The sequence below is a fragment of the Salvelinus namaycush genome, unplaced genomic scaffold (genome assembly GCF_016432855.1).
Source record: "Salvelinus namaycush isolate Seneca unplaced genomic scaffold, SaNama_1.0 Scaffold115, whole genome shotgun sequence".
Classification (NCBI taxonomy): domain Eukaryota; kingdom Metazoa; phylum Chordata; class Actinopteri; order Salmoniformes; family Salmonidae; genus Salvelinus; species Salvelinus namaycush.
This window is the reverse complement of record NW_024057842.1, coordinates 312,800-381,344: the sequence shown is the minus strand read 5'-3', so window position 1 is coordinate 381,344 and position 68,545 is coordinate 312,800. Positions and strand designations below refer to the sequence as shown.

The following is a 68,545-nucleotide window of genomic DNA, read 5'->3' as shown; positions in this document are numbered from 1 at the left end:
ATACAACCTACCTTTTAGGAGGACGATATGCTCAGACCTATAGGATATAACCTACCTTTTAGGAGGACGATATGCTCAGACCTATAGGATATAACCTACCTTTTAGGAGGACGATATGCCGGCAGAGTCAAATAACACTTATTGTAAATGAAAAGGCGCAACGCTCGCTCACCATAGTAACCTAACCTATGGTCACCATAGTAACCTAACCTATGGTCACCATAGTAACCTAACCTATGGTCACCATAGTAACCTAACCTATGGTCACCATGGTAACCTAACCTATGGTCACCATAGCAGCGTAACCTATGGTCACCATAGTAGCCTAACCTATCACCACCATGGCAACCTAATCCATGGTCACCATAGCAGCCTAACCTATGGTCACCATAGTAGCCTAACCTATGACCACCATGGTAACCTAAACTATGATCACCATAGTAACCTAAACTATGATCACCATAGTAACCTAACCTATGGTCACCATAGCAGCCTAACCTATGACCACCATGGTAGCCTAACCTATCACCACCATGGCAACCTAATCTATGGTCACCGTAGTAACCTAACCTGAGGTCACCGTGGTAACCTAACCTATGGTCACCGTGGTAACCTAACCTATGGTCACCGTGGTAACCTAACCTATGTTCACAGTGGTAACCTAACCTATGGTCACCGTGGTAGCCTAACCTATGGTCACCGTGGTAACCTAACCTATGGTCACCGTGGTAGCCTAACCTATGGTCACCGTGGTAACCTAACATTTGGTCGTCATGGTTGCGTAACCTATGGTCACCATGGTAGCCTATTCTATGTGCGCGTTGGTTGAGTGCCCTCCACATCTTTCCATTATCAATATTTATTTACAGACAGTGTAGTAAACTACAGTCTAATCATATTGAAGTTAAATTCATATTCAAGTTAACTGCCACGTGATTCTCTGCCCATGTAGGCAGGAGCTCTGTTAAGGGTGTGTACTGGAGGTGAAGTCAGGTGCAGGAGAGCAGAGTGTAGTGAACAGGTGCACTTTTTATTCCGGTCCAACGAAAGCACAAAAGTACATAAACTTGCCCAAACACGGAACATAGACAAAAAGTATGGCGCGTAACATTACCCACATAACATAAATACAATTTCACACAAAGACATGGAGGGGAACAGAGGAATAAATACATGCAGTGTGATTAGGGAATGAAACCCAGGTGTGTATGGAACAAGACAAAACAAATGGAAATATGAAAAATGGAGCGGCGATGGCTAGAAAGCCGGTGATGTCGATCGCCGAACGCCGCCCGAACAAGGAGAGGAGCCGACTTCGGAGGAAGTTGTGACAGTACCCCCCCCCCTTGACAGGCGGCTCCAGCGGCGCGCCGACACCGGCCTCGGGGACGACCCAGAGGGCGAGGCGCAGGGCGATCCGGCCGGCGACGGTGAAACTCCCGCAGCAGTTCAGGGTCCAAAACATCCGCAACCGGGACCCAGCACCTCTCCTCCGGACCGTACCCCTCCCACTCCACGAGGTACTGAAGGCCCCCCGCCCGACGCCTTGAATCCAGGATGGAACGAACGGAGTAGGCCGGGACCCCCTCGATGGATGAAAAAAAAATCCTCGTCAATCTATACACAATACCCCACAATGACAAAGCTAAAACAGGTTTTTCGATTTTTTTTGTAAATTTATTGACAATAAAAACAGAAATACCTCATTACAAAAGTATTCAGACCATTTGCTATGAGACTTGAAATTGAGCTCAGGAGCATCCTGTTTCCATTGATCATCCTTGAGACATTTCTAGAACTTGATTGGAGTCCACCTGTGGTAAATTCAATTGATTGGATATATAGACACCTGTACCCCTGACGGCATTGCACGTACCCCAGTTTATGAATACCTGCTCTTGAAAAGACGCTAGTAGCGCTCTCGAAAAGACACTAGTAATGCTTGAATTGGTCTGCCAGTATTATTGTTCTCAGACCATGTTACAATTCTATTTGAAAACGGCAGCTTCCATGGCACCACAGCAAAGTCGATACAGCAGTGAAATTTCAAAACTTTAAAACCATGACCAGAGAGAGATCGATGTCAATGGTATTGATTGTAGTGAAAGGCCAGTTTTAGTCACAGGCCATGCTGAAGACCGTTGTTGAGGATGTGCAACCTGGTCTCAGAGCATTTCGTATTATTCTTTATGTAAATCCGAGGTACTCAATTTAGTATGATATGTTAAGTTTCGTATGGTATATATTAATTTTCATATGATATGTTACTACGAATTACAATCCGTATTAAATGTTACAAATCTGCAACATTTACAATACGTTACAAATTTGCAAAAACGTATGAAATGCTATGAATTCTAGCTAGGTGGCTAACATTAGCTAGCTCGCTAACGTTGGCAAGGCTAGGAGTTAGAGTTAAAGGTTAAGGTTACGGTTAGGAGTTCGATTCAAGGGTTAGCTAAAAGTAGTAAATTGTTGAAAAGTTGCTAATTAGCTAAAGTTGTCTGTGATGAGATTCAAACTTGTAACCTTTGGGTTGATAGATGTTCTCGTTATACATCCACCCCGACCAACCACTCTACTTTCGTTTTTTGCCTTAAGTAACCATCTGTCTTATGTAACCATACCAAACGTAACATATCATACCAATTCGAATGGCCCGGATTTACTTTATTATGTTACGTCTAGTCTATGAGACCAGGCTGTGAATGCTGACCTGTCCCTTTGATCTTTAAGGTCAGGGGTCATTGAAGAACAGGAGATGGATGTGGTCAGCTGTTTTTGTCATGGGAGGTCAGGGTTAGGGTACTGATACCCTGTTATTACCCCATCTATCGCTGCCTATGTTAAACGGACAAAGTCATAGCAACGTCATCCACAATATACTATTTAATGAACACTGTTATAGACTTGTGGGACATCCTGTGTGGTGATGAGTGAGAATTACTGTTGTGTTCAGTTTTGACCGTGTCAGAACCTTATAGTCCCATCACATCTGAGATTTTGGTCAAAAAATGAGTTGTTCAAATGGAGTTGCTTTTTTACGTGGTTCTTTACATGTGAGATTTAGTTATTTTTTTAAGTGTATTTATGATCAAATTAATAAATGCGCAAACATCTTTTAACTTGGTGCTATAAGGCTCTATCTGCAATCTAATCAGACAATGCCGGGTTGTCAATCTGTCACGTTGCTATGAAGAGATCGGGAGACAGGCGCAGGAATGCGTAATAAGGGTTTTATATTCAGCCCAAATTACGGCGTGCCGCGTAAAGGCACGGGGGACGAAGACCGAACAAACACGTAACAAAAACACAAGGTTGAAACCCAAACAAAAGAGCGAGGAGTACCTCAAATAAATAACACACGATGATTAACACTCACGGGACGAAACCTGTAATCATCTGTGGAATCCAGAAATGGCACGAAATCCCAAAACACACAGCACAGGTACTCGCACGCACCAACGGACAGGGTAACAATTATCAAACGCACCAAAGGTGAACCAAGTTGTACACTTATACAATTACCAATCACTGGGAATAGGGGCCAGGTGTGCGGAATGAAAGTTCCGGAGGAATCCGTGACACAATCAAAAATAACTGTAAGGTCATGAAAAGAGGAAGACATCACAAAACAATTCTGACATCTGGGACTTGAAAAATATTCATTATCTCAAAATTATATATTGTTCAGACAGAACCTTATAAGTCCCAAGTCCTTCATATCATTAGGTCCTGGTCCTCTTTTTCTAGGACTTTAATATTTTTTCACCATTTTTTTTCTTCAGAAAAATGTCCATAATGTAAGTTCTTTATGGTTTAAAAACAAATAAATACAGGTGTATTAGAGAATGTTTAAGGCCCTTAGGAGAGGCACGGCTGTTTGTCTTGCTCTATATCAATACGAAAAACCTCCATGAAAGAGTATTTTACTAAAATAAAATAAAAATCGCTTTAACAACTGTGTGATGAACGTAAATTAATATATTTGATGATGTGATTAGAAAGGAAGCGTATTTCTCTTTATTTAAAACCTGTTATGGACAGGGGGCAGTGTTTCCACTTTGAACGAATTGCGTACCCAAACGGAATTTTCTCCAACTCTGCCCCAGAAGGTAATACATGCATATTATTATTACTATTGTATAGAAAACACTCTGAAGCTTCTAAAACTGTTTGAATTATGTCTGTAAGTAGAACAGAACTCATTTGGCAGACAAAAACCTGAGAAGACTTCCAAACAGGAAGTGAGAACTCGATTTTCAAAACAGTGCCAAATGATACCCCATATAGTTATGGATAAGCAAACACTTCCTAGGGCTTCCACTAGATGTCACCGTCTTTAGATTTTGGTTATATGATTCTACTATAAAGGAGGGGCTCATAGGAGCTATTTTACTGAGTGGTCTGCAGAAAGCCTCGGTCTCATTTTGCGCGCGAGCGAGAGAGAGTGCTCTCGTTCCAATGCTCTTTCTTCAGACAATGAAATTCTCCGGTTGGATCCTTATTGATGATTAATGTTAAACACATCCTAAATATGGATTGCATACATCATTTGACCTGTTTCTACGACCTGTAACGGAACTTTTTGAGTTTTTGTCTGTGGGCTGAACATGCTGACAACAAGTGGCTAAATGATGGGCTTTATGGAACTTTTCAGTCATTTATTGTCGAACTGGGAATCCTGGGAGTGCCTTCTGATGAAGTTATTCGAAGGTAAGTGCATATTTATAGTGTTTTTGTAGCTTCTGTTGACGCCAAAATGGCGACTATTTCTTTGACTGGATTGTGCTCCGAGCGCCGTTCTCAGATTATTCTTTTTCCGTAAAGTTTATTTTGAAATCTGACACAGCGGTTACATAGAGGATAAGTTTATCTTTAATTTTGTGAATAACACTTGCATCTTTTATCAATGTTTATTATGAGTATTTCTGCAAAATCACCGATGTTTTGGAATCAAAACATTACTGCACGTAACGCGCCAATGTAAACTGAGATTTTTTTTATATATATATATGCACATTATCGAACAAAACATAAATGTATTGTGTAACATGATGTCATATGACTCATCTGATAAAGATGTTCAAAGGTCAGTGATTAATGTTATCTCTATTTGTGGGTTTTGTGAAAGCTATATTTGCTGTGAAAAAAATTCTGTGCTTTTTTGGATTTGGTGGTGAGCTAACATAAATATATGTTGTGTTTTCGCTGTAAAACATTTTAAAAATCGGACACGTTGGCTGGATTCACAAGATGTTTATCTTTCATTTGCTGTATTGGACTTGTTAATGTGTGAAAGTTAAATATTTCCCCCCCAAAAAATTGAATTTCACGCGCTGCCTTTTCAGCGGAATGTTGTGGGTGTTCCGCTAGCGGAACCCCTGGGCGAGAAAGGTTAAATCATTAAATGTCTGTACTTTTCTATCGAAATCATTGTTTGCATTCAGTTCCAGGTTGAACCTTATGGCTGAACACAGATTGACATTTCAGAGCCGTATGTCACGCTCGTCATAATGATTGGACCAAGATGCAGCGTGGTATGTTTCCATCCCTTTTATTAGGAAGAGAAAAACTCAAAGAACAAAAACTATAAAGCGCACAAGCGAAACGTGAAGCTGATCTAATGCTCACTGGCAACTATACCTAGACAAGATCCCACAAAGCACAATGGGGAAAATGGCTACCTAAATATGATCCCCAATCAGAAACAACGATAAACAGCTGCCTCTGAATGGGGAAATGGCTACCTAAATATGATCCCCAATCAGAGACAACGATAAACAGCTGCCTCTGATTGGGAACCATACCAGGCCAACATAGATATAAAATTCACCTAGATAACCCACCCTTTATCACACCCCGACCATACCAACATAGAGAATAAACAGCTCTCTATGGTCAGGGCGTGACACCATAAGGTTCTATCTATCTGTGATTGCACCTGTTAGGATTTGTGTTTATTGCACTATAACCCAATGCTATATCACATGTGATATAATATTAGCAACTGTTAGCCTGGGCGCCTGGGTGTCTGTGTGTGTGTGTGCTGGAAGTAACAGTTAGCCCCAGATAAGTGTGCTGGGAAGCTGTGGTTAGCCTTGAGCGAGAACAGTGTGCTTTGTATGCAGGTGCAAATAACTCAGACAATGTTGCAGAGCTGTCTGACCTCAGCCTCTGGGGTGAGGGAGCGTAATCTACACAGCAACAGCGCCGGGACACCAAAGAGCGCAAAGAGGCTGGGACTAGCCTGAGCGCCGGCGATAGGCTGAGCAAAGTTTAAACCACGCTCAGCCTCTACTGTGATAGGCCAACAGACGGGTTGGAACTACGTCTGTCACAGTATAAGAACAGCTGTTTACTTGCATCCTGCCAGTTCCCTGTTCTACCCTGCGGGGTGGTACAGTGAACCCGTATATACGAAAATTGCATTTACCGTTTATCGCTTGAGTTTAATAAAAAAATACTTAAAGTATATTCGGTGACTCTGAATCACATTTTGTCCTGATACCAGATTTGAATTGACGCAAATCCCTTCACCCTACTAATAAAACTAATTTACAAAATGTCTCAGGATTTTGATAGTCTGTTACATTAGGTACCTTTTTAAGGTGACGTTCTTTAATGTGTTATGAAAGAAGAATTCACTACAATTTTTCTTTCCTGAAATCTGGGATGTGAAAACCATTTTTGATGCTCAATATCTCAGAACTCTGCTTTGCACATGTAGAACCTAAGGTGTATATCATTAGATGTGTCCCCTTTGATTAAAACGTACCTGACTGATTAAAGAGGTGTTGGAGTTCCCCTCACAGCACCTGCTAGTTTACCTCAGAGAGAGAGAGAGAGCTCGGCCTGCTAGTTTACCTCAGAGAGAGAGAGAGCTCGGCCTGCTAGTTTACCTCAGAGAGAGAGAGAGCTCGGCCTGCTAGTTTACCTCAGAGAGAGAGAGAGCTCGGCCTGCTAGTTTACCTCAGAGAGAGAGAGAGCTCGGCCTGCTAGTTTACCTCAGAGAGAGAGAGCTCGGCCTGCTAGTTTACCTCAGAAAGAGAGAGAGGTCGGCAAGCTAGTTTACCTCAGAGAGAGAGAGAGCTCGGCCTGCTAGTTTACCTCAGAGAGAGAGAGAGCTCGGCCTGCTAGTTTACCTCAGAGAGAGAGAGAGCTCGGCCTGCTAGTTTACCTCAGAGAGAGAGAGAGCTCGGCCTGCTAGTTTACCTCAGAGAGAGAGAGCTCGGCCTGCTAGTTTACCTCAGAGAGAGAGAGCTCGGCCTGCTAGTTTACCTCAGAGAGAGAGAGCTCGGCCTGCTAGTTTACCTCAGAGAGAGAGAGAGCTCGGCCTGCTAGTTTACCTCAGAGAGAGAGAGAGCTCGGCCTGCTAGTTTACCTCAGAGAGAGAGAGAGCTCGGCCTGCTAGTTTACCTCAGAGAGAGAGAGCTCGGCCTGCTAGTTTACCTCAGAGAGAGAGAGCTCGGCCTGCTAGTTTACCTCAGAGAGAGAGAGCTCGGCCTGCTAGTTTACCTCAGAGAGAGAGAGAGCTCGGCCTGCTAGTTTACCTCAGAGAGAGAGAGAGCTCGGCCTGCTAGTTTACCTCAGAGAGAGAGAGAGCTCGGCCTGCTAGTTTACCTCAGAGAGAGAGAGAGCTCGGCCTGCTAGTTTACCTCAGAGAGAGAGAGCTCGGCCTGCTAGTTTACCTCAGAGAGAGAGAGAGCTCGGCCTGCTAGTTTACCTCAGAGAGAGAGAGAGCTCGGCCTGCTAGTTTACCTCAGAGAGAGAGAGCTCGGCCTGCTAGTTTACCTCAGAGAGAGAGAGCTCGGCCTGCTAGTTTACCTCAGAGAGAGAGAGCTCGGCCTGCTAGTTTACCTCAGAGAGAGAGAGCTCGGCCTGCTAGTTTACCTCAGAGAGAGAGAGCTCGGCCTGCTAGTTTACCTCAGAGAGAGAGAGAGCTCGGCCTGCTAGTTTACCTCAGAGAGAGAGAGAGCTCGGCCTGCTAGTTTACCTCAGAGAGAGAGAGAGCTCGGCCTGCTAGTTTACCTCAGAGAGAGAGAGAGCTCGGCCTGCTAGTTTACCTCAGAGAGAGAGAGAGAGCTCGGCCTGCTAGTTTACCTCAGAGAGAGAGAGAGCTCGGCCTGCTAGTTTACCTCAGAGAGAGAGAGCTCGACTGGAACTGACCCCGGCCCTGCTCGACTGGAACTGACCCCGGCCCTGCTAGCCTGGAATTGACCCCGGCCCTGCTAGAGATCCCTATTGTCATATATTATATCAATACAGCAGGAAATCCTAACGTTAAACTGGTTAAAGTCTTTCACCAAAGGCTTCATTCAGCATGGGCTCCTTGGCTTCATCCTCATCATCGTCTTCATCGATCAGAGGGGAATGGGAGAACCTGCGAGAACACAATACAGCCTCAGACAGGTGCTATATACTATTGTATATATATATATGTTACTACACAGTTACTATTGTGTGTGTATATATATATATATATATATATATATATATATATATATATATGTTACTACACTGTTACTATTGTGTATATATATATATATGTTACTACACTGTTACTATTGTATATGTATATATATATATGTTACTACACTGTTACTATTGTGTATATATATATATATGTTACTACACTGTTACTATTGTATATGTATATATATATGTTACTACACTGTTACTATTGTATATATATATATATATATGTTACTACACTGTTACTATTGTGTGTGTGTGTATGTATATATATATATACACACATATGTTACTACACTGTTACTATTGTATATATATATGTTACTACACTGTTACTATTGTGTGTGTGTGTGTATGTATATATATATATGTTACTATTGTATATGTATATATTATTAGTGTTATTACAAATGACCTCTGACCTCTATGAAAATATTAGGCAGGTACATAGTCTGTTAAAAACTGTTGACCTCTGTTGGCGGAGGGTCGTAGCAACACCATGATGACCAGGAGGATGGTGGAGAAGAGGAGGCGCCAGAACGCATCGTCCACCCACAGGTCCCTCCAACCCTGAGACACAGGGGACAGAGACACAATGTATTAAAACACAAGTGGACATTCTGGTAAAACGACATTGGAGGTGGCTTATGGTAGAGAAATTAACATAAAACATTTTAGCAACAGCTCTGGTGGACAGTACTGCAGTCAGCATGCCAATTGCACGCTCCCTCAAAACTTGAGACATCTGTGGCTTTGTGTTGTGTGACAAAACTGCACATTTTAGAGTGACCTTTTATTGTCCCCAGCACAAGGTGCACCTGTGTAATGATCATGATGTTTAATCAGCTTCTTGATATACCACACCCGTCAGGTGGACGTATTATCTTGGTAAAAGGGGAAATGCTCATTAACAGGGATGTAAACCTGTTTCTAGACAACATTTATAGAGAAATAAGAGTTTTTGTGCCTATGGAACATTTTCTGGGATCTTTTATTTCAGCTCATGGGAAACATGGGACCGACACTTTATTTTTGTTCAGTGTAAAATCTACCAACTCACGGTCTGGCAGTCGACCAGCTTAAACACTTTGGTCGTCCAGATGATGAAGATAATAGAAGCTACGGGAACAAAACAAAGTGAAAAGTTAAGTTATTTTATTAATTTATCCTTTGTTTATTCAATAAGTCAATATTGAGATTACAGAAACAATTTTTTTCAAGTAAGTACCTGAGTAAAACAAAATTAAAATCAAATTTTAAAAAGATGTGCCTTTCATAGTATAGTGACATTAAAAGCATCCATAAATATTCCTTCAACTCACCCAGAACAGAGAAGATGAGTGTGTTGGTGAAATGCTGATACAGAGACAGCTTCACCACGTTCCTACGCAGCTTCAGGAGACGAGTGGTCTGGGACAAGCTTATGAAGATCCACCACATCACACAGAAGTCAATGAGGGAGAGACTCAGGTTAGCCACCAGGGCTACGGTCCCATAGAAACCCTGAGGAGACAGAGAGAGAGAGAAAGAAAAAAAGAGAGAGAGAGAGAGAGAGCGAGAGAAAGAGAGAGAGAGAGACCGAGAGAGAAAAAGAGAGACAGAGAGCGAGAGAAAGAGAGAGAGAGAAAGAGACAGAAAAAGAGAGAGAGAAAAAAAGAGAGAAAAAGAGAGAGAGAGAAAAAAAAGAGAGAAAAAGAGAGAGAGAGAGAGAGACAGTTCAAAGTGTGAGAGACAGAGATGCATCCACAAACTTCACAAGGTGTCTCAAAGTGATATAGATGAGAAGTGTAGTGATTATCCAAACTGTAGCTACTCACTCCTGTGACGCGCAGCACTCCCTCCACAGAGGAGAAGAGCAGGTAGAGCAGGCCTACTGCTGCTAGCCGGTGGACTGTGGTGCCCAGCCTGGGTCTGTCAGAGACAGAGCAGGAAAACAAGGGGAAATCAGGGCCTGTACTCACAAAACAGTCTCAGAGTACAGATCTAGGATCAGCTTCCCCCCCCTTTAATTTTTTTTTTTAGATCATACTGAAAAAGATGGGGGTCTGATCCTAGATCGGCGCTCTTACTCTGAGACGCGTTGTGAATACGGGCCCAGATGTTGTGGTCAAAGCCAGGCCATAAAACCAGGGCGTTGGTGTGTGTGTGTGTGTGTGTGTGTGTGTTTGGGCTTTTATTAGTATCCTCATGGGTACCGGAAATCCCCAAAAGTCCCCACAAGGATAGTAAAACCTATGCTGTGTGTGTATGTGTGTGTGTGTGTGTGTGTGTGTGTGTGTGTGTGTGTGTGTGTGTGTCACAACTCCTTGTACATGAAAACACTGTACAAGATTGTAGTGTGAGAGTAGGTGATTCCTCCATTGATACCATACAGTCAGTAGGTGATGGACAACGACAGCAGTTCAGCTCTGAACCCATAGAATAGTGTATTCATAGTCGGTACAGTATTCACAGTCGGTACAGTATTCATAGTCGGTACAGTATTCACAGTCGGTACAGTATTCACAGTCGGTACAGTATTCACAGTCGGTACAGTATTCATAGTCGGTACAGTATTCATTACAGTATTCAGTCGGTACAGTATTCACAGTCGGTACAGTATTCACAGTCGGTACAGTATTCATAGTCGGTACAGTATTCACAGTCGGTACAGTATTCACAGTCGGTACAGTATTCAGTCGGTACAGTATTCACAGTCGGTACACTATTCATAGTCAGTACACTATTCATAGTCGGTACAGTATTCAGTACAGTATTCAGTACAGTATTCATAGTCGGTACAGTATTCAGTACAGTATTCATAGTCGGTACAGTATTCAGTACAGTATTCAGTACAGTATTCATAGTCGGTACAGTATTCATAGTCGGTACAGTATTCATAGTCGGTACAGTATTCACAGTCGGTACAGTATTCACAGTCGGTACAGTATTCACAGTCGGTACAGTATTCACAGTCGGTACAGTATTCATAGTCGGTACAGTATTCATAGTCAGTACACTATTCATAGTCGGTACAGTATTCATAGTCGGTACAGTATTCATAGTCGGTACAGTATTCATAGTTGGTACAGTATTCATAGTCGGTACAGTATTCATAGTCAGTACAGTATTCATAGTCAGTACAGTATTCAGTACAGTATTCATAGTTGGTACAGTATTCACAGTCGGTACACTATTCATAGTCAGTACACTATTCATAGTCAGTACAGTATTCAGTACAGTATTCATAGTCAGTACAGTATTCAGTACAGTATTCATAGTCAGTACAGTATTCATAGTCGGTACAGTATTCACAGTCGGTACAGTATTCACAGTCGGTACACTATTCATAGTCAGTACACTATTCAGTCAGTACAGTATTCATAGTCGGTACAGTATTCAGTACAGTATTCATAGTCGGTACAGTATTCAGTCAGTACAGTATTCAGTACAGTATTCATAGTCAGTACAGTATTCATAGTCGGTACAGTATTCATAGTCAGTACAGTATTCAGTACAGTATTCATAGTCAGTACAGTATTCATAGTCAGTACAGTATTCATAGTCGGTACAGTATTCATAGTCGGTACAGTATTCATAGTCAGTACAGTATTCAGTACAGTATTCATAGTCAGTACAGTATTCAGTACAGTATTCATAGTCAGTACAGTATTCAGTACAGTATTCATAGTCAGTACAGTATTCAGTACAGTATTCAGTACAGTATTCATAGTCAGTACAGTATTCACAGTCAGTACAGTATTCAGTCAGTACAGTATTCAGTCAGTACAGTATTCATAGTCAGTACAGTATTCAGTCAGTACAGTATTCATAGTCAGTACAGTATTCAGTCAGTACAGTATTCAGTCAGTACAGTATTCATAGTCGGTACAGTATTCATAGTCGGTACAGTATTCATAGTCAGTACAGTATTCATAGTCAGTACAGTATTCATAGTCGGTACAGTATTCAGTACAGTATTCATAGTCAGTACAGTATTCAGTACAGTATTCATAGTCAGTACAGTATTCAGTACAGTATTCATAGTCAGTACAGTATTCAGTACAGTATTCATAGTCAGTACAGTATTCACAGTCAGTACAGTATTCAGTCAGTACAGTATTCATAGTCAGTACAGTATTCAGTCAGTACAGTATTCATAGTCAGTACAGTATTCACAGTCAGTACAGTATTCAGTCAGTACAGTATTCAGTCAGTACAGTATTCATAGTCAGTACAGTATTCATAGTCAGTACAGTATTCATAGTCAGTACAGTATTCATATTGTACGCGTTCCAAATGGCACTCTATTCCTTTAAACATAGTGCACTACTTTTGACTGGAGCCCTGTGGCACCCTTAGTCCCCTTTTTTAATAGTGCACTAGGGCCCACAGGGCTCCAGTCAAAAGTAGTGCACTATTAAAAAAGGGGACTAAGGGTGCCATTTGGGACAGGTACGGGACGAACTCACTTGACGATGCCGTAGCCCAGACTGACTATGAGCACTAGGATCCGAGCCAGAGATCTCTTCAGAGCAGACAGCAACTCGGCAAAGATTACAGCACCTTGGACTGTGGAGGGAAAACATTTTAAAAACATTTTTAAAACAATTTAAACCCTCCCCCCAAAAAGTAGATGTGAGTTGGAAGTAAATTTACACATTTTACAAAAAGAGAAAGACCATGATGCAGTTCTCCTTTAAATCAAAATCAACCAATCAATCGACATACCAAACTAAAACGAAAAGAAAAAAAAACTGACAGTGCATTTCAAAATAAGAGCGTGGATTTAACCGACCGTAGTCTCCTCTGTAGCGGATGCTCTGGTACTTGGAGTAGAAGACTGCTTTCTCCAGCATGCCCAGGATGATCACTCCTCCGATCCAGAACTGGATCCTCAACAGATCCTTCCAGTAACAGGCCGACCAGAAGAGCCAGAGCGCCCCGAAGAATACATACACTATACACATCACCATGTAGAACTGTAGAAGAACAAACACATCACCATGTAGAACTATAGAACAAACACATCACCATGTAGAACTGTAGAAGAACAAACACATCACCATGTAGAACTATAGAACAAACACATCACCATGTAGAACTATAGAACAAACACATCACCATGTAGAACTATAGAACAAACACATCACTATGTAGAACTATAGAACAAACACATCACTATGTAGAACTATAGAACAAACACATCACTATGTAGAACTATAGAACAAACACATCACTATGTAGAACTATAGAACAAACACATCACCATGTAGAACTATAGAACAAACACATCACTATGTAGAACTATAGAACAAACACATCACTATGTAGAACTATAGAACAAACACATCACCATGTAGAACTATAGAACAAACACATCACTATGAAGAACTATAGAACAAACACATCACTATGTAGAACTATAGAACAAACACATCACTATGTAGAACTATAGAACATACACATCACTATGTAGAACTATAGAACATACACATCACTATGTAGAACTATAGAACATACACATCACTATGTAGAACTACAGAACAAACACATCACTATGTAGAACTGTAGAACATACACATCACCATGTAGAACTATAGAACAAACACATCACCATGTAGAACTATAGAACAAACACATCACTATGTAGAACTACAGAACAAACACATCACTATGTAGAACTATAGAACAAACACATCACTATGTAGAACTATAGAACAAACACATCACCATGTAGAACTATAGAACAAACACATCACCATGTAGAACTGTAGAAGAACAAACACATCACCATGTAGAACTATAGAACAAACACATCACTATGTAGAACTACAGAACAAACACATCACTATGTAGAACTATAGAACAAACACATCACTATGTAGAACTATAGAACAAACACATCACCATGTAGAACTATAGAACAAACACATCACCATGTAAAACTATAGAACAAACACATCACCATGTAAAACTATAGAACAAACACATCACCATGTAGAACAAACACATCACCATGTAGAACTATAGAACAAACACATCACCATGTAGAACTATAGAACAAACACATCACTATGAAGAACTATAGAACAAACACATCACTATGTAGAACTATAGAACAAACACATCACTATGTAGAACTATAGAACAAACACATCACCATGTAGAACTATAGAACATACACATCACCATGTAGAACTATAGAACAAACACATCACCATGTAGAACTGTAGAAGAACAAACACATCACCATGTAGAACTGTAGAAGAACAAACACATCACCATGTAGAACTATAGAACAAACACATCACTATGTAGAACTGTAGAACAAACACATCACCATGTAGAACTATAGAACAAACACATCATCATGTAGAACTATAGAACAAACACATCACCATGTAGAACTATAGAACAAACACATCACCATGTAGAACAAACACATCACCATGTAGAACTATAGAACAAACACATCACCATGTAGAACAAACGCATCACCATGTAGAACTATAGAACAAACACATCACCATGTAGAACTATAGAACAAACACATCACCATGTAGAACTATAGAACATACACATCACCATGTAGAACTGTAGAAGAACAAACACATCACCATGTAGAACTATAGAACAAACACATCACTATGTAGAACTGTAGAACAAACACATCACCATGTAGAACTATAGAACAAACACATCATCATGTAGAACTATAGAACAAACACATCACCATGTAGAACTATAGAACAAACACATCACCATGTAGAACAAACACATCACCATGTAGAACTATAGAACAAACACATCACCATGTATAACAAACGCATCACCATGTAGAACTATAGAACAAACACATCACCATGTAGAACTATAGAACAAACACATCACCATGTAGAACTGTAGAAGAACAAACACATCCCCATGTAGAACATAGATATACACATCACCATGTAGAACTATAGAACATTCACTATACACATCACCATGTAGAACATAGATATACACATCACCATGTAGAACTGTAGAACATTCACTATACACATCACCATGTAGAACTGTAGAACATTCACTATACACATCACCATGTAGAACATACACATCACCATGTAGAACATTCAATATACACATTACTAGGTAGAACTGGGGAACACACACCCACACGTCAGAGAGGCAGGTATAGGAAGAAACAGAGCAGCTGTTTCGGACATTGAAACATGACATCATAACATACCGTCTTAACTGACGAATACCATCATAATATACCACACAAACTAATAGATACCACCATAATATACCACCCTAACACACACCACCATAATATACCATCCTAACACGTACCATCATAATATACCATCCTAACACATACCATCATAATATACCGTCCTAACACATTCCACCATAATATACCATCCTAACACATACCACCATAATATACCATCCTAACACATACCATCATAATATACCGTCCTAACACATTCCACCATAATATACCATCCTAACACATTCCACCATAATATACCATCCTAACACATACCATCATAATATACCATCCTAACACATTCCACCATAATATACCATCCTAACACATTCCACCATAATATACCATCCTAACACATTCCACCATAATATACCATCCTAACACATACCATCATAATATACCATCTTAACACATACCACCATAATATACCATCCTAACACATTCCACCATAATATACCATCCTAACACATTCCACCATAATATACCATCCTAACACATACCACCATAATATACCATCCTAACACATACCATCATAATATACCATCCTAACACATTCCACCATAATATACCATCCTAACACATTCCACCATAATATACCATCCTAACACATACCACCATAATATACCATCCTAACACGTACCATCATAATATACCATCCTACCTAACACATACCATCATAATATACCATCCTAACACATACCACCATAATATACCATCCTAACACGTACCATCATAATATACCATCCTAACACATTCCACCATAATATACCATCCTAACACATTCCACCCTAACACATACCACCATAATATACCATCCTACCCAACACATTCCACCATAATATACCATCCTAACACATTCCACCATAATATACCGTCCTAACACATTCCACCATAATATACCATCCTAACACGTACCATCATAATATACCATCCTAACACATACCATCATAATTTACCATCCTAACACATTCCACCACAATATACCATCCTAACACATTCCACCATAATATACCATCCTAACACATACCACCATAATATACCATCCTAACACATACCACCATAACATACCATCCTAACACATACCACCATAATATACCATCCTACCTAACACATACCATCATAATATACCATCCTACCCAACACATTCCACCATAATATACCATCCTAACACATACCACCATAATATACCGTCCTAACACATACCATCATAATATACCATCCTACCCAACACATTCCACCATAATATACCATCCTAACACATTCCACCATAATATACCATCCTAACACATACCATCATAATATACCATCCTAACACATACCACCATAATATACCATCCTAACACATTCCACCATAATATACCATCCTAACACATTCCACCATAATATACCATCCTAACACATACCACCATAATATACCATCCTAACACGTAACATCATAATATACCATCCTACCTAACACATACCATCATAATATACCATCCTAACACATACCACCATAATATACCATCCTAACACGTACCATCATAATATACCATCCTAACACATTCCACCATAATATACCATCCTAACACATTCCACCCTAACACATACCACCATAATATACCATCCTACCCAACACATTCCACCATAATATACCATCCTAACACATTCCACCATAATATACCGTCCTAACACATTCCACCATAATATACCATCCTAACACGTACCATCATAATATACCATCCTAACACATACCATCATAATTTACCATCCTAACACATTCCACCACAATATACCATCCTAACACATTCCACCATAATATACCATCCTAACACATACCACCATAATATACCATCCTAACACATACCACCATAACATACCATCCTAACACATACCACCATAATATACCATCCTACCTAACACATACCATCATAATATACCATCCTACCCAACACATTCCACCATAATATACCATCCTAACACATACCATCATAATATACCACCCTAACACATTCCACCATAATATACCATCCTAACACATACTATCATAATATACCATCCTAACACATACCACCATAATATACCATCCTAACACATACCATCATAATATACCATCCTACCCAACACATTCCACCATAATATACCATCCTACCCAACACATTCCATCATAATATACCATCCTAACACGTACCATCATAATATACCATCCTAACACATACCACCATAATATACCATCCTAACACATACCACCATAATATACCATCCTAACACATACCACCATAATATACCACCCTAACACATTCCACCATAATATACCATCCTAACACATACCACCATAATATACCATCCTAACACATACCACCATAATATACCATCCTACCTAACACATACCATCATAATATACCATCCTACCCAACACATTCCACCATAATATACCATCCTAACACATTCCACCATAATATACCGTCCAAACACATTCCACCATAATATACCATCCTAACACATACCACCATAATATACCATCCTAACACATACCACCATAATATACCATCCTACCTAACACATACCATCATAATATACCATCCTACCCAACACATACCACCATAATATACCATCCTAACACATTCCACCATAATATACCGTCTTAACTGACGAATACCACCATAATATACCACCCTAACACATACCACCATAATATACCATCCTACCTAACACATACCATCATAATATACCATCCTACCCAACACATTCCACCATAATATACCATCCTAACACATACCACCATAATATACCACCCTAACACATTCCACCATAATATACCATCCTAACACATACCACCATAATATACCATCCTAACACATACCACCATAATATACCATCCTACCTAACACATACCATCATAATATACCATCCTACCCAACACATTCCACCATAATATACCATCCTAACACATTCCACCATAATATACCGTCCAAACACATTCCACCATAATATACCATCCTAACACATACCACCATAATATACCATCCTAACACATACCACCATAATATACCATCCTACCTAACACATACCATCATAATATACCATCCTACCCAACACATACCACCATAATATACCATCCTAACACATTCCACCATAATATACCGTCTTAACTGACGAATACCACCATAATATACCACCCTAACACATACCACCATAATATACCATCCTACCTAACACATACCATCATAATATACCATCCTACCCAACACATTCCACCATAATATACCATCCTAACACATTCCACCATAATATACCGTCCTAACACATTCCACCATAATATACCATCCTAACACATTCCACCATAATATACCATCCTAACACATTCCACCATAATATACCATCCTACCTAACACATACCATCATAATATACCATCCTACCCAACACATTCCACCATAATATACCATCCTAACACATTCCACCATAATATACCGTCCTAACACATTCCACCATAATATACCATCCTAACACATTCCACCATAATATACCATCCTAACACATACCATCATAATATACCATCCTAACACATACCACCATAATATACCATCCTACCCAACACATACCATCATAATATACCATCCTACCTAACACATACCATCATAATATACCATCCTACCTAACACATTCCACCATAATATACCATCCTAACACATTCCACCATAATATACCGTCCAAACACATTCCACCATAATATACCATCCTAACACATACCACCATAATATACCATCCTAACACATACCACCATAATATACCATCCTACCTAACACATACCATCATAATATACCATCCTACCCAACACATACCACCATAATATACCATCCTAACACATTCCACCATAATATACCGTCTTAACTGACGAATACCACCATAATATACCACCCTAACACATACCACCATAATATACCATCCTACCTAACACATACCATCATAATATACCATCCTACCCAACACATTCCACCATAATATACCATCCTAACACATTCCACCATAATATACCGTCCTAACACATTCCACCATAATATACCATCCTAACACATTCCACCATAATATACCATCCTAACACATTCCACCATAATATACCATCCTACCTAACACATACCATCATAATATACCATCCTACCCAACACATTCCACCATAATATACCATCCTAACACATTCCACCATAATATACCGTCCTAACACATTCCACCATAATATACCATCCTAACACATTCCACCATAATATACCATCCTAACACATACCATCATAATATACCATCCTAACACATACCACCATAATATACCATCCTACCCAACACATACCATCATAATATACCATCCTACCTAACACATACCATCATAATATACCATCCTACCTAACACATACCATCATAATATACCATCCTACCTAACACATACCATCATAATATACCATCCTACCTAACACATACCATCATAATATACCATCCTACCCAACACATACCACCATAATATACCGTCCTAACACGTACCATCATAATATACCATCATAATATACCATCCTAACACGTACCATCATAATATACCATCCTAACACGTACCATCATAATATACCACACTAACTAATACATATCATAATATACCATCCTAACATTTACCATCATAATATACCACACTAACTAATACATATCATAATATACCATCCTAACATTTACCATCATAATATACCATCCTAACTAACACATATCATAATATACCATCCTAACTAACACATATCATAACACATATCATAATATACCATCCTAACTAACACATATCATAACACATATCATAATATACCATCCTAACTAACACATATCATAATATACCATCCTAACTAACAAATAACATCATAATATACCATCCTAACTAACACATATCATAACACATATCATAATATACCATCCTAACTAACACATAACATCATAATATACCATCCTAACTAATACATACCATCATAATATACCATCCTAACTAACACATACCATCATAATATACCATCCTGACTAACACATATCATAACACATACCATCATAATATATCATCCTAACTAATACATACCATCCTAGCATGTACCATCATAATATACCATCCTAACTAACACATACCATCCAAATATACCATTAATATATGCCATCATAATATACCATCCTAACTAATACATACCATCCTAACATGTACCATCATAATATACCATCCTAACTAACACATACCATCAAAATATACCATCCTAACATGTACCATCATAATATACCATCCTAACTAACACATACCATCAAAATATACCATCATAATATACCATCCTAACTAACACATACCATCAAAATATACCATCATAATATACCATCCTAACTAACACATACCATCAAAATATACCATCATAATATACCATCCTAACTAACACATACCATCAAAATATACCATCATAATATACCATCCTAACTAACACATACCATCAAAATATACCATCATAATATACCATCCTAACTAACACATACCATCAAAATATACCATCATAATATACCATCCTAACTAACACATACCATCAAAATATACCATCATAATATACCATCCTAACTAACACATACCATCAAAATATACCATCATAATATACCATCCTAACTAACACATACCATCAAAATATACCATCATAATATACCATCCTAACTAACACATACCATCAAAATATACCATCATAATATACCATCCTAACTAACACATACCATCAAAATATACCATCATAATATACCATCATAACTAACACATACCATCAAAATATACCATCATAATATACCATCATAACTAACATGTACCATTATAATATGCCATCCTAACTAACATGTACCATCATAATATACCATCATAACTAACATGTACCATTATAATATGCCATCCTAACTAACATGTACCATCATAATATGCCATCCTAACTAACATGTACCATCATAATACACCATCCTAACTAACATGTACCATCATAATATACCATCCTAACTAACATGTACCATCATAATATACCATCCTAACTAACATGTACCATCATAATACAGAGCCTTCAGAAAGTATTCACACCCCTTGACTTTCTACACATGTTGTTGTGTTGCAGTCTGAATGGATTACATTGAGATTGTGTGTCACTGTCCCAAACACACAATACCCCAAACTAGAATTATGTTTTAGTGTGAATTCAGCTACTTCAGCATCCCTGCATGTTGTACATATGACCCTGACCCTAGACCTGACCCTAGACCTGGACCTAGACCTGACCCTAGACCTGGCCCTAGACCTGACCCTAGACCTGGCACTAGACCTGACACTAGACCTAGACCTGACCCTAGACCTGACACTGACCCTAGACCTGGCCCTAGACCTGGCCCTAGACCTGGCCCTAGACTTGGCCCTAGACCTGGCCCTGACCCTAGACCTGACACTAGACCTGGCCCTAGACCTGGCCCTAGACCTGGCCCTAGACCTGACACTGACACTAGACCTGGCCCTAGACCTGGCCCTAGACCTGGCCCTGGACCTGACCCTGGACCTGACCCTGGACCTGACACAGTATACATTCTCCTGTTGTTTTATGTCTCTCTTATTTCCTGTGTATTTTTTTCTCCCAGTTACACTATTTTGATACTGAATACTGCACTGTTGGGACGGACTTGCAAGCTAAGCATTTCACTGTACTTGTGCATGAGACGAATACAACTAGAAACACACCATCATAAGAGGCCAGTCTGCAGGGGAGGAGTATTCACGAGGTCCCTTCATCTCCACGGTCACTGTGAATACACAGACAGGCAGTCAGACACAGGCAGTCACAGACAGGCAGTCAGACAGGCAGTCAGACAGGCAGTCAGACAGGCAGTCAGAGACAGGCAGTCAGAGACAAGTAGTCAGACACAGACAGGCAGGCAGACACAGACAGACACAGGCAGACACAGACAGGCAGGCAGACACAGGCAGTCAGAGACAGGTAGCCAGAGACAGGCAGTCAGACAACGTTAATTTCTCATTGCTCTGCAGACAGTGGGGCACTTCAATGATGAAGCACTAAGTCAAAGGTCTATGTTCATATTAAACGGTAATACTGACTGATAAAGGCCAGGTTTCCCGGGACATCATTAGTCTCCTCCTCCTCTGCTCCAGGGCGCCCCCCGCTGGCATCTCCACGCTGCTGCGGCTGCACCTTCACTATAAACAGGTAGGGGCTGTCGAACCACGCCTTGGCCACCGCACCTATATCCTTCAGGGGGACACATGACAAGACGCTTCGAACACATCCCAAATAGCACTCTGTTCCCTATTTAGACAACGGTGAAAAAAAGTACCCAATTGTCATACTTGAGAAAAAGATACCTTAATATAGAATGACTCAAGTAAAAGTGAGTCACCATACGGACACGCCTGGTACACAAATGGATGACGTCGAGTGTGGAGTAAAAGTATTTAGTTTTAAATATATTTAAGTATCAAAAGGAAATGTAATTGCTCAAATATACGTAAGTATCAAAAGTAAAAAAGTATAAATCATTTAAAATTCCTTATATTAGGCAAAGCAGATGGCACAATTTTCTTGTTTTGTTTAATATATGGATAGGAAGGGGCATGCTCCAACACTCAGACATGTGTTTAGTGAGTCGTCCAGATCAGAGGCAGTAGGGAGGACCAGGGATGTTCTCTGTTTAGTGAGTCGTCCAGATCTGAGGCAGTAGGGAGGACCAGGGATGTTCTCTGTTTAGTGAGTCTTCCAGATCAGAGGCAGTAGGGAGGACCAGGGATGTTCTCTGTTTAGTGAGTCCTCCAGATCTGAGGCAGTAGGGAGGACCAGGGATGTTCTCTGTTTAGTGAGTCGTCCAGATCAGAGGCAGTAGGGAGGACCAGGGATGTTCTCTGTTTAGTGAGTCCACCAGATCAGAGGCAGTAGGGAGGACCAGGGATGTTCTCTGTTTAGTGAGTCCTCCAGATCAGAGGCAGTAGGGAGGACCAGGGATGTTCTCTGTTTAGTGAGTCGTCCAGATCAGAGGCAGTAGGGAGGACCAGGGATGTTCTCTGTTTAGTGAGTCCTCCAGATCAGAGGCAGTAGGGAGGACCAGGGATGTTCTCTGTTTAGTGAGTCCTCCAGATCTGAGGCAGTAGGGAGGACCAGGGATGTTCTCTGTTTAGTGAGTCTTCCAGATCAGAGGCAGTAGGGAGGACCAGGGATGTTCTCTGTTTAGTGAGTCCTCCAGATCTGAGGCAGTAGGGAGGACCAGGGATGTTCTCTGTTTAGTGAGTCGTCCAGATCAGAGGCAGTAGGGAGGACCAGGGATGTTCTCTGTTTAGTGAGTCCACCAGATCAGAGGCAGTAGGGAGGACCAGGGATGTTCTCTGTTTAGTGAGTCCTCCAGATCAGAGGCAGTAGGGAGGACCAGGGATGTTCTCTGTTTAGTGAGTCCTCCAGATCAGAGGCAGTAGGGAGGACCAGGGATGTTCTCTGTTTAGTGAGTCGTCCAGATCTGAGGCAGTAGGGAGGACCAGGGATGTTCTCTGTTTAGTGAGTCCACCAGATCTGAGGCAGTAGGGATGACCAGGGATGTTCTCTGTTTAGTGAGTCCTCCAGATCAGAGGCAGTAGGGAGGACCAGGGATGTTCTCTGTTTAGTGAGTCCTCCAGATCAGAGGCAGTAGGGAGGACCAGGGATGTTCTCTGTTTAGTGAGTCGTCCAGATCTGAGGCAGTAGGGAGGACCAGGGATGTTCTCTGTTTAGTGAGTCTTCCAGATCTGAGGCAGTAGGGAGGACCAGGGATGTTCTCTGTTTAGTGAGTCGTCCAGATCTGAGGCAGTAGGGAGGACCAGGGATGTTCTCTGTTTAGTGAGTCCTCCAGATCTGAGGCAGTAGGGAGGACCAGGGATGTTCTCTGTTTAGTGAGTCCACCAGATCTGAGGCAGTAGGGATGACCAGGGATGTTCTCTGTTTAGTGAGTCGTCCAGATCAGAGGCAGTAGGGATGACCAGGGATGTTCTCTGTTTAGTGAGTCGTCCAGATCTGAGGCAGTAGGGATGACCAGGGATGTTCTCTGTTTAGTGAGTCGTCCAGATCAGAGGCAGTAGGGAGGACCAGGGATGTTCTCTGTTTAGTGAGTCGTCCAGATCAGAGGCAGTAGGGATGACCAGGGATGTTCTCTGTTTAGTGAGTCCTCCAGATCTGAGGCAGTAGGGAGGACCAGGGATGTTCTCTGTTTAGTGAGTCCTCCAGATCTGAGGCAGTAGGGAGGACCAGGGATGTTCTCTGTTTAGTGAGTCCACCAGATCTGAGGCAGTAGGGAGGACCAGGGATGTTCTCTGTTTAGTGAGTCGTCCAGATCTGAGGCAGTAGGGAGGACCAGGGATGTTCTCTGTTTAGTGAGTCGTCCAGATCTGAGGCAGTAGGGATGACCAGGGATGTTCTCTGTTTAGTGAGTCGTCCAGATCTGAGGCAGTAGGGAGGACCAGGGATGTTCTCTGTTTAGTGAGTCCACCAGATCTGAGGCAGTAGGGATGACCAGGGATGTTCTCTGTTTAGTGAGTCCTCCAGATCAGAGGCAGTAGGGATGACCAGGGATGTTCTCTGTTTAGTGAGTCGTCCAGATCTGAGGCAGTAGGGATGACCAGGGATGTTCTCTGTTTAGTGAGTCGTCCAGATCAGAGGCAGTAGGGATGACCAGGGATGTTCTCTGTTTAGTGAGTCCTCCAGATCAGAGGCAGTAGGGAGGACCAGGGATGTTCTCTGTTTAGTGAGTCCTCCAGATCTGAGGCAGTAGGGATGACCAGGGATGTTCTCTGTTTAGTGAGTCCTCCAGATCAGAGGCAGTAGGGAGGACCAGGGATGTTCTCTGTTTAGTGAGTCCACCAGATCAGAGGCAGTAGGGATTACCAGGGATGTTCTCTGTTTAGTGAGTCCTCCAGATCTGAGGCAGTAGGGAGGACCAGGGATGTTCTCTGTTTAGTGAGTCCTCCAGATCAGAGGCAGTAGGGAGGACCAGGGATGTTCTCTGTTTAGTGAGTCCACCAGATCAGAGGCAGTAGGGATTACCAGGGATGTTCTCTGTTTAGTGAGTCCACCAGATCAGAGGCAGTAGGGATTACCAGGGATGTTCTCTGTTTAGTGAGTCCTCCAGATCAGAGGCAGTAGGGATTACCAGGGATGTTCTCTGTTTAGTGAGTCCTCCAGATCAGAGGCAGTAGGGATTACCAGGGATGTTCTCTGTTTAGTGAGTCCTCCAGATCAGAGGCTAGAAGGGAGGACCAGGGATGTTCTCTGTTTAGTGAGTCCTCCAGATCAGAGGCAGTAGAGATGACCAGGGATGTTCTCTGTTTAGTGAGTCCTCCAGATCAGAGGCAGTAGGGATGACCAGGGATGTTCTCTGTTTAGTGAGTCCTCCAGATCAGAGGCAGTAGGGATGACCAGGGATGTTCTCTGTTTAGTGAGTCGTCCAGATCAGAGGCAGTAGGGATGACCAGGGATGTTCTCTGTTTAGTGAGTCGTCCAGATCAGAGGCAGTAGGGATGACCAGGGATGTTCTCTGTTTAGTGAGTCCTCCAGATCAGAGGCAGTAGGGATGACCAGGGATGTTCTCTGTTTAGTGAGTCCTCCAGATCAGAGGCAGTAGGGATGACCAGGGATGTTCTCTGTTTAATGAGTCCACCAGATCAGAGGCAGTAGGGATGACCAGGGATGTTCTCTGTTTAGTGAGTCCTCCAGATCAAAGGCAGTAGGGATGACCAGGGATGTTCTCTGTTTAGTGAGTCCTCCAGATCAGAGGCAGTAGGGATGACCAGGGATGTTCTCTGTTTAGTGAGTCCTCCAGATCAGAGGCAGTAGGGAGGACCAGGGATGTTCTCTGTTTAGTGAGTCCTCGAATTCAGAGGCAGTAGGGAGGACCAGGGATGTTCTCTGTTTAGTGAGTCCTCCAGATCAGAGGCAGTAGGGATGACCAGGGATGTTCTCTGTTTAGTGAGTCCTCCAGATCAGAGGCAGTAGGGAGGACCAGGGATGTTCTCTGTTTAGTGAGTCCTCCAGATCAGAGGCAGTAGGGAGGACCAGGGATGTTCTCTGTTTAGTGAGTCCTCCAGATCAGCGGAGGTAGGGATGACCAGGGATGTTCTCTGTTTAGTGAGTCCTCCAGATCAGAGGCAGTAGGGATGACCAGGGATGTTCTCTGTTTAGTGAGTCCTCTAGATCAGAGGCAGTAGGGATGACCAGGGATGTTCTCTGTTTAGTGAGTCCTCCAGATCAGAGGCAGTAGGGAGGACCAGGGATGTTCTCTGTTTAGTGAGTCCTCCAGATCAGAGGCAGTAGGGAGGACCAGGGATGTTCTCTGTGTAGTGAGTCCTCCAGATCAGAGGCAGTAGGGATGACCAGGGATGTTCTCTGTTTAGTGAGTCCTCCAGATCAGAGGCAGTAGGGATGACCAGGGATGTTCTCTGTTTAGTGAGTCCTCCAGATCAGAGGCAGTAGGGATGACCAGGGATGTTCTCTGTTTAGTGAGTCCACCAGATCAGAGGCAGTAGGGAGGACCAGGGATGTTCTCTGTTTAGTGAGTCCTCCAGATCAGAGGCAGTAGGGATGACCAGGGATGTTCTCTGTTTAGTGAGTCCTCCAGATCAGAGGCTAGAAGGGAGGACCAGGGATGTTCTCTGTTTAGTGAGTCCTCCAGATCAGAGGCTAGAAGGGAGGACCAGGGATGTTCTCTGTTTAGTGAGTCCTCCAGATCAGAGGCAGTAGGGATGACCAGGGATGTTCTCTGTTTAGTGAGTCCTCCGAATCAGAGGCAGTAGGGAGGACCAGGGATGTTCTCTGTTCAGTGAGTCCTCCAGATCAGAGGCAGTAGGGAGGACCAGGGATGTTCTCTGTTTAGTGAGTCCTCCAGATCAGAGGCAGTAGGGATGACCAGGGATGTTCTCTGTTTAGTGAGTCCACCAGATCAGAGGCAGTAGGGATGACCAGGGATGTTCTCTGTTTAGTGAGTCCTCCAGATCAGAGGCTAGAAGGGAGGACCAGGGATGTTCTCTGTTTAGTGAGTCCTCCAGATCAGAGGCTAGAAGGGAGGACCAGGGATGTTCTCTGTTTAGTGAGTCCTCCAGATCAGAGGCAGTAGGGATGACCAGGGATGTTCTCTGTTTAGTGAGTCCTCCGAATCAGAGGCAGTAGGGAGGACCAGGGATGTTCTCTGTTTAGTGAGTCCTCCAGATCAGAGGCAGTAGGGATGACCAGGGATGTTCTCTGTTTAGTGAGTCCTCCGAATCAGAGGCAGTAGGGAGGACCAGGGATGTTCTCTGTTCAGTGAGTCCTCCAGATCAGAGGCAGTAGGGAGGACCAGGGATGTTCTCTGTTTAGTGAGTCCTCCAGATCAGAGGCAGTAGGGAGTACCAGGGATGTTCTCTTGATAAGTGTGTGAATTAGACCATTTTCCTGTCCTAGTAAGTACTTTTAAAGGTTTCAGGGGAAATGTATGGGGTAAAATCTACATTATTTCCTTTAGGAATGTAGTGACGTAAAAGTATGTTGTCAAAAATATAAATTATAAAGTACAAATACCTCAAAAAACAACTTAAGTAAAAATACTTTAAAGTACTACATAAGTACTTTACACCACTGTACTTAGTCCACTACTTTTGACCAGGGTCCATATGCTGCCATTTCAGAAGCACACTTTCAATGCAAAACACATTTAGACACAGCCATGACTATGTACAGTGATGATACACACAAAGCCAACAGGCATTTACTCCTGAGGTGCTGACCTGTTGCACCCTCGACAACTACTGTGATTATTATTATTTGACCCTGCTGGTCATTTATGAACATTTGAACATCTTGGCCATGTTCTGTTATAATCTCCACCCGGCACAGCCAGAAGAGGACTGGCCAGCCCTCATAGCCTGGTTCCTCTCTAGGTTTCTTCCTAGGTTTTGGCCTTTCTAGGGAGTTTTTCCTAGCCACCGTGCTTCTACACCTGCATTGTTTGCTGTTTGGGGTTTTAGGCTGGGTTTCTGTACAGCACTTTGAGATATCAGCTGATGTACGAAGGGCTTTATAAATACATTTGATTTGATTTACAGAAATCTTATAACAAAAAACACACTATAAAACAGAGTTCTGATTGGCTTACCGGCTTTTCCAGCCACCCCTGTGGAGCGCTCTGATTGGAAGGCCTGCCTTCCTCACTCTAAACAACAGCAGAGTGACAGTGAGTAGACAGATGTGTTATTAATTTGATTTCAATCACTTTTTTGACAGCACCTCTTGATTTGAACAAAACATTCTCTAAATATTTGCCCACGGTAGAAGTAAAATAAAAAGCATAAATACTTTATTTACATAAGTATTCAGACCCTTTACTATGATACTCAAAATTGAGACTAGAGGTACATCCTGTTTCCATTGATCATCCCTTGAGATGTTTCTACAACTTGATTGGAGTTCACCTGTGGTAAATTCAATTGATTGGACATGATTTGGAAAGACACACACCTGTCTATATAAGGTCCCACAGTTGACAGTGCATGTCAGAGCAAAAACCAAGCCACGAGGTCGAAGGAATTGTCCGTGGAGCTCCGAGGCGGGATTGTGTCGAGGCACAGATCTAGGGAAGGGTACCAAAACATTTCTGCAGCATTGAAGGTCCCCAAGAACATGGTGCCCTCCATCATTCTTAAATGGAAGAAGTTTGGAACCACTAAGAATCTTCCTAGAGCTGGCCGCCCGGCCAAACTGAGCAATCGGGAGAAGGGCCTTGGTCAGGGAGGTGACCAAGAACCTGATGGTCACTGACAGAGTTCCTCTGTGGAGATGGGAGAATCTTCCAGAAGGACAACCATCTCTGCAGCACTCCACCAATCAGGCCTTTATGGTAGATTGGCCAGACAGAAGCCACTCCTCAGTAAAAGGCACATGACAGCCCACTTGGAGTTTGCCAAAAGGCACCTAAAGACTCTCAGACCATGAGATTAAAAGATTTAAAGACTTCATTGTTAAAGACTTCATTGTAGCAGATAGAGGAACGGAGGTACCAAGATGTAACTATTTGGCCTGAATGCAAAGCGTCACGTCTGGAGGAAACCTGGCACCATCCCTACGGTGAAGCATGGTGGTGGCAGCATCATGCGGTGGGGATGTTTTTCAGAGGCAGGGACTGGGAGACTAGTCAGGATTAAGGGAAAGATGAACAGAGCAAAGTACAGAGAGATCCTTGATGAAAACCTGTTCCAGAGCCCTCAGGATCTCAGACTGGGGCGAAGGTTCACCTTCCAACAGGACAACGACCCTAAGCACACAGCCAAGACAACACAGAAGGGGCTTCGGGACAAGTCTCTGAATGAGTGGCCCAGCCAGAGCCCGGACTTGAATCCGATTGAACATCTCTGGAGAGACCTGAAAATAGCTGTGCAGCAACACTTCCCATCCAACCTGACAGAGCTTGAGAGGATCTGCAGAGAAGAATAGGAGAAACTCCCCAAATACAGGTGTGCCAAGCTTGTAGTGTCATATCCAAGAAGACTCGAGGCTGTAATCGCTGCCAAAGGGGCTTCAACAAAGTCCTGAGTGAAGGGTCTGAATACTTTTGTCATTATGGGGTATCATGTGTTATTTTAGAATAAGGCTGTAACATAACAACACTTTTATTTTTTAAATCAAGGTGTCTGAATACACAGTATAATACCTGTGGGCTGATGAGGGGCTGATAGGTGCTGAAGTCTGTGTAGTACACCTGGAAGGAGGAATGGAGGGGGGAGGAATGGAGGGGGGAGGAATGGAGAGGGGGAGGAGGGGAGGAATGGAGAGGGTGAGGAATGGAGAGGGGAGGAATGGAGGGGGGAGGAATGGAGAGGGGGAGGAATGGAGAGGGGGAGGAAGGAAGGAAGGGAGAGGGAGGAATGGAGAGGGGAGGAATGGAGGGGGGAGGAATGGAGAGGGTGAGGAATGGAGAGGGGAGGAATGGAGGGGGGAGGAATGGAGAGGGTGAGGAATGGAGGGGGGAGGAATGGAGGGGGGAGGAATGGAGAGGGGGAGGAATAGAGGAGGGGATGAATAGAGGAGGGGAGGAATGAAGGGGGGAGGAAGGGAGGAGGGGAGGAATGGAGGAGGGGAGGAATGGAGGAGGGAGAAATGGAGAGGGTGAGAAATGGAGAGGGGGAGAAATGGAGAGAGGGAGAAATGGAGAGGGTGAGGAATGGAGAGGGGGAGGAATGGAGGGGGGAGGAATGGAGAGGGGGAGGAATGGAGAGGGGGAGGAATGGAGAGGGGAGGAATGGAGGGGGGAGGAATGGAGAGGAATGGAGAGGGGGAGGAATGAAGGGGGGAGGAATGGAGAGGGTGAGGAATGGAGAGGGGAGGAATGGAGAGGGGAGGAATGGAGAGGGGGAGGAATAGAGGAGGGGATGAATAGAGGAGGGGATGAAGGGGGGAGGAATAAAGAGGGTGAGGAATGGAGAGGGGAGGAATGGAGAGGGGAGGAATGGAGGGGGGAGGAATGGAGAGGGGGAGGAATGGAGAGGGGGAGGAATGGAGGGGGGAGGAATGGAGGGGGGAGGAATGGAGAGGGGGAGGCATAGAGGAGGGGATGAATAGAGGAGGGGATGAATAGAGGAGGGGAGGAATGGAGGGGGGGAGGAATGGAGGAGGGAGAAATGGAGGAGGGAGAAATGGAGAGGGGGAGAAATGGAGAGGGGGAGAAATGGAGAGGGGGAGGAATGGAGAGGGGGAGGAATGGAGAGGGGGAGGAATGGAGAGGGGGAGGAATGGAGAGGGGGAGGAATGGAGAGGGGGAGGAATGGAGAGGGGGAGGAAAGGAGAGGGGGAGGAATGGAGAGGGGGAGGAATGGAGAGGGGGAGGAATGGAGAGGGGAGAAATGGAGAGGGGAGGGGACAGAGATATAATACATCAACCAAGAATTATAAGTCAGTTGTTGGCAACCCCCCCCCCCCCCCAACAACAACAACAGAAGAGATGACCAACCTTGGGTAGAAAAAGAGCTGAGCAGTTGTCAAAGTACATGTATCCCTGGCTGTAGAAGCCATTCCAGTCCTCCTTCAGCATGTGATCCAGACCAAACATAGTCAGTGCCTTGTTGTCCTACAGGTAGAGGGAACAACTCACTGAATGGGCACAACAACAAACAAACAAACAAACAAAGGACAAAACAGGGGGGGGGGGGGCATGTCTCTTCTAATGTAGAAATAATGGTGTCTAATAAATGACAGGCAACACACTATGTTGTGGTCCTGCTAGTACAACATTAATGTGATGGCATCGTTGGATACGTAGTACTGCTTCTCTGTGTGCTATTTGTGGTTCGTGTGCAGGGTTAGGATGAGTCTGCCTGTCAGAATATGGGCAGCAGAGAAGAAGAAGAAGAAGGGGGGAAAAAAGGGGATTGTACTCACTGGAGTATTAAAGACTTTATTGTAGCAGACAGAGGAACGGAGGTACCAACTGATGTTGAAGGCCAGGTTGGAATCACATAAAGCCAAGTCCCCCTGGACTGGAGGAGGAGAGGAGAGTCAATGGCAGAAACACGGGGGAGGGGAGGGGAGGGGATACAATGCACTGCTACTTGTACTACATTCTTATGAAGGTTATATGAAGTGTAATAACTTGTAACGATGGGGAAAGTGTAACGATGGGGAAAGTGTAACGATGGGGAAAGTGTAACGACGGGGAAAGTGTAACGACGGGGAAAGTGTAACGACGGGGAAAGTGTAACGACGGGGAAAGTGTAACGACGGGGAAAGTGTAACGATGGGGAAAGTGTAAGGGCCGTACCAAGTGTTTTGTAGTGAAATGAAGGATACTGGGAGAAACACAGCCATGTGGTCACTATGTTCCCTATACCTTATAGTGCACTATTTTTGACGAGGGAGCAGATAAGGAACAGGGTGACATTTCAAACGAAGCCCATAAGTAAGTTGCACGACAGGACTAACAGGAAAACCCTGTTAACTACAGCCGTCAAAATCAATATTTCTGGTCTGTATGCAAATTATCTTTGTTGTTGTCGTCTTCCAAGGTGTATACTTACATCTCATAAAGATGGTTGTGTTGGCGTACAATGTCTTCCTGAAGACGGCATTTTGTGACTAAGGAAACGAATAGATCAAGTTACCGTGGCAGCAAGCACCTTGGACAACCTCTTATCAATCATGTGACAGTAAGAGAAGGTTTTATGTAAATAGTTGTCATGGTTGTGAAATACAACATCAGACAACGAGCTCGTTGGAATGTTATCAAGCCTTAGTCTTGCTAGCAGTATTATCTCAACTTAAGAAATACGGAAACTAGCTATACGCAATATTATATTCACTACCAGACCTTAGATGAGTGGTCATGAGTTGGAGCAGACGAGCAGGTACACATTATAGTATATATATATATAAATATAAATATATATATATTACAGTATTGTTAGGTTATTGAGGACACAGATGAGTCTTCTCGGCTCAAGGAGTAGCGTTAGTAACAAATAATCTGTGGTAGCTAGCTAGTAGCCTATCTTCCCAGATCGTGTGATGTAATATTGACCGTGAAAACAATCAGACCGGTGTAACGTTAGTACACACACAGGTGTCTGATCGTCGAACACCTTCAGATTACATCTGTCAACCCGGGATTCATTTACTTCCCTGGGCTTGACTGTTGTACTTCAAAAAGCCTGCTGGCTAGGCTAGGCTAGGCTATCTGAGGTTCCTTAGCTACCTACCTGCTGCAGCTGATATTGAAATACGGTCATGTTACAACACGATAACAACACACACAGGACAGTCACGGCGCATGTACTCACTGAGTTGATGTCGACATTCCACAAGGACACTTCTGCCCCGATCCCTGGACGCAAAATTGAAATAAAAAACAACGAACATGACAAAAACACCGTGACATCTGTCATTTTAATTTGTGTACGAAGCAGTTCCGCAGTCAGTTCCGGCCCGGGCTCTGTTTGGTGAGGGAGAGGCTGTACGGACACGCCTGGTACCCTGGTGGATGACGTCGCGCTATTCAGAGTCGACTGTGGAGACGAACGGATACGATATCATAAACGATAAAGAAAACCAATTTGACCTCTTAATACTAATTGTGTTCATGGGAAAAAATCTAATCAATAAATAATTAAAAAATATAATTAAAACGAATAGAAAAATAATACAAAATAATAAACTAATAAAAAAACACTTTTCCTTGTTTTCTATAAGGAGTTCGAGCAGTACAGTAAAGACCATTCTACAGTCTTCCAATCAAAAAGCTGTTAAAACAATCAATACATCTTTGTCTTTTAAGGTCTTTGTATAATCTGTCATTTGTTGTCCTTGTCTGTTTTATACTGACGTTTTCTGCAATAATAATAATAATAAAATAATAATACAAATGAAATACAGTCGGTTGAGTCAGTCGTCCTGATAAACCCTTTCCCAGCTAGTCTATGATAGCAACAACAGCACTACTGGCGAATTATTATCGAAATGGCAAAGGAAACGATCGTGAGGTAAAATAAATGTTCGCTTTATAATGTGCAAAGTGACTTGGAATGGCATTTGACATTTGCGACAGCTGACAGTATCCTCTTGCACAGGTTTCAGTTTGAAATGTCAACACTGATAGAGCTTTGGGCATGTGTAGAATGGTGCATTGTCATAGCATTGATATCACTGGTAGATATGCGTAGAATGGTGCATTGCCATTATCTGCTAATACATATGTCATAAGTGTTTCCAACAGGTTTAGAGATAGACCTCTTGTTCTCCAGATCTATAGTGTTTTTTGTGTTGATTTATATCCAAGGCAACGTAATCCAAATCTGGCGATATATTTTACATGTAGTTTAGTTAACAGGAGGATGTTGCACTTTGTGTTGATAGTATAGTGAGCAGAGTACAGGAAGTAAAACGTTTCAGTAAAGTGGTTGTAATGGCTTCAACACTGAGTAATTGCACTCAATCATACAAGAGCAATTTGTTAAGTTGCCTTGCTCAAGGGCACATTGACAGAGCCTTGTCCGCTTGGGGATTCGAACCAGCAACCGTTCCGTTTATTGGCCCAACGTTCTAACCACTAGACTACCTGTCGCCCGTCTGTAAACAAGGCTTTTGGATCTCAAGCCTAAACCTGATGGGCCCCTAATCGTTTGTGCTGCTCAGTTATTGAAGGTGCATTACTGCCATCTGCTGGATCATAAAAATACTGCTACTGTAATTCATTTCAATACCACGCTTACTTGTTGATCACAACCATCAAAGCAACATTCGCAATGCAAATGAAGGGCATTTCATTCATTTGGACATTTGCTCAGTACTTGAAGGATGTCATTTCCAATGCTATCGAGTTGCCAACATCGCCGTGAAGGCGAGTGTTATCTCCTCTGTATCTATCTGCGGATCCAGAGGCATCAGGCAGTAGGTCCTCTGTATCTATCTGCGGATCCAGAGGCATCAGGCAGTAGGTCCTCTGTATCTATCTGCGGATCCAGAGGCATCAGGCAGTAGGTCCTCTGTATCTATCTGCGGATCCAGAGGCATCAGGCAGTAGGTCCTCTGTATCTATCTGCGGATCCAGAGGCATCAGGCAGTAGGTCCTCTGTATCTATCTGCGGATCCAGAGGCATCAGGCAGTAGGTCCTCTGTATCTATCTGCGGATCCAGAGGCATCAGGCAGTAGGTCCTCTGTATCTATCTGCGGATCCAGAGGCATCAGGCAGTAGGTCCTCTGTATCTATCTGCGGATCCAGAGGCATCAGGCAGTAGGTCCTCTGTATCTATCTGCGGATCCAGAGGCATCAGGCAGTAGGTCCTCTGTATCTATCTGCGGATCCAGAGGCATCAGGCAGTAGGTCCTCTGTTATCCTGGTCAATGTAATTGTGGTAGAAAATTCCCATGACATTCTGATTCAAAATCTAGCTTTATTGTGGCCATGGAACCTTTGGGCCAGCATAGCGCCCGGCAAAATTAGAATGACAAAACACCATACGAGAGCTTTTATACCTAAGCCCTACTTTCTGCGTTGGACACTTTTGTAATTACTATATCCGATGGGAGCAGCCAGAACATTTTGGATACTGAAAATAGATCTGAAAATATAACTGAGTTTCCAGGCTAGGGAAAAGAGCGAGATCTACTACAAACAACACCAGACATATCACACATTGTTGAAATCAGGACAGGGATTGGTATTTTACTGAGCCAAAACCAACTGGGCAATGGGCTTTATGCTTCAAGTTACCCTTTGAAATGTCGAACTCCATACAAATGTCAGCTTTCAGTTTTTTAGAAAAGCACACTTGAAGTAAATGTAAACATTAAATTAAACCGATTTAAAGAGCAGTTGAACAAGAGTTCATTTAGGATGAGGGGGATAAAGCCGATATCTGGCAGCGGTGGATTGGTGCCAACAGCAAAGGAACTTCCCCTAATGTTTGAGAGAGAGAGAGAGAGAGAGAGAGAGACAGAGAGAGAGAGAGAGAGAGACAGAGAGAGAGAGAGAGAGACAGAGAGAGAGAGAGAGAGAGAGAGACAGAGAGAGAGAAAGAGAGAGAGAGAGACAGAGAGAGAGAGAGAGAGAGAGAGACAGAGACAGAGAGAGAGACAGAGAGAGAGAGAGAGACAGAGAGAGACAGAGAGAGAGAGAGAGAGGGATAGAGAGAGAGAGAGAGAGAGAGAGAGAGAGAGAGAGAGAGAGAGAGAGAGAGAGACTGGCCTGGGTGAATGGTCTGGATAGGGCTGAGTAACTGGACTGGGTGAATGGTCTGGATAGGGCTGAGTGACTGGACTGGGTGAATGGTCTGGATAGGGCTGAGTGACTGGACTGGGTGAATGGTCTGGATAGGGCTGAGTGACTGGACTGGGTGAATGGTCTGGATAGGGCTGAGTGACTGGACTGGGTGAATGGTCTGGATAGGGCTGAGTGACTGGACTGGGTGAATGGTCTGGATAGGGCTGAGTGACTGGACTGGGTGAATGGTCTGGATAGGGCTGAGTGACTGGACCGGGTGAATGGTCTGGATAGGGCTGAGTGACTGGACCGGGTGAATGGTCTGGATAGGGCTGAGTGACTGGACCGAGTGACTGGACCGGGTGAATGGTCTGGATAGGGCTGAGTGACTGGACTGGGTGAATGGTCTGGATAGGGCTGAGTGACTGGACTGGCTGAATGGTCTGGATAGGGCTGAGTGACTGGACTGGGTGAATGGTCTGGATAGGGCTGAGTGACTGGACTGGGTGAATGGTCTGGATAGGGCTGAGTGACTGGACTGGGTGAATGGTCTGGATAGGGCTGAGTGACTGGACTGGGTGAATGGTCTAGATAGGGCTGAGTGACTGGACTGGCTGAATGGTCTGGATAGGGCTGAGTGACTGGACTGGCTGAATGGTCTGGATAGGCCTTTCTAAGCAATGTAGTAAACTATAGCCTAATCATAGGCCTATTTAGGAAGTACATTTCTTTGGAAAGATAACAGCCCTTGCTTCTCCGCCCATGCATTGGCTATAGCCTACTCTATTTAATAGAGACCACACGAGCACCTGGTCGTACGGCTACTGAACTGCAAGCAGCAAGAATGATGACAGCAACACTTGCTACGTTCTGCTCAGGCCTATAGGATATAACCTACCTTTTAGGAGGACGATATGCTCAGGCCTATAGGATATAACCTACCTTTTAGGAGGACGATATGCTCAGGCCTATAGGATATAACCTACCTTTTAGGAGGACCATATGCTCAGGCCTATAGGATATAACCTACCTTTTAGGAGGACGATATGCTCAGGCCTATAGGATATAACCTACCTTTTAGGAGGACGATATGCTCAGGCCTATAGGATATAACCTACCTTTTAGGAGGACGATATGCTCAGGCCTATAGGATATAACCTACCTTTTAGGAGGACGATATGCACAGGCCTATAGGATATAACCTACCCTTTAGGAGGACGATATGCTCAGGCCTATAGGATATAACCTACCTTTTAGGAGGACGATATGCTCTGGCCTATAGGATATAACCTACCTTTTAGGAGGACGATATGCTCAGGCCTATAGGATACAACCTACCTTTTAGGAGGACGATATGCTCAGACCTATAGGATATAACCTACCTTTTAGGAGGACGATATGCTCAGACCTATAGGATATAACCTACCTTTTAGGAGGACGATATGCCGGCAGAGTCAAATAACACTTATTGTAAATGAAAAGGCGCAACGCTCGCTCACCATAGTAACCTAACCTATGGTCACCATAGTAACCTAACCTATGGTCACCATAGTAACCTAACCTATGGTCACCATAGTAACCTAACCTATGGTCACCATGGTAACCTAACCTATGGTCACCATAGCAGCGTAACCTATGGTCACCATAGTAGCCTAACCTATCACCACCATGGCAACCTAATCCATGGTCACCATAGCAGCCTAACCTATGGTCACCATAGTAGCCTAACCTATGACCACCATGGTAACCTAAACTATGATCACCATAGTAACCTAAACTATGATCACCATAGTAACCTAACCTATGGTCACCATAGCAGCCTAACCTATGACCACCATGGTAGCCTAACCTATCACCACCATGGCAACCTAATCTATGGTCACCGTAGTAACCTAACCTGAGGTCACCGTGGTAACCTAACCTATGGTCACCGTGGTAACCTAACCTATGGTCACCGTGGTAACCTAACCTATGTTCACAGTGGTAACCTAACCTATGGTCACCGTGGTAGCCTAACCTATGGTCACCGTGGTAACCTAACCTATGGTCACCGTGGTAGCCTAACCTATGGTCACCGTGGTAACCTAACATTTGGTCGTCATGGTTGCGTAACCTATGGTCACCATGGTAGCCTATTCTATGTGCGCGTTGGTTGAGTGCCCTCCACATCTTTCCATTATCAATATTTATTTACAGACAGTGTAGTAAACTACAGTCTAATCATATTGAAGTTAAATTCATATTCAAGTTAACTGCCACGTGATTCTCTGCCCATGTAGGCAGGAGCTCTGTTAAGGGTGTGTACTGGAGGTGAAGTCAGGTGCAGGAGAGCAGAGTGTAGTGAACAGGTGCACTTTTTATTCCGGTCCAACGAAAGCACAAAAGTACATAAACTTGCCCAAACACGGAACATAGACAAAAAGTATGGCGCGTAACATTACCCACATAACATAAATACAATTTCACACAAAGACATGGAGGGGAACAGAGGAATAAATACATGCAGTGTGATTAGGGAATGAAACCCAGGTGTGTATGGAACAAGACAAAACAAATGGAAATATGAAAAATGGAGCGGCGATGGCTAGAAAGCCGGTGATGTCGATCGCCGAACGCCGCCCGAACAAGGAGAGGAGCCGACTTCGGAGGAAGTTGTGACAGTACCCCCCCCCCTTGACAGGCGGCTCCAGCGGCGCGCCGACACCGGCCTCGGGGACGACCCAGAGGGCGAGGCGCAGGGCGATCCGGCCGGCGACGGTGAAACTCCCGCAGCAGTTCAGGGTCCAAAACATCCGCAACCGGGACCCAGCACCTCTCCTCCGGACCGTACCCCTCCCACTCCACGAGGTACTGAAGGCCCCCCGCCCGACGCCTTGAATCCAGGATGGAACGAACGGAGTAGGCCGGGACCCCCTCGATGGATGAAAAAAAAATCCTCGTCAATCTATACACAATACCCCACAATGACAAAGCTAAAACAGGTTTTTCGATTTTTTTTGTAAATTTATTGACAATAAAAACAGAAATACCTCATTACAAAAGTATTCAGACCATTTGCTATGAGACTTGAAATTGAGCTCAGGAGCATCCTGTTTCCATTGATCATCCTTGAGACATTTCTAGAACTTGATTGGAGTCCACCTGTGGTAAATTCAATTGATTGGATATATAGACACCTGTACCCCTGACGGCATTGCACGTACCCCAGTTTATGAATACCTGCTCTTGAAAAGACGCTAGTAGCGCTCTCGAAAAGACACTAGTAATGCTTGAATTGGTCTGCCAGTATTATTGTTCTCAGACCATGTTACAATTCTATTTGAAAACGGCAGCTTCCATGGCACCACAGCAAAGTCGATACAGCAGTGAAATTTCAAAACTTTAAAACCATGACCAGAGAGAGATCGATGTCAATGGTATTGATTGTAGTGAAAGGCCAGTTTTAGTCACAGGCCATGCTGAAGACCGTTGTTGAGGATGTGCAACCTGGTCTCAGAGCATTTCGTATTATTCTTTATGTAAATCCGAGGTACTCAATTTAGTATGATATGTTAAGTTTCGTATGGTATATATTAATTTTCATATGATATGTTACTACGAATTACAATCCGTATTAAATGTTACAAATCTGCAACATTTACAATACGTTACAAATTTGCAAAAACGTATGAAATGCTATGAATTCTAGCTAGGTGGCTAACATTAGCTAGCTCGCTAACGTTGGCAAGGCTAGGAGTTAGAGTTAAAGGTTAAGGTTACGGTTAGGAGTTCGATTCAAGGGTTAGCTAAAAGTAGTAAATTGTTGAAAAGTTGCTAATTAGCTAAAGTTGTCTGTGATGAGATTCAAACTTGTAACCTTTGGGTTGATAGATGTTCTCGTTATACATCCACCCCGACCAACCACTCTACTTTCGTTTTTTGCCTTAAGTAACCATCTGTCTTATGTAACCATACCAAACGTAACATATCATACCAATTCGAATGGCCCGGATTTACTTTATTATGTTACGTCTAGTCTATGAGACCAGGCTGTGAATGCTGACCTGTCCCTTTGATCTTTAAGGTCAGGGGTCATTGAAGAACAGGAGATGGATGTGGTCAGCTGTTTTTGTCATGGGAGGTCAGGGTTAGGGTACTGATACCCTGTTATTACCCCATCTATCGCTGCCTATGTTAAACGGACAAAGTCATAGCAACGTCATCCACAATATACTATTTAATGAACACTGTTATAGACTTGTGGGACATCCTGTGTGGTGATGAGTGAGAATTACTGTTGTGTTCAGTTTTGACCGTGTCAGAACCTTATAGTCCCATCACATCTGAGATTTTGGTCAAAAAATGAGTTGTTCAAATGGAGTTGCTTTTTTACGTGGTTCTTTACATGTGAGATTTAGTTATTTTTTTAAGTGTATTTATGATCAAATTAATAAATGCGCAAACATCTTTTAACTTGGTGCTATAAGGCTCTATCTGCAATCTAATCAGACAATGCCGGGTTGTCAATCTGTCACGTTGCTATGAAGAGATCGGGAGACAGGCGCAGGAATGCGTAATAAGGGTTTTATATTCAGCCCAAATTACGGCGTGCCGCGTAAAGGCACGGGGGACGAAGACCGAACAAACACGTAACAAAAACACAAGGTTGAAACCCAAACAAAAGAGCGAGGAGTACCTCAAATAAATAACACACGATGATTAACACTCACGGGACGAAACCTGTAATCATCTGTGGAATCCAGAAATGGCACGAAATCCCAAAACACACAGCACAGGTACTCGCACGCACCAACGGACAGGGTAACAATTATCAAACGCACCAAAGGTGAACCAAGTTGTACACTTATACAATTACCAATCACTGGGAATAGGGGCCAGGTGTGCGGAATGAAAGTTCCGGAGGAATCCGTGACACAATCAAAAATAACTGTAAGGTCATGAAAAGAGGAAGACATCACAAAACAATTCTGACATCTGGGACTTGAAAAATATTCATTATCTCAAAATTATATATTGTTCAGACAGAACCTTATAAGTCCCAAGTCCTTCATATCATTAGGTCCTGGTCCTCTTTTTCTAGGACTTTAATATTTTTTCACCATTTTTTTTCTTCAGAAAAATGTCCATAATGTAAGTTCTTTATGGTTTAAAAACAAATAAATACAGGTGTATTAGAGAATGTTTAAGGCCCTTAGGAGAGGCACGGCTGTTTGTCTTGCTCTATATCAATACGAAAAACCTCCATGAAAGAGTATTTTACTAAAATAAAATAAAAATCGCTTTAACAACTGTGTGATGAACGTAAATTAATATATTTGATGATGTGATTAGAAAGGAAGCGTATTTCTCTTTATTTAAAACCTGTTATGGACAGGGGGCAGTGTTTCCACTTTGAACGAATTGCGTACCCAAACGGAATTTTCTCCAACTCTGCCCCAGAAGGTAATACATGCATATTATTATTACTATTGTATAGAAAACACTCTGAAGCTTCTAAAACTGTTTGAATTATGTCTGTAAGTAGAACAGAACTCATTTGGCAGACAAAAACCTGAGAAGACTTCCAAACAGGAAGTGAGAACTCGATTTTCAAAACAGTGCCAAATGATACCCCATATAGTTATGGATAAGCAAACACTTCCTAGGGCTTCCACTAGATGTCACCGTCTTTAGATTTTGGTTATATGATTCTACTATAAAGGAGGGGCTCATAGGAGCTATTTTACTGAGTGGTCTGCAGAAAGCCTCGGTCTCATTTTGCGCGCGAGCGAGAGAGAGTGCTCTCGTTCCAATGCTCTTTCTTCAGACAATGAAATTCTCCGGTTGGATCCTTATTGATGATTAATGTTAAACACATCCTAAATATGGATTGCATACATCATTTGACCTGTTTCTACGACCTGTAACGGAACTTTTTGAGTTTTTGTCTGGAGGGATTGCTCGTGTGTCATGAAAATGAATTCGTGGGCTGAACATGCTGACAACAAGTGGCTAAATGATGGGCTTTATGGAACTTTTCAGTCATTTATTGTCGAACTGGGAATCCTGGGAGTGCCTTCTGATGAAGTTATTCGAAGGTAAGTGCATATTTATAGTGTTTTTGTAGCTTCTGTTGACGTCAAAATGGCGACTATTTCTTTGACTGGATTGTGCTCCGAGCGCCGTTCTCAGATTATTCTTTTTCCGTAAAGTTTATTTTGAAATCTGACACAGCGGTTACATAGAGGATAAGTTTATCTTTAATTTTGTGAATAACACTTGCATCTTTTATCAATGTTTATTATGAGTATTTCTGCAAAATCACCGATGTTTTGGAATCAAAACATTACTGCACGTAACGCGCCAATGTAAACTGAGATTTTTTTTATATATATATATGCACATTATCGAACAAAACATAAATGTATTGTGTAACATGATGTCATATGACTCATCTGATAAAGATGTTCAAAGGTCAGTGATTAATGTTATCTCTATTTGTGGGTTTTGTGAAAGCTATATTTGCTGTGAAAAAAATTCTGTGCTTTTTTGGATTTGGTGGTGAGCTAACATAAATATATGTTGTGTTTTCGCTGTAAAACATTTTAAAAATCGGACACGTTGGCTGGATTCACAAGATGTTTATCTTTCATTTGCTGTATTGGACTTGTTAATGTGTGAAAGTTAAATATTTCCCCCCCAAAAAATTGAATTTCACGCGCTGCCTTTTCAGCGGAATGTTGTGGGTGTTCCGCTAGCGGAACCCCTGGGCGAGAAAGGTTAAATCATTAAATGTCTGTACTTTTCTATCGAAATCATTGTTTGCATTCAGTTCCAGGTTGAACCTTATGGCTGAACACAGATTGACATTTCAGAGCCGTATGTCACGCTCGTCATAATGATTGGACCAAGATGCAGCGTGGTATGTTTCCATCCCTTTTATTAGGAAGAGAAAAACTCAAAGAACAAAAACTATAAAGCGCACAAGCGAAACGTGAAGCTGATCTAATGCTCACTGGCAACTATACCTAGACAAGATCCCACAAAGCACAATGGGGAAAATGGCTACCTAAATATGATCCCCAATCAGAAACAACGATAAACAGCTGCCTCTGAATGGGGAAATGGCTACCTAAATATGATCCCCAATCAGAGACAACGATAAACAGCTGCCTCTGATTGGGAACCATACCAGGCCAACATAGATATAAAATTCACCTAGATAACCCACCCTTTATCACACCCCGACCATACCAACATAGAGAATAAACAGCTCTCTATGGTCAGGGCGTGACACCATAAGGTTCTATCTATCTGTGATTGCACCTGTTAGGATTTGTGTTTATTGCACTATAACCCAATGCTATATCACATGTGATATAATATTAGCAACTGTTAGCCTGGGCGCCTGGGTGTCTGTGTGTGTGTGTGTGCTGGAAGTAACAGTTAGCCCCAGATAAGTGTGCTGGGAAGCTGTGGTTAGCCTTGAGCGAGAACAGTGTGCTTTGTATGCAGGTGCAAATAACTCAGACAATGTTGCAGAGCTGTCTGACCTCAGCCTCTGGGGTGAGGGAGCGTAATCTACACAGCAACAGCGCCGGGACACCAAAGAGCGCAAAGAGGCTGGGACTAGCCTGAGCGCCGGCGATAGGCTGAGCAAAGTTTAAACCACGCTCAGCCTCTACTGTGATAGGCCAACAGACGGGTTGGAACTACGTCTGTCACAGTATAAGAACAGCTGTTTACTTGCATCCTGCCAGTTCCCTGTTCTACCCTGCGGGGTGGTACAGTGAACCCGTATATACGAAAATTGCATTTACCGTTTATCGCTTGAGTTTAATAAAAAAATACTTAAAGTATATTCGGTGACTCTGAATCACATTTTGTCCTGATACCAGATTTGAATTGACGCAAATCCCTTCACCCTACTAATAAAACTAATTTACAAAATGTCTCAGGATTTTGATAGTCTGTTACATTAGGTACCTTTTTAAGGTGACGTTCTTTAATGTGTTATGAAAGAAGAATTCACTACAATTTTTCTTTCCTGAAATCTGGGATGTGAATATCTCAGAACTCTGCTTTGCACATGTAGAACCTAAGGTGTATATCATTAGATGTGTCCCCTTTGATTAAAACGTACCTGACTGATTAAAGAGGTGTTGGAGTTCCCCTCACAGCACCTGCTAGTTTACCTCAGAGAGAGAGAGAGCTCGGCCTGCTAGTTTACCTCAGAGAGAGAGAGCTCGGCCTGCTAGTTTACCTCAGAGAGAGAGAGAGCTCGGCCTGCTAGTTTACCTCAGAGAGAGAGAGCTCGGCCTGCTAGTTTACCTCAGAGAGAGAGAGCTCGGCCTGCTAGTTTACCTCAGAGAGAGAGAGCTCGGCCTGCTAGTTTACCTCAGAGAGAGAGAGCTCGGCCTGCTAGTTTACCTCAGAGAGAGAGAGAGCTCGGCCTGCTAGTTTACCTCAGAGAGAGAGAGAGCTCGGCCTGCTAGTTTACCTCAGAGAGAGAGAGAGCTCGGCCTGCTAGTTTACCTCAGAGAGAGAGAGCTCGGCCTGCTAGTTTACCTCAGAGAGAGAGAGAGCTCGGCCTGCTAGTTTACCTCAGAGAGAGAGAGAGCTCGGCCTGCTAGTTTACCTCAGAGAGAGAGAGCTCGGCCTGCTAGTTTACCTCAGAGAGAGAGAGAGCTCGGCCTGCTAGTTTACCTCAGAGAGAGAGAGCTCGGCCTGCTAGTTTACCTCAGAGAGAGAGAGCTCGGCCTGCTAGTTTACCTCAGAGAGAGAGAGCTCGGCCTGCTAGTTTACCTCAGAGAGAGAGAGCTCGGCCTGCTAGTTTACCTCAGAGAGAGAGAGCTCGGCCTGCTAGTTTACCTCAGAGAGAGAGAGCTCGGCCTGCTAGTTTACCTCAGAGAGAGAGAGAGCTCGGCCTGCTAGTTTACCTCAGAGAGAGAGAGAGCTCGGCCTGCTAGTTTACCTCAGAGAGAGAGAGAGCTCGGCCTGCTAGTTTACCTCAGAGAGAGAGAGAGCTCGGCCTGCTAGTTTACCTCAGAGAGAGAGAGCTCGGCCTGCTAGTTTACCTCAGAGAGAGAGAGAGCTCGGCCTGCTAGTTTACCTCAGAGAGAGAGAGAGCTCGGCCTGCTAGTTTACCTCAGAGAGAGAGAGCTCGGCCTGCTAGTTTACCTCAGAGAGAGAGAGAGCTCGGCCTGCTAGTTTACCTCAGAAAGAGAGAGAGCTCGGCCTGCTAGTTTACCTCAGAGAGAGAGAGAGAGCTCGGCCTGCTAGTTTACCTCAGAGAGAGAGAGCTCGGCCTGCTGCTGCCATGGAGTTGTGCTGAGACCGCTGTATACTGAGCTCCATGGAGAGAATGGAATAGGGCGCTAAATGGACTGAATGCCTTCTGCAGAGGCAGGACCATCTACTGACAACTGTTTACACGGGGTGGTGGCGCGGCCCGGCACACCAACCCCCCTTTGTGTGGTCACACAATAACGCCACTGAAATGACCACTGCTAAGGAACGTTGGGGGGCATTGTTCGGGGACCAATAGGAATGCAACAAATAGACAACCTTTTTTGTGTGTGTGAGAGCGTGAGTGTGTGTGTGCGTGCGTGCGTGCGTGTGTGCGTCAGTGTGTGTGTTGTTTGTGTGTCTGCGTGTGTCAGTGTGTGTGTGTGTCAGTGTGTGTGTGTGTGCGTCAGTGTGTGTGTTGTTTGTGTGTCTGCGTGTGTCAGTGTGTGTGTGCGTGCGTGCGTGCGTGTGTGTGTGCGTCAGTGTGTGTGTGTTGTTTGTGTGTCTGCGTGTGTCAGTGTGTGTGTGTGTCAATGTGTGTGTGTGTGCGTCAGTGTGTGTGTTGTTTGTGTGTCTGCGTGTGTCAGTGTGTGTGTGTTGTCAGTGTGTGTGTGTGTGCGTCAGTGTGTGTGTTGTTTGTGTGTCTGCGTGTGTCAGTGTGTGTGTGCGTCAGTGTGTGTGTTGTTTGTGTGTCTGCGTGTGTCAGTGTGTGTGTGCGTCAGTGTGTGTGTTGTTTGTGTGTCTGCGTGTGTCAGTGTGTGTGTGTGTCAGTGTGTGTGTGTGTGCGTCAGTGTGTGTGTTGTTTGTGTGTCTGCGTGTGTCAGTGTGTGTGTGCGTCAGTGTGTGTGTTGTTTGTGTGTCTGCGTGTGTCAGTGTGTGTGTGTGTCAGTGTGTGTGTGTGTGTGCGTCAGTGTGTGTGTTGTTTGTGTGTCTGCGTGTGTCAGTGTGTGTGTGCGTCAGTGTGTGTGTTGTTTGTGTGTCTGCGTGTGTCAGTGTGTGTGTGCGTCAGTGTGTGTGTTAATTCAGGTGAATGTGAAAGCATGTGGAGTCTTTTTCGCCCAGGCATGCCTTTAGAGTCTACTCTATGACCAAGAGGGAGGGGGACGTCATACAACGACACAGCCAATCATAGGTTAGCTTTTTAGGCTTGTAAGACTTTAGTGGAAGTGGCAAAAGCCAGCAGTAAAAAAAAATCCAGAATGCCCTTTACACCGTCCGGCTTCTTCTGTGACCGGTTGATCCGGGAGAGAGAGAGAAGAGACGGAGAAGGATCCCTCAGCAAGCCCCTGCGCTTCAGAGGACAGGACTTTGCCACACTGAAACAAGAGTGCCTCACCAAGAAGTGCCTGTTTGAGGATGACACCTTTCCAGCCTCCGTGGAATCTCTGGGATACAAGGAGCTGGGACACAAGTCCAACAAGGTCAAGAACATTGTCTGGAAGAGACCCAAGGTAGGAGGAGAGGTGGGGAGCAGGGTGGACATACAGGAGAGGAAGATGATTCAATAAAGAGGGGGAAGGAGAGGACACGCCTGTGGGAGGTGGGATGCTATCTACAATACCGAGTCAACGACAAGGACGTTTCAGGACGCTTTGATAAGGGATTCATGATGGCAAAACAAATATTTCTCACAGATTTTGTATCATCTTATCTGGATCCTAAATGTTTAGGATTATGGGCTAGAATAACTGTTGCTATGGCTACTTGAAACATGGATGTGTCAGAATGGTTAGAAATGGTTCTGAATCATATGGTTAGAAATGGTTCTGAATCATATGGTTAAAGAATGGTTAGAAATGGTTCTGAATCATATGGTTATAGAATAGTTAGAAATGGTTCTGAATCATATGGTTATAGAATGGTTAGAAATGGTTCTCAATCATATGGCTAAAGAATGGTTAGAAATGGTTCTGAATCATATGGTTATAGAATAGTTAGAAATGGTTCTGAATCATATGGTTAAAGAATGGTTAGAAATGATTCTGAATCATATGGTTAAAGAATGGTTAGAAGTGGTTCTGAATCATATGGTTTTAGAATGGTTAGGAATGGTTCTGAATCATATGGTTATAGACTGGTTAGAAATGGTTCTGAATCATATGGTTAAAGAATGGTTAGAAATGGTTCTGAATCATATGGTTAAAGAATGGTTAGAAATGGTTCTGAATCATATGGTTAAAGAATGGTTAGAAATGGTTCTGAATCATATGGTTATAGACTGGTTAGAAATGGTTCTGAATCATATGGTTATAGAATAGTTAGAAATGGTTCTGAATCATATGGTTATAGAATGGTTAGAAATGGTTCTGAATCATATGGTTAGAAATGGTTCCGAATCATATGGCTAAAGAATGGTTAGAAATGGTTCTGAATCATATGGTTATAGAATGGTTAGAAATGGTTCTGAATCATATGGTTAAAGAATGGTTAGAAATGGTTCTGAATCATATGGTTAAAGAATGGTTAGAAATGGTTCTGAATCATATGGTTAAAGAATGGTTAGAAATGGTTCTGAATCATATGGTTATAGAATGGTTAGAAATGGTTCTGAATCATATGGTTAGAAATGGTTCTGAATCATATGGTTAGAAATGGTTCTGAATCATACGGTTATAGAATGGTTAGAAATGGTTCTGAATCATATGGCTAAAGAATGGTTAGAAATGGTTCTGAATCATATGGTTATAGAATGGTTAGAAATGGTTCTGAATCATATGGTTATAGAATGGTTAGAAATGGTTCTCAATCATATGGCTAAAGAATGGTTAGAAATGGTTCTGAATCATATGGTTATAGAATGGTTAGAAATGGTTCTGAATCATATGGTTAAAGAATGGTTAGAAATGATTCTGAATCATATGGTTAAAGAATGGTTAGAAATGGTTCTGAATCATATGGTTAAAGTAATACAGATGGAAACAGGTCCGACATCTCTGAAATGGATTGTGTAGCTTATCGCCTGGATGTGAATTTACTTTGAGGTGATTTGCATGAGGGTTACATCGGCTTTTGGTTAGAAAAAGCTAAATGTAGCATTATGTGACTTTGGTTGGTTTTAAACAAGACTAACGTATGGATTACTGCCTCCCCCCCCCATGTGTCTGTGTTTCTATGTGAGAACTGGCATAGTGTTTACCAGTACGTTCCTTCTATTGCCAAACAATGGCAGTGCTTCGTCAGCTCCGTACTGTTACAGTGTTATTCTCTGTATTGGGGGCACTATTTCACAACAGTTGAACTAGATCAGAATACATGCAAACCTAAAGTGACAGATGTACAGTTGAAGATGGAAGTTTACATTACACCTTAAACCAAATACGTTTAAACTCAGTTTTTCCACAATTCCTGACATTTAATCCTAGTAAAAAAAAAAATCCCTGTTTTAGGTCAGTTAGGATCACCACTTTTATTTTAAGAATGTGAAATGTCAGAATAATAGTAGAGAGAATGATTTATTTCAGCTTTTATTTCTTTCATCACTTTCCCAGTGGGTCAGAAGTTTACATACACTCAGTTAGTATTTGGTAGCATTGCCTTTAAATTGTTTAAACTTGGGTCAAACATTTTGGGTAGCCTTCCAGAAGCTTCCCACAATAAGTTGGGAGAATTTTGGCCCATTCCTTCTGGCAGAACTGGTGTAACTGAGTCTGGTTTGTAGGTCTCTTTGCTCGCACACGCTTTTTCAGTTCTGCCCACAAGTTTTCTATAGGATTAAGGTCAGGGCTTTGTGATGGCCACTCCAATACCTTGACTTTGTTGTCCTTAAGCCATTTGCCACAACTTTGGCAGTATGCCTGGGGTCATTGTCCATTTGGAAGACCCATTTGCGACCAAGCTTTAACTTCCTAACTGATGTCTTGAGATGTTGCTTCAATATATCAACATAATTTTCCGTCCTCATGATGCCATCTAGTTTGTGAAGTGCACCAGTCCCTCCTGCAGCAAAGCACCCCCACAACATGATGCTGCCACACCCGTGCTTCACGGTTGGGATGGTGTTCTTCAGCTTGCAAGTCTCACCCTTTTACCTCCAAACATAACGATGGTCATTATGGCCAAACAGTTCTATTTTTGTTTCATCAGACCAGAGGACATTTCTCCAAAAAGTACGACATTTGTCCCCATGTGCAGTTGCAAACCGTAGTTTGGCTTTTTTATGGCGGTTTTGGAGCAGTGGCTTCTTCCTTGCTGAGCGGCCTTTCAGGTTATGTCGATATAGGACTCGTTTTACTGTGGATATAGATACTTTCGTACCTGTTTCTTCCATCATCTTCACAAGGTCATTTGCTGTTGTTCTGGGATTGATTTTCACTTTTCGCACCAAAATACGTACATCTCTAGGAGCCAGAACGCGTCACCTTCCTGAGTGGTATGACGGCTGCGTAGTCCCATGGTGTTTATACTTGCGTACTATTGTTTGTACAGATGAACGTGGTACCTTCAGGGGTTTGGAAATTGCTCCCAAGTATGAACCAGACTTGTGGAGGTCTACACTTTTTTCTGAGCTGTTGGCTGATTTCTTTTGATTTTCCCATGATGTCAAGCAAAGAGGCACTGAGTTTGACGGTAGGCCTTGAAATACATCGACAGGTACACCTCCAATTGACTCAAATGATGTCAATTAGCCTATCAGAAGCTTCTAAAGCCATGACATCATTTTCTGGAATTTTCCAAGCTGTTTAAAGGCACAGTCAACTTAGTGTATGTAAACTTCTGACCCACTGGAATTGTGATACAGAGAATTATAAGTGAAATAATCTGTCTGAAAACAATTGTTGGAAAAAGGACTTGTGTCATGCACAAAGTAGATGTCCTAACTGACTTGCCAAAACTATAGTTTGTTAACAAGAAATTTGTGGAGTTGTTGAAAAACTAGTTTTAATGACTCCAACCTAAGTGTATGTAAACTTCTGACTTCAACTGTATCCCCCCCAGTCAGCTAATCCACGTGTCTGTGTGTTTCTGTGTGTCTTCAGTATATATCTACCCAGTCAGCTAATCCGCGTGTCTGTGTGTTTCTGTGTGTCTTCAGGAGATCTGTGAGAACCCTCAGTTCATTGTGGGCGGAGCCAGCAGGACAGACATTTGCCAGGGAGACCTTGGTAAATAATAACTACACCGCACAACGTTACCCTGACTCCAACACAACAATACCCTGACCCCAACATTACCCTGACTCCAACACAACATTACCCTGACTCCAACACAACATTACCCTGACTCCAACACAACATTACCCTGACTCCAACACAACATTATCCTGACTCCAACACAACATTACCCTGACCCCAACACTACACTACCCTGATTCCAACACAACAATACCCTGACCCCAACATTACCCTGACTCCAACACAACATTACCCTGACTCCAACACAACATTACCCTGACTCCAACACAACATTACCCTGACTCCAACACAACATTACCCTGACTCCAACACAACATTACCCTGACTCCAACATTACCCTGACTCCAACACAACATTACCCTGACTCCAACACAACATTACCCTGACTCCAACACAACATTATCCTGACTCCAACACAACATTACCCTGACCCCAACACTACACTACCCTGACTCCAACACAACAATACCCTGACCCCAACATTACCCTGACTCCAACACAACATTACCCTGACTCCAACACAACATTACCCTGACTCCAACACAACATTACCCTGACTCCAACACAACATTACCCTGACTCCAACACAACATTACCCTGACTCCAACACAACATTACCCTGACTCCAACATTACCCTGACTCCAACACAACATTACCCTGACTCCAACACAACATTACTCTGGCCCCAACATTACCCTGACTCCGACACAACATTACCCTGACTCCAACACAACAGTACCCTGACTCCAACACAACACTACCCTGACTCCAACACAACATTACCCTGACTCCAACACACCATTACCCTGACTCCAACACAACATTACCCTGACCCCAACATTACCCTGACTCCAACGCAACGTTACCCTGACTCCAACACAACATTACCCTGACTCCAACACAACGTTACCCTGACTCCAAAACAACATTACCCTGACTCCTACACAACATTACCCTGACTCCAACACAACATTACCCTGACTCCAACACAACATTATCCTGACTCCAACACAACATTACCCTGACTCCAACACAACATTACCCTGACTCCAACACAACATTACCCTGACTCCAACACAACACTACCCTGACTCCAACACAACATTACCCTGACTCCAACACAACGTTACCCTGACTCCAACACAACGTTACCCTGACTCCAACACAACACTACCCTGACTCCAACACAACGTTACCCTGACTCCAACACAACGTTACCCTGACCCCAATACAATGTTACCCTGACTCCAACACACCATTACTCTGACTCCAACACAACATTACCCTGACTCCAACACAACGTTACCCTGACTCCAACACAACATTACCCTGACTCCAACACAACATTACCCTGACTCCAACACAACATTACCCTGACTCCAACACAACAATACCCTGACCCCAACATTACCCTGACTCCAACACAACATTACCCTGACTCCAACACAACATTACCCTGACTCCAACATTACCCTGACTCCAACACACCATTACCCTGACTCCAACACAACATTACCCTGACTCCAACACAACATTACCCTGGCCCCAACATTACCCTGACTCCAACACAACATTACCCTGACTCCAACACAACACTACCCTGACTCCAACACAACATTACCCTGACTCCAACACAACATTACCCTGACTCCAACACAACATTACCCTGACCCCAACATTACCCTGACTCCAACGCAACGTTACCCTGACTCCAACACAACATTACCCTGACTCCAACACAACGTTACCCTGACTCCAAAACAACATTACCCTGACTCCAACACAACATTACCCTGACTCCAACACAACATTACCCTGACTCCAACACAACATTATCCTGACTCCAACACAACATTACCCTGACTCCAACACAACATTACCCTGACTCCAACACAACATTACCCTGACTCCAACACAACACTACCCTGACTCCAACACAACATTACCCTGACTCCAACACAACGTTACCCTGACTCCAACACAACGTTACCCTGACTCCAACACAACGTTACCCTGACTCCAACACAATGTTACCCTGACCCCAATACAATGTTACCCTGACTCCAACACACCATTACTCTGACTCCAACACAACATTACCCTGACTCCAACACAACGTTACCCTGACTCCAACACAACATTACCCTGACTCCAACACAACGTTACCCTGACTCCAACACAACGTTACCCTGACTCCAACACAACATTACCCTGACTCCAACACAACATTACCCTGACTCCAACACAACATTACCCTGACTCCAACACAACATTACCCTGACTCCAACACAACATTACCCTGACTCCAACACAACATTACCCTGACTCCAACACAACGTTACCCTGACTCCAACACAACGTTACCCTGACTCCAACACAACATTACCCTGACTCCAACACAACATTACCCTGACTCCAACACAACATTACCCTGACTCCAACACAACATTACCCTGACTCCAACACAACAATACCCTGACCCCAACACAACATTACCCTGACTCCAACACAACATTACCCTGACTCCAACACAACAATACCCTGACCCCAACACAACATTACCCTGACTCCAACACAACATTACCCTGACTCCAACACAACATTACCCTGACCCCAACACAACATTACCCTGACCCCAACACTGCACTGACCCCAACACTATACTACACTGACCCCAACACAACATTACCCTGACTCCAACACAACATTACCCTGACTCCAAAACAACGTTACCCTGACTGCAACACAACATTACCCTGACTCCAACACAACATTACCCTGACTCCAACACAACGTTACCCTGACTCCAACACTATACTACACTGACCCCAACACAACATTACCCTGACCCCAACACTACAATGACCCCAACACAACACTACTCTGACCCCAACACTACTCTGACCCCAACACAACGTTACTCTGACCCCAACACTACACTACTCTGACCCCAACACTACACTACTCTGACCCCAACACTACTCTGACCCCAACACCAATACTACTCTGACCCCAACACTACACTACTCTGACCCCAACACTACACTACTCTGACCCCAACACTACTCTGACCCCAACACCAATACTACTCTGACCCCAACACTACACTACTCTGATCCCAACACTACAATGACTCCAACACAACGTTACACTGACCCCAACATGATTGTCTCTTCTCTTGCTAGTTTGGTGTTATCTTTGGACAATTGAGTTGAGTGTTTTGAATATTTGGGGGGGGACAGGTCCCCATCATCCTCTGTTGTTGGTCCCCCTCATCCTCTGTTGTTGGTCCCCCTCATCCTCTGTTGTTGGTCCCCCTCCTCCTCTGTTGTTGGTCCCCCTCATCCTCTGTTGTTGGTCCCCCTCATCCTCTGTTGTTGGTCCCCCTCATCCTCTGTTGTTGGTCCCCCTCATCCTCTGTTGTTGGTCCCCCTCATCCTCTGTTGTTGGTCCCCCTCATCCTCTGTTGTTGGTCCCCCTCCTCCTCTGTTGTTGGTCCCCCTCATCCTCTGTTGTTGGTCCCCCTCATCCTCTGTTGTTGGTCCCCCTCATCCTCTGTTGTTGGTCCCCCTCATCCTCTGTTGTTGGTCCCCCTCATCCTCTGTTGTTGGTCCCCATCATCCTCTGTTGTTGGTCCCCCTCATCCTCTGTTGTTGGTCCCCATCATCCTCTGTTGTTGGTCCCCCTCATCCTCTGTTGTTGGTCCCCATCATCCTCTGTTGTTGGTCCTGTCCCATTATAGCCCTGGTAACCCGTTCCATTATAGCCCTGGTAACCTGTCCCTTCAAGGGAGAAAACATCTAATCTCTCCCCCTGCGAGCCTCATAACCGGCCTCTCCACCTCTCTACCAGTGGCCTCTCCACCTCTCTACCAGTGGCCTCTCCACCTCTCTACCAGTGGCCTCTCCACCTCTCTACCAGTGGCCTCTCCACCTCTCTACCAGTGGCCTCTCCACCTCTCTACCAGGGGCCTCTCCACCTCTCTACCAGTGGCCTCTCCACCTCTCTACCAGTGGCCTCTCTACCAGTGGCCTCTCCACCTCTCTACCAGTGGCCTCTCCACCTCTCTACCAGTGGCCTCTCCACCTCTCTACCAGGGGCCTCTCCACCAGGGGCATCTCCACCTCTCTACCAGGGGCCTCTCCACCAGGGGCCTCTCCACCTCTCTACCAGGGGCCTCTCCACCAGGGGCCTCTCCACCAGTGGCCTCTCTATATTGTACTGGCTCTATGGAAGGGGATTCCAGCTAGCAGCACTTCTCATTGTTGAGCTGTTCGTCCATCCAGGGGAACAAAGATCCATGCAGGCTGGGACCAAAATATTCTAAATGCTCAAAACTGACATTGTTCAACAGTTAACTCCCTGACTGGGCACATCCTCCACACCGGGGTGGAGAGACAACCAGAAAACACTGAGAGACACACTGAGGGACAACCAGAAAACACTGAGATACACATGGAGGGACAACCAGAAAACACTGAGAGACACACTGAGGGACAAACAGAAAACACTGAGGGACAACCAGAAAACACTGAGAGACAACCAGAAAACACTGAGGGACAAACAGAAAACACTGAGAGACAACCAGAAAACACTGAGAGACAACCAGAAAACACTGAGGGACAAACAGAAAACACTGAGGGACAACCAGAAAACACTGAGAGACACACTGAGGGACAACCAGAAAACACAGAGAGACAACCAGAAAACACTGAGAGACACACTGAGGGACAACCAGAAAACACTGAGAGACAACCAGAAAACACTGAGATACAACCAGAAAACACTGAGAGACAACAAGAAAACACAGAGAGACAACCAGAAAACACTGAGAGACAACCAGAAAACACTGAGGGACAACCAGAAAACACTGAGAGACAACCAGAAAACACTGAGGGACAACCAGAAAACACAGAGAGACAACCAGAAAACACTGAGAGACAACCAGAAAACACTGAGGGACAACCAGAAAACACTGAGAGACAACCAGAAAACACTGAGGGACAACCAGAAAACACAGAGAGACAACCAGAAAACACTGAGAGACACACTGAGGGACAACCAGAAAACACTGAGAGAAACACTGAGAGACAACCAGAAAACACTGAGAGACAACCAGAAAACACTGAGAGACAACCAGAAAACACTGAGAGACAACCAGAAAACACTGAGGGACAAACAGAAAACACTGAGAGACACACTGAGGGACAACCAGAAAACACTGAGAGACAACCAGAAAACACTAAGAGACAACCAGAAAACACTGAGAGACACACTGAGAGACAACCAGAAAACACTGAGAGACACACTGAGGGACAACCAGAAAACACTGAGAGACAACCAGAAAACACTGAGAGACAACCAGAAAACACTGAGGGACAAACAGAAAACACTGAGGGACAACCAGAAAACACTGAGAGACACACTGAGGGACAACCAGAAAACACAGAGAGACAACCAGAAAACACTGAGAGACACACTGAGGGACAACCAGAAAACACTGAGGGACAAACAGAAAACACTGAGGGACAACCAGAAAACACTGAGAGACACACTGAGAGACAACCAGAAAACACTGAGGGACAACCAGAAAACACTGAGAGACAACCAGAAAACACTAAGAGACAACCAGAAAACACTGAGAGACAACCAGAAAACACTGAGGGACAACCAGAAAACACTGAGAGACAACCAGAAAACACTGAGAGACAACCAGAAAACACTGAGGGACACGCAGAAAACACTGAGAGACAACCAGAAAACACTGAGAGACAACCAGAAAACACTGAGGGACAACCAGAAAACACTGAGGGACAACCAGAAAACACTAAGAGACAAACAGAAAACACTGAGAGACAACCAGAAAACACTGAGAGACAACCAGAAAACACTGAGAGACAACCAGAAAACACTGAGAGACAAACAGAAAACACTGAGAGACAACCAGAAAACACTGAGAGACAACCAGAAAACACTGAGAGACAAACAGAAAACACTGAGAGACAACCAGAAAACACTGAGAGACAACCAGAAAACACTGAGAGACAAACAGAAAACACTGAGAGACAACCAGAAAACACTGAGGGACAACCAGAAAACACTGAGAGACACACTGAGGGACAACCAGAAAACACTGAGAGAAACACTGAGAGACAACCAGAAAACACTGAGAGACAACCAGAAAACACTGAGAGACACACTGAGGGACAACCAGAAAACACTGAGAGACACACTGAGAGACAACCAGAAAACACTGAGAGACAACCAGAAAACACTGAGAGACAACCAGAAAACACTGAGAGACAACCAGAAAACACTGAGAGACAACCAGAAAACACTGAGGGACAACCAGAAAACACTGAGAGACAACCAGAAAACACTGAGAGACAACCAGAAAACACTGAGAGACAACCAGAAACCACTGAGGGACAACCAGAAAACACTGAGAGACAACCAGAAAACACTGAGAGACAACCAGAAAACACTGAGAGACAACCAGAAAACACTGAGGGACAACCAGAAAACACTGAGAGACACACTGAGGGACAACCAGAAAACACTGAGAGACACACTGAGGGACACGCAGAAAACACTGAGAGACACACTGAGGAACAACCAGAAAACACTGAGAGACAACCAGAAAACACTGAGGGACACGCAGAAAACACTGAGGGACAACCAGAAAACACTGAGAGACAACCAGAAAACACTGAGAGACAACCAGAAAACACTGAGAGACAACCAGAAAACACTGAGGGACACGCAGAAAACACTGAGAGACAACCAGAAAACACTGAGAGACAACCAGAAAACACTGAGAGACACGCAGAAAACACTGAGGGACAACCAGAAAACACTGAGAGACACACTGAGGAACAACCAGAAAACACTGAGAGACAACCAGAAAACACTGAGAGACAACCAGAAAACACTGAGGGACAACCAGAAAACACTGAGAGACAACCAGAAAACACTGAGGGACACGCAGAAAACACTGAGGGACAACCAGAAAACACTGAGAGACAACCAGAAAACACTGAGAGACAACCAGAAAACACTGAGAGACAACCAGAAAACACTGAGAGACAACCAGAAAACACTGAGGGACAACCAGAAAACACTGAGAGACAACCAGAAAACACTGAGAGACAACCAGAAAACACTGAGAGACAACCAGAAAACACTGAGGGACAACCAGAAAACACTGAGAGACAAACAGAAAACACTGAGAGACAAACAGAAAACACTGAGGTCAGGAGGGAGACTTTTCCTCAACAACACAAAGATATCAGAGGAAATATTGCATTAGTATTATTCAGATATCAAGTCACATCTGGAGACAACCAATGGGATGATGGCCACTGACAACCAATGGGATGATGGCCACTACTCAATAATCAAACAATAAGGGAAACTCCAATTAACTCCAATCAATTGTAATGGCTTCAGAGAACAATGATTTGACATATTGGGTACATTTTACCAGAATCATTGACTGTGTTCATTGACTGTAATCATTGACTGTGTTCATTGTGTGTAAGTGTGTGATGATGATGATGTGTGTGTATTTTGTCGTGTGTGTATTTTGTTGTGTGTGTGTGTAGGTGACTGCTGGCTGAACATATTGTATCGGTATTTTTAGATTCACATCACAGTGTCGTTGTTATACAAATGCACAACTATGTCATAGGTGTGTGTCTCTCACTGCGTGTTTCCTAGGTGACTGCTGGCTGCTAGCTGCTATCGCCTGTCTGACTGTGTGTTTCCTAGGTGACTGCTGGCTGCTATAGCCTGTCTGACTGTGTGTTTCCTAGGTGACTGCTGGCTGCTAGCTGCTATCGCCTGTCTGACTGTGTGTTTCCTAGGTGACTGCTGGCTGCTAGCTGCTATCGCCTGTCTGACTGTGTGTTTCCTAGGTGACTGCTGGCTGCTATAGCCTGTCTGACTGTGTGTTTCCTAGGTGACTGCTGGCTGCTAGCTGCTATCGCCTGTCTGACTGTGTGTTTCCTAGGTGACTGCTGGCTGCTATAGCCTGTCTGACTGTGTGTTTCCTAGGTGACTGCTGGCTGCTATAGCCTGTCTGACTGTGTGTTTCCTAGGTGACTGCTGGCTGCTAGCTGCTATCGCCTGTCTGACTGTGTGTTTCCTAGGTGACTGCTGGCTGCTAGCTGCTATCGCCTGTCTGACTGTGTGTTTCCTAGGTGACTGCTGGCTGCTAGCTGCTATAGCCTGTCTGACTGTGTGTTTCCTAGGTGACTGCTGGCTGCTAGCTGCTATCGCCTGTCTGACTGTGTGTTTCCTAGGTGACTGCTGGCTGCTATCGCCTGTCTGACTGTGTGTTTCCTAGGTGACTGCTGGCTGCTAGCTGCTATCGCCTGTCTGACTGTGTGTTTCCTAGGTGACTGCTGGCTGCTATAGCCTGTCTGACTGTGTGTTTCCTAGGTGACTGCTGGCTGCTATCGCCTGTCTGACTGTGTGTTTCCTAGGTGACTGCTGGCTGCTATAGCCTGTCTGACTGTGTGTTTCCTAGGTGACTGCTGGCTGCTATAGCCTGTCTGACTGTGTGTTTCCTAGGTGACTGCTGGCTGCTAGCTGCTATCGCCTGTCTGACTCTGAACGAAAAGCTTCTCTACCGGGTCGTTCCTCAGGAACAGAGCTTCTCCGAGGGATATGGAGGAATCTTCCACTTCCAGGTCAGAACCCACCAATCAAAACAACCCTCATTATTAGATAACTATAAACAATAACACATTTTACATAGACTGTCTATTTCTATGTTGTATTGTTATCAGGGAAGGGCTCATTCCATTTCAAGTCAGTGAGTTCAGAGAAGTAACTGAATTTGAAATTGTCCTCAATGAATTTCCTCAAAAGTGAGATAGGAATTCAGGGTTTACTTGACTGAATTGAACTGAAATCCGACCCCCCGACCCCTGATTGCAATACATTATCAACTCCTGTCAAACGTCTTCAACCGTGTCTTTTCCTGCCCCAGTTCTGGCGCTATGGCGACTGGGTTGACGTCGTCATTGACGACCGCATCCCCACCTTCAACAACCAGCTGGTGTTCACCAAGTCTGCTGAGAGGAACGAGTTCTGGAGCGCCCTGCTGGAGAAGGCCTACGCCAAGTACGTACCCCTAACTCTATGCCAAATACGTACCCCTAACTCTACGCCAAGTACGTACCCCTAACTCTATGCCAAATACGTACCCCTAACTCTACGCCAAGTACGTACCCCTAACTCTATGCCAAATACCTACCCCTAACTCTATGCCAAATACCTACCCCTAACTCTACGCCAAATACGTACCCCTAACTCTACGCCAAATACCTACCCCTAACTCTATGCCAAATACCTACCCCTAACTCTACGCCAAGTACGTACCCCTAACTCTACGCCAAAGACCTACCCCTAACTCTACGCCAAATACGTACCCCTAACTCTACGCCAAATACCTACCCCTAACTCTACGCCAAGTACGTACCCCTAACTCTATGCCAAATACGTACCCCTAACTCTATGCCAAATACGTACCCCTAACTCTACGCCAAGTACGTACCCCTAACTCTATGCCAAATACGTACCCCTAACTCTACGCCAAGTACGTACCCCTAACTCTATGCCAAATACGTACCCCTAACTCTATGCCAAATACGTACCCCTAACTCTACGCCAAGTACGTACCCCTAACTCTATGCCAAATACGTACCCCTAACTCTATGCCAAATACGTACCCCTAACTCTATGCCAAGTACGTACCCCTAACTCTATGCCAAGTACCTACCCCTAACTCTATGCCAAATACGTACCCCTAACTCTATGCCAAGTACGTACCCCTAACTCTATGCCAAATACCTACCCCTAACTCTATGCCAAGTACGTACCACTAACTCTATGCCAAGTACGTACCCCTAACTCTATGCCAAGTACGTACCCCTAACTCTATGCCAAGTACGTACCCCTAATCCTACGCCAAGTCTAGATGAATAAGGGAAATTAAGTATATATACTGTAGAAGTCTAGCCTGTCCATCACCCCCAGCATAAACTGATCTCACGATGTACATCTCTTAAAGCCTGTCCATCACCCTCAGCATAAACTGATCTGACGTTGTACATCTCTTAAAGCCTGTCTGTCACCCTCAGTATAAACTGATCTGACGTTGTACATCTCTTAAAGCCTGTCCATCACCCTCAGTATAAACTGATCTGACGTTATACATCTCTTAAAGCCTGTCCATCACCCTCAGCATAAACTGATCTCACGTTGTACATCTCTTAAAGCCTGTCTATCACCCTCAGCATAAACTGATCTCACGTTGTACATCTCTTAAAGCCTGTCTGTCACCCTCAGTATAAACTGATCTGACGTTGTACATCTCTTAAAGCCTGTCTATCACTCTCAGTATAAACTGATCTGACGTTGTACATCTCTTAAAGCCTGTCCATCACTCTCAGCATAAACTGATCTGACGTTGTACATCTCTTAAAGCCTGTCCATCACCCTCAGCATAAACTGATCTGACGTTGTACATCTCTTAAAGCCTGTCCATCACCCTCAGCATAAACTGATCTGACGTTGTACATCTCTTAAAGCCTGTCCATCACCCTCAGCATAAACTGATCTGACGTTGTACATCTCTTAAAGCCTGTCCATCACCCTCAGCATAAACTGATCTGACGTTGTACATCTCTTAAAGCCTGTCCATCACCCTCAGTATAAACTGATCTGACGTTGTACATCTCTTAAAGCCTGTCTATCACCCTCAGCATAAACTGATCTCACGTTGTACATCTCTTAAAGCCTGTCTATCACCCTCAGCATAAACTGATCTGACGTTGTACATCTCTTAAAGCCTGTCCATCACCCTCAGCATAAACTGATCTAACGTTGTACATCTCTTAAACCCTGTCCATCACCCTCAGTATAAAGTGATCTGACGTTGTACATCTCTTAAAGCCTGTCCATCACCCCCAGCATAAACTGATCTGACTTTGTACATCTCTTAAAGCCTGTCCATCACCCTCAGTATAAATTGCCTTCTTCCTATCAAGTAGTGATTTTAGATGTGTTGATCCCCAAGGCTTGTTGTTAGGGAAGATTCTACAGGTTTTAGTAGGCATAACTGACTCAACACAGAAGTTTACATTAGTCTGAAACAACATCTGTGAGTTCATCAAGATCAGAGCTGCTGTCCTCAACTACCTCCCACATGGTAGTCAAAACACCCCTGGAGACCAAATACCTCCCACATAGTAGTCAAAACACCCCTGGAGACTAAATACCTCCCACATAGTACAGTCAAAACACCCCTGGAGACCAAATACCTCCCGCATAGTACAGTCAAAACACCCCTGGGCACCAAATACCTCCCACATAGTACAGTCAAAACACCCCTGGAGACCAAATACCTCCCACATAGTACAGTCAAAACACCCCTGGAGACCAAATACCTCCCACATAGTACAGTCAAAACACCCCTGGAGACCAAATACCTCCCACATAGTACAGTCAAAACACCCTGGAGACCAAATACCTCCCACATAGTACAGTCAAAACACCCCTGGAGACCAAATACCTCCCACATAGTACAGTCAAAACACCCCTGGAGACCAAATACCTCCCACATAGTACAGTCAAAACACCCCTGGAGACCAAATACCTCCCACATAGTACAGTCAAAACACCCTGGAGACCAAATACCTCCCACATAGTACAGTCCAAACACCCCTGGAGACTAAATACCTCCCACATAGTAGTCCAAACACCCCTGGAGACCAAATACCTCCCACATAGTACAGTCCAAACACCCCTGGAGACCAAATACCTCCCACATAGTACAGTCAAAACACCACTGGAGACTAAATACCTTAATGCACTTATTGATGAAGCCAGTGACTGATGTGGTGTACTCCTCAATGCCATCGGAAGAATCCCAGAACATATTCCAGTCTGTGATAGCAAAACAGTCCTGTAGCTTAGCATCTGCTTCATCTGACCACTTCCATATTGAGCGAGTCACTGGTACTTCCTGCTTTAGTTTTGGCAGGAATCAGGAGTATAGAATTATGGTCAGATTTGCCAAATGGAGGGCGAGTTTTTTTCCCTCTTGTTGCACATTTAACATGCTGATAGAAATAAGGTAAAACTGATTTAAGTTTCCCTCCGTTAATGTCCCAGGCCACTAGGAGTGCCGCCTCTGGATGAGCGTTTTCCTGTTTGCTTATGGCCGAATACAGCTCGTTGAGTGCGGTCTTAGTGCCAGCATCGATTTGTGGTGGTAAATAGACAGTTATGAAAAATACAGATGAAAACTCTTTTGGTAAATAGTGTGGTCTACAGCTTATCATGAGATACTCTACCTCAGATGAGCAAAACCTTGAGACTTCCTTAATATTAGATTTTGTGCACCAGCTGTTGTTTACAAATAGACACAGACCTTCACTCTGTCTCCCCCCTGACCCTCTCCCCACCCCTTCACTCTGTCTCCCCCCTGACCCTCTCCCCACCCCTTCACTCTGTCTCCCCCCTGACCCTCTCCCCACTCCTTCACTCTGTCTCCCCCCTGACCCTCTCCCCACTCCTTCACTCTGTCTCCCCCCTGACCCTCTCCCCACTCCTTCACTCTGTCTCCCCCTGACCCTCTCCCCACTCCTTCACTCTGTCTCCCCCCTGACCCTCTCCCCACTCCTTCACTCTGTCTCCCCCCTGACCCTCTCCCCACTCCTTCACTCTGTCTCCCCCTGACCCTCTCCCCACTCCTTCACTCTGTCTCCCCCCTGACCCTCTCCCCACTCCTTCACTCTATCTCCGCCCTGACCCCCTCCCCACTCCTTCACTCTGTCTCCCCCCTGACCCTCTCCCCACTCCTTCACTCTGTCTCCCCCCTGACCCTCTCCCCACTCCTTCACTCTGTCTCCCCCCTGACCCTCTCCCCACTCCTTCACTCTGTCTCCCCCCTGACCCTCTCCCCACTCCTTCACTCTGTCTCCCCCCTGACCCTCTCCCCACTCCTTCACTCTGTCTCCCCCCTGACCCTCTCCCCACTCCTTCACTCTGTCTCCCCCCTGACCCTCTCCCCACTCCTTCACTCTGTCTCCCCCCTGACCCCCTCCCTACTCCTTCACTCTGTCTCCCCCCTGACCCTCTCCCCACTCCTTCACTCTGTCTCCCCCCTGAACCTCTCCCCACCCCTTCACTCTGTCTCCCCCTGACCCTCTCCCCACCCCTTCACTCTGTCTCCCCCTGACCCTCTCCCCACTCCTTCACTCTGTCTCCCCCCTGACCCTCTCCCCACTCCTTCACTCTGTCTCCCCCTGACCCTCTCCCCACTCCTTCACTCTGTCTCTCCCCACCCCTTCACTCTGTCTCCCCCCTGACCCTCTCCCCACTCCTTCACTCTGTCTCCCCACTCCTTCACTCTGTCTCCCCCCTGACCCTCTCCCCACTCCTTCACTCTGTCTCTCCCCACTCCTTCACTCTGTCTCCCCCCTGACCCCCTCCCCACTCCTTCACTCTGTCTCCCCCCTGACCCTCTCCCCACTCCTTCACTCTGTCTCCCCCCTGACCCTCTCCCCACTCCTTCACTCTGTCTCCCCCCTGACCCCCTCCCCACTCCTTCACTCTGTCTCCCCCCTGACCCTCTCCCCACCCCTTCACTCTGTCTCCCCCTGACCCTCTCCCCACTCCTTCACTCTGTCTCCCCCCTGACCCTCTCCCCACTCCTTCACTCTGTCTCCCCCCTGACCCTCTCCCCACCCTCTGACCAACCCCTAACCCTCACCCTGTCTCACCCCTCCCATCCCCCAGGCTTCACGGTTCCTATGAGGCCCTGAAGGGCGGTAACACCACGACCCTAACCCTCACTCCCCCTCCCCAGGCTTCACGGTTCCTATGAGGCCCTGAAGGGCGGTAACACCACGGAGGCCATGGAAGACTTCACCGGGGGCGTGACAGAATTCTATGAGATGAAGGAGGCGCCCAAGGAGCTGTACAAGATCATGAAGAAGGCCCTGGAGAGAGGCTCCCTGATGGGCTGCTCTATCGACGTGAGTCTCTGACCTTAGTAGCGAGAGAGGCTCCCTGATGGGCTGCTCTATCGACGTGAGTCTCTGACCTTAGTAGCGAGAGAGGCTCCCTGATGGGCTGCTCTATCGACGTGAGTCTCTGACCTTAGGAGCGTGAGAGGCTCCCTAACGGGCTGCTCTATCGACGTGGGTCTCTGACCTTAGTAGCGTGACCCCCGACCTCCAACAGGTCTCATGAACCCGAAATGGAAGAGCCTCCCGTCGATAGAGCAGCCCGTCAGGGAGCCTCGCTCTTTAGTTATGATTCTGACCAGACCTAGAAGCCATTTCAGTCAAAACGCTCAGCTATGTGGCCTGTCTGTGGAGGTCTTGCCCGCAGTTAGTGCCGCCACCCTCAGTGCACACATGTACCGTGTCGGTGTGGGTACATATCCATACATGTACCGTGTCGGTGTGGGTACATATCCACATATGTACTGTGTCGGTGTGGGTACAAATACATCCCATTGACGGTTTCACACAATATCTTCTCCTGTGTTTCCTGCTCCCTCTGCTCACTGTCCTATCCTGTGTTTCCTGCCCCCCCTCTACTCACTGTCCTATCCTGTGTTTCCTGCCCCCCCCCCTCTACTCACTGTCCTATCCTGTGTTTCCTGCCCCCCCTACTCACTGTCCTATCCTGTCTTTCCTGCCCCCCCCCCTCTACTCACTGTTCTATCCTGTCTTTCCTGCCCCCTCTACTCACTGTCCTATCCTGTCTTTCCTGCCTCCCCTCTACTCACTGTCCTATCCTGTCTTTCCTACCCCCCCCCCCCTCTACTCACTGTCCTATCCTGTGTTTCCTACCCCCCCTCTACTCACTGTCCTATCCTGTCTTTCCTGCCCCCCCCCCTCTACTCACTGTTCTATCCTGTCTTTCCTGCCCCCCTCTACTCACTGTCCTATCCTGTCCTTCCTGCCCCCCCCCCTCTACTCACTGTCCTATCCTGTCTTTCCTGCCCCCCCCCCCCCCCTCTACTCACTGTCCTATCCTGTCTTTCCTGCCCCCCCCCCTCTACTCACTGTTCTATCCTGTCTTTCCTGCCCCCCCTCTACTCACTGTCCTATCCTGTCTTTCCTGCCCCCCCCCCTCTACTCACTGTCCTATCCTGTCTTTCCTGCCCCCCCCCCCTCTACTCACTGTCCTATCCTGTCTTTCCTGCCCCCCCTCTACTCACTGTCCTATCCTGTCTTTCCTGCCCCCCCCCTCTACTCACTGTTCTATCCTGTCTTTCCTACCCCCCTCTACTCACTGTCCTATCCTGTCTTTCCTACCCCCCTCTACTCACTGTCCTATCCAGTCTTTCCTGCCCCCCCCCTCTACTCACTGTCCTATCCTGTCTTTCCTGCCCCCCCCCCCCCCCCCCCCTCTACTCACTGTCCTATCCTGTCTTTCCTGCCCCCCCTCTACTCACTGTCCTATCCTGTCTTTCCTACCCCCTCTACTCACTGTCCTATCCTGTCTTTCCTACCCCCCTCTACTCACTGTCCTATCCTGTCTTTCCTGCCCCCCCCCCCCCTCTACTCACTGTCCTATCCTGTCTTTCCTGCCCCCCCCCTCTACTCACTGTTCTATCCTGTCTTTCCTACCCCCCTCTACTCACTGTCCTATCCTGTCTTTCCTACCCCCCTCTACTCACTGCCCTATCCTGTCTTTCCTGCCCCCCCCTCTACTCACTGTCCTATCCTGTCTTTCCTACCCCCTCTACTCACTGTCCTATCCTGTCTTTCCTGCCCCCCCCCCCCCCTCTACTCACTGTTCTATCCTGTCTTTCCTGCCCCCCTCTACTCACTGTCCTATCCTGTCTTTCCTGCCCCCCCCCCCCTCTACTCACTGTCCTATCCTGTCTTTCCTGCCCCCCCCTCTACTCACTGTCCTATCCTGTCTTTCCTACCCCCCCTCTACTCACTGTCCTATCCTGTCTTTCCTGCCCCCCCCCCTCTACTCACTGTCCTATCCTGTCTTTCCTGCCCCCCCCCCTCTACTCACTGTCCTATCCTGTCTTTCCTACCCCCCTCTACTCACTGTCCTATCCTGTCTTTCCTGCCCCCCCCCCTCTACTCACTGTCCTATCCTGTCTTTCCTACCCCCCTCTACTCACTGTCCTATCCTGTCTTTCCTGCCCCCCCTCTACTCACTGTCCTATCCTGTCTTTCCTACCCCCTCTACTCACTGTCCTATCCTGTCTTTCCTACCCCCCTCTACTCACTGTCCTATCCTGTCTTTCCTACCCCCTCTACTCACTGTCCTATCCTGTCTTTCCTACCCCCCTCTACTCACTGTCCTATCCTGTCTTTCCTGCCCCCCCCCCCTCTACTCACTGTCCTATCCTGTCTTTCCTACCCCCCTCTACTCACTGTCCTATCCTGTCTTTCCTGCCCCCCCTCTACTCACTGTCCTATCCTCTTTCCTACCCCCTCTACTCACTGTCCTATCCTGTCTTTCCTACCCCCCTCTACTCACTGTCCTATCCTGTCTTTCCTGCCCCCCCTCTACTCACTGTCCTATCCTGTCTTTCCTACCCCCTCTACTCACTGTCCTATCCTGTCTTTCCTACCCCCTCTACTCACTGTCCTATCCTGTCTTTCCTACCCCCCTCTACTCACTGTCCTATCCTGTCTTTCCTGCCCCCCTCTACTCACTGTCCTATCCTGTCTTTCCTACCCCCCTCTACTCACTGTCCTATCCTGTCTTTCCTACCCCCCTCTACTCACTGTCGTATCCATTAAAGCATGTAGAATTACAAGAGGATTGGAACCCCCCCCCCCCCCCCCCCCAAAAAAAAACATTTGAAAAAGAGAAGAAGCTATTCCATTGGTTTAACCAACTGTATTGAGTTCTGGAACTCATCGATGATCACGAGCAGTTTCCAAACTATCCCCTTCCATTGGTTTAACCAACTGTATCCAATCAGTTCCTCGTGTATTGTGATCCTGTCTTGTTGTTCATTCCCCAGTCCCTGGTTCCCGCTCGCTTTGAGACCCGTACTGCGACTGGCCTCGTGAAGGGCCACGCCTACTCTGTGACTGCCGTTGAAGAGGTGAGATACACCTACAGAAACATACAGATTCACTTTACGCCAAGTATCGTGAGTTATTAGATGACATTATTAGATAGACCATGAGAGACACTACATTATTAGATAGACCATGAGATACACTACATTATTAGATAGACCATGAGAGACACTACATTATTAGATAGACCATGAGATACACTACATTATTAGATAGATAGACCATGAGACACACTACATTATTAGATAGATAGACCATGAGACACACTACATTATTAGATAGATAGACCATGAGACACACTACATTATTAGATAGATAGACCATGAGACACACTACATTATTAGATAGATAGACCATGAGACACACTACATTATTAGATAGACCATGAGACACACTACATTATTAGATAGACCATGAGAGACACTACATTATTAGATAGACCATGAGATACACTACATTATTAGATAGACCATGAGAGACACTACATTATTAGATAGACCATGAGAGACACTACATTATTAGATAGACCATGAGATACACTACATTATTAGATAGACCATGAGAGACACTACATTATTAGATAGACCATGAGATACACTACATTA

General features: G+C 44.5%; 2 protein-coding genes across 8 annotated transcripts in view; one reads left to right on the top strand and one right to left on the bottom strand.

Moving 5' to 3' along the window:
- Nucleotides 1-8,057: 8,057 nt before the first annotated feature.
- On the bottom strand, nucleotides 8,058-33,714 carry LOC120035912 (transmembrane protein 87A-like). Of its 6 annotated transcripts, none has more exons than XM_038982379.1 (16): nucleotides 33,535-33,714; nucleotides 32,776-32,833; nucleotides 32,141-32,238; nucleotides 31,713-31,829; nucleotides 30,417-30,464; nucleotides 28,866-28,922; nucleotides 22,828-22,978; nucleotides 22,453-22,514; nucleotides 13,253-13,436; nucleotides 12,927-13,026; nucleotides 10,293-10,386; nucleotides 9,798-9,978; nucleotides 9,536-9,594; nucleotides 9,266-9,293; nucleotides 8,946-9,045; nucleotides 8,058-8,383 (listed from the first exon to the last, which is right to left on the bottom strand). In XM_038982379.1, the coding sequence occupies exons 1-16, from the start codon at nucleotides 33,637-33,639 to the stop codon at nucleotides 8,293-8,295; spliced, it is 1,533 nt and encodes a 510-aa protein (XP_038838307.1). In that variant the 5' UTR covers nucleotides 33,640-33,714; the 3' UTR covers nucleotides 8,058-8,292. The 6 variants fall into 6 exon arrangements, with proteins under 6 accessions (XP_038838307.1, XP_038838311.1, XP_038838312.1 ...); XM_038982381.1 differs by having other exon boundaries at nucleotides 8,271-8,383; nucleotides 8,898-9,045; XM_038982383.1 differs by lacking the exon at nucleotides 32,776-32,833 and having other exon boundaries at nucleotides 33,535-33,713.
- Nucleotides 33,715-46,919: 13,205 nt separating this feature from the next.
- Nucleotides 46,920-68,545, top strand: part of capn3a (calpain 3a, (p94)) — a 75,984-nt gene continuing 54,358 nt past the window's right edge. For both annotated transcript variants that reach the window (XM_038982396.1, XM_038982395.1), the window contains exons 1-6: nucleotides 46,920-47,171; nucleotides 50,753-50,822; nucleotides 59,428-59,546; nucleotides 59,849-59,982; nucleotides 64,736-64,904; nucleotides 67,880-67,963. In XM_038982396.1, coding sequence (XP_038838324.1) covers nucleotides 46,920-47,171; nucleotides 50,753-50,822; nucleotides 59,428-59,546; nucleotides 59,849-59,982; nucleotides 64,736-64,904; nucleotides 67,880-67,963 — 828 coding nt within the window. The remainder of the gene's footprint in view (nucleotides 47,172-50,752; nucleotides 50,823-59,427; nucleotides 59,547-59,848; nucleotides 59,983-64,735; nucleotides 64,905-67,879; nucleotides 67,964-68,545) is intronic.

What these genes read in the sequence shown, in the direction of transcription:
- LOC120035912 (XM_038982379.1), bottom strand. Translation starts at nt 33,639, where the DNA reads ATGACAGATGTCACGGTGTTTTTGTCATGTTCGTTGTTTTTTATTTCA. An exon ending in ATAAAGTCTTTAATACTCCA is followed by an intron (nt 31,830 to 32,140) that starts GTGAGTACAATC and finishes CTCTACCTGTAG; the next exon opens with GACAACAAGGCACTGACTAT. An exon ending in CAGACTGGCCTCTTATGATG is followed by an intron (nt 13,437 to 22,452) that starts GTGTGTTTCTAG and finishes GTTCTTCTACAG; the next exon opens with TTCTACATGGTGATGTGTAT.